This window comes from Lycium ferocissimum, chromosome 11 (genome assembly GCF_029784015.1).
Source record: "Lycium ferocissimum isolate CSIRO_LF1 chromosome 11, AGI_CSIRO_Lferr_CH_V1, whole genome shotgun sequence".
NCBI classification, from domain to species: Eukaryota; Viridiplantae; Streptophyta; class Magnoliopsida; order Solanales; family Solanaceae; genus Lycium; species Lycium ferocissimum.
The window spans coordinates 7732870-7804958 of NC_081352.1; the positions used below are offsets into that span (position 1 = coordinate 7732870).

The window sequence follows — 72089 nt, forward strand, 5'->3', positions numbered from 1 at the left end:
ATATTCTTAAGGGTCTGAATGGTACGTTCAGCTTGTCCATCCGTCTGCGGGGAAATACCGTGCTAAGACTCACCTGAGTCCCCAAACTTTCTTGGAAAGATTTCCAAAAATTGGCTGTAAACTGAGTACCTCTATCGGAGATAATAGATACTGGGACACCGTGAAGTGTCCCACCGTGAAGTCGCACTATCTCTTTAACATAAAGCTATGTATAATCTTCGGCTACATATGTAGTTCTGACCGGTAAGAAATGAGCTGACTTCGTGAGTCTATCCACAATCACCCATATAGAATCATACTTACGTCGGGAATGGGGTAAGCCTGTAATGTTAATTACTTCCCATTTCCAAGTTGGGATTTCTATAGCTTGTAATAATCCACCAGGCTTTTGGTGTTCAATTTTCACTTGCTGAAAATTAGGACATTGGGCCACGAATTTCGCTATATCTTTCTTCATCCCATTCCACTAATATATAGATTTAAGATCATGATATATTTTCGTTGCTCCGGGGTGAACGGAATAACGAGAGCAATAGGCTTCTTTCAAAACCTGTGGGCTTAGCCCTGCGACATCGGGAACACACAACCTGCCTTGACATTGGAAAACTCCATCTCCCGAAACTTCAAAGGATGACTTTTTCTTCTGAGGGAGTGTATTTCATCTGAACTAGCATGGGATCCTCCTACTGGCGCTCTTTCACTCCAACCACTAGTGACGAGACCGCTGAATTCTGAATGGTAGCTCCCATATTACCTGAGTCCACTACCCGAACTCCTAGGCTAGATAATTCTTTGGAGATCACGAGCTAACTCTCTTTTCTCTTGTTGAACATCACATGAACTTCCCATAGATCTATGGCTAAGATTATCAGCCACAACGTTTGTTTTCCCGGGATGATAGAGGATGTTAACATCATAATATTTCAACAACTCTAACCATCGCCTCTGCCACAAATTTAATTCCTTCTGCATGAAGATATACTGGAGACTCTTATGATCTGTATAAATATCAACATGGACGCCATACAAATAATGTCTTCACATCTTAAACGCATGAATCACCGCAGCTAACTCAAGATCATGGGTTGGATAATTCTTCTCATGTTTGCGTAACTGCCTTGAGGCGTAGGCAATCACGTGACCATGCTGCATCAATACACACCCTAATCCAATGCTCGAAGCATCACAGTAGACAACATAGCCTTCTGGTCCTTCTGGTAGTGTCAGGACTGGGGCCGAGGTTAACCTGTTCTTCAGCTCTTGGAAACCACGTTCACAAGCATCCGTCCATTGAAACTTAGCTGATTTCTGGGTCAACTTCGTGAGTGGTGCAGAGATAGAAGAAAAGCCCTCTACAAATCTCCTGTAATAACCTGCTAAGCCCAGAAAACTACGAACCTCCGTAGGTGTTGTAGGTCTTGGCCAAGTCTTCACAGCCTCAATATTTTGAGTGTCTACCCGAATGCCATCGGCTGAAATAATATGCCCCAAAAAGGTCACTGAGTTCAACTAAAATTCACACTTAGAAAATGTGGCTTCTCGAGTTTGAAGAACTCTAAGAACGTTACGCAAATGATCCGCATGTTCTGCCTCGGACCTAGAATATACCAGGATATCATCAATGAACACGATCACGAACAAATCTAGGAAGGTCTTGAATACATTGTTCATCAAATCCATAAATACTGCCGGTGCATTAGTTAGCCCAAATGACATTACCCGGAACTCGAAATGGCCATGTCTGGTTCTGAAGGCCGTCTTAGCAATATCTTTCTCCTTAACTCTCACCTGATGATACCCGGATCTCAAATCTATTTTTGAAAACCATTTGGCGCCTTGTAATTGGTCAAATAAATCATCAATCCTTGGAAGCAGATATTTATTCTTAATCGACACTTTATTCAGTTGTCGATAGTCAATGCACATTCGAAAGGAGTCATCTTTCTTTTGCACAAACAACACGGGTGTTCCTCACGGGGAAGAACTAGGCCTAATAAAACCTTTCTCAAGCAAGTCCTTCAATTGCTCCTTCAACTCTTTCAACTCTGCGGGAGCCATCCTATAAGGAGGAATGGATATGGACTTTGTATCCGGTAGCACATCAATAGCGAAATCAATCTCCCGCTCAGGAGGGAGGCCTGGAAGCTCATCCGGGAGTACATCCGAAAACTCATTCACCACGGGGATAGACTGAAGAGTTGGCGTTTTGGATCCTACATCTTGCACCCGAACTAGATGGTAAATACACCCTTTAGCAATTATTTTTCTTGCCTTGAGATAGGAAATAAACCTACCTCTCGGGGACACTGTATTTCCTTTCCATTCTAAAACTGGTTCTCCTGGAAACTAGAAGCGGACCATTTTCATTCTACAATCAACATTGGCATAACAAGAAGCCAACCAATACATGCCCATAATAACATCAAAGTCCACCATTTTTAGCTCATTTAAATCAACCATAGTACGATGGTCACAAATCACAACTACACAATTTCTATATACTCGACTAGCTATTACCGGTTCACCAACGGGTGTAGATACCTCAAAGGTTTTGATCGACTCCGGTTTGACCCCAAACCGACCCGCAATATATGGAGTAACATATGACAATGTGGAGCCCAGATCTATCAAGCATATATATCATGAGAGAATACCGATAATATACCTGTGATGACATCGAGAGAAGACTCAAGATACTAGCATCCCGCCAAAGCATAAATACGGTGCTGAGGACCACTAGAACTGGGAGCTCTCCCCCTGCCTCTACCATGGCCAACTGGCATATGTGAACCTTTCCTCAGAGCGCTATCGATGATGAAGACCCGGCTGCCGATCCTGAAGGCTGGACTCTACCCCTCCCACCAATCGAGGGGCAATCACGCATGATATGGCCTGGCCGACCGCATGCATAGCAAACCTCTGAACCTAGTCGACACTGGCCCTAATGTAACTTCCCGCACTGGGAACATCGTGGCACGGGTGGCCTTGCCTGACCCGAATCACCTATGAACTGAGAACCTGAAGCCCTGAAACTCTAACTCGGCCCGAAATAAGTGGATCTATCAAATCTCTGGCCTGTAAACCGTAGAGGCACACTAGTCATAGAATGGCCTGAATGCCTAGAAAACTGTTGTCTTTGCCCACCTCTAAACTCACTCGTCGGACTCGAAGATCTAGCCCTCTTGCTATACCCTCTATCATGCTCACGCTCACTTCTTTGTTGTTGTTGGCTTTCCTCCAAATTCTCGGCATGGTCTTGAATGCGTAAAATATCCATGTTGTCCTGAAGGGATGCAGCCAAGCACCTATCCATCAAATGTGGCCCTAGGCCTCTCACAAATCGGTGCACTCGGTCACCCATATCCGCTACCATGGCCGGAGCATACCTAGCCAAAGAATTGAAAGCGGAGACTATACTCTAAGTGCACTCGTGCTTTTTGCCAAAGATTCAAGAACTTGTCGCTCACTAGCCCGCCGAACCTCTAGAGGCAAGTAATGTCGGAGGAAGGCATCCATAAATTCTTTCCATATCGGGGGAGGTGCATTGACTCCCCGTGAAGCCATCCAAACTGTATACCAATGAACCGCGACATCCCGTAATCTATAGGACGCTAACTCTATCGATTTAATATCTGAAGCATGCATTAACCGAAGTGTCCTCAACATCCCATCAATAAAGTTTTGAGGGTCCTCATCCAGTTTTGACTAGAAGAATTTCAGAGGGTTCAAGCTAATAAAATCATGGGCCCTTGCACTAATAGCCCTATCACCTTTCCCTGTACCTTGCCACTAAGTCTGAGCGGCAACCAACTGAGTAAGTAAATGAATGACCTCTTTTACATCTTGTCTTAAAGCATCTGGGGAGGAGCTAGGGGTCTTTGGAGGCCGGAGCCCGGGGCGAGGCTCCCTCGTCTCCTCGAAATGGGCACTGAGTGGGAGGACTGAGATTGAGCCGCATTCTGGGACTCACCCTCCTCTACAACCGTTGGCGGTGCTCTTTCAGCCCACTTTTCTGCCACTGTCTTGCCCTTTTGGGCTGCTGTAGCTTTTTTTTTTACAGGCATTTCTGAAATACATAATACACGATTAAGGAAAGAGAAATCCTTATATCATAGCTCTATCGCATGATTTTATGAAGAAATAAGGTCATTCATTCCTAAAATGCCCGCAGCTTCGTGTTTATAAGTGTGGCGCGCAACACACCCATAAACAAGAATCTACTGGACACGGCTCGTAGACACTCCGTAGGACAGAACTGCTCTGATACCACTTTTGTCACGACCCAACCAGAGGGCCATGACGGGCACCCGGTGCTATCCACCCGGGCACCTCTTATCGTACCATCAACTTCACATCTAGGTGAGCCACATGGCCTACTCATGATTCCAATACATCAACAATACTAATCACATCGGGCAATGACACATTTATATCATCATCAACAACAATGCCCATATCCATATACACAATCCGACGAGGCTAACAAAATAATATACTAAATGTGAGCCGACAAGGTTACAAGACATCTAACCATACAAAACTGTCTACGAGCCTCTAAGAAGAGTATGTAACATCATATAGACGGGACAAGACCCCTCCATGCCCATATGTATGTACACAAAAGAATAATACCAATAGCTGTAGCTCTGGATGAAATGGAGCTCCTCTATGCAGTTCCTGAACAAGAAATCTAAGGCTCAAGCCTGTCTCCCTGCCCACCTGCGGGCATGACGCAGCGTCCACAAACAAAAGGACGTCAGTACGAGGAATGTACTGAGTATGTAAAGCATAGTCAATAACATATGAAAGCATAATAAATAACATAAGATAGACGAGTCACGAAATGAAAGAGCTAGGTATACCTCTAGCGATGTTCGTCATATTTACTTACCCTCTTTCTAATGGGAAACTTCCATTTCATACATTCATACATTTAGAAGCATCATACCCGACCATGATAGGTTCGGTGTCTTACATACCCGACCATGATAAGGTTCGGTGTTATACATACCTGGCCCTACCAAGGCTCAGTGTTATCCGTACCCAACTGCAGTGGTGTGCACGTGATAAATATCATACCCGGCCATATAAGCTCGGTGTTACATAATAGCCATTCATACTTATACACGTATACATAAGAGTCTATAAGTCTCATCAACATCATTATCATCATCGTTTTCATTGCATCTATCCTTAGAGGATCAACTATCATATAAGGGAAGCAATAGAATTGTGAAAGTATTCAGGATCATAAGCTTTAGTAACTTTAGAGATAGAATCATTTGGAAGACATTATAGAACTGATGAAAGGGTATATAGCAACTGAACAATGCCTTAACGAAAGAAGGGTTAGCCTTACATACCTCTTTGTCTTCTTAACTACTTAACGTTCACTGTCGAAGCTTGAACAATCTACATTTAGAAGGATTCATACCATAGTTAAGCCTTAATAATACTCTTAAATCCAAACTAAAATAATTCATGATCTAATAAAAATTGAGCAGCATTTCCCTTATTTCGTCAACTTCCACCATATTACAAAACAACTCTCAACAACCACAATAACTTCCATAATATCATAATCAAATAATCAAATAATTACATTCCATTAAGCCTTCAAAATTCATCCTCATGCTCAACTTAGACTACCAACTTCACACCCATTCTTAGCACATTTTCATACAATACTTCCTCATCACTATTACTACCTTCCATAACAAGATTATATCCATATTATACTAAGAATCATGACTCAAGTTAGCTTACTATTCAAAAACATCATAAAAGTTACATTTAGCCCTCATTTTCTAATTTCTTCTTCTACCCAAGTTCTTCAACAACCAAGCATTCATGATAACATGAAATAAGCGTAAAAAATAACCTTTCATCTCATGGGAATGAGCTTTGGAGCAGCTACCAACTTATGTAAAAACCCTAGCCTCAATGCCCAAGTATACCTTGAAATCTACCAACCCTAGGAAGCCTTCTAACACATGAACACTTCGATTCTTGCTATTAGATCTTTGAAATCTCTTGGGTTGAGTGAAATATGTTGGGAAAAGGGTTTTGGAGCTTTGGAGAGCTTGGAAGAAATGCGGGAAATGAAAATAAAGTGAGGGTCGTCCATGCTTATAAAAAGAAAATTCTGACCCGACCCGATTATACGGCCAATTATACGGGCCGTATAATTTATACGGTCCGTATAATTAGACCGTATAATATTACCAGGTTGCAGCCTTCTTTGGAAGCAATATACGGACCATTATACGGGCCGTATAATTTATACCGTCCGTACAAATAACCGTACAACTGGGAATTTTTGAATTTCATTCTCGTCGACTCGTTTGACCTCCAATCCTCATGGAACCTTCTTGGCACTTATATAACACTTCATTAACCATACAATAGGCCCTATAGCAGCCCCTCAAGATGTTTCTAAATAAATATTAGCTCAATTATAGCGGAAACCTTCCGAACACGACTTACATTTCACTTCCTTCAACAAACTAAACTTTTCATATTCGTATGACTCGAAATCTTATAGTATGCACCTTAAGCTATCTAATACTTTCTTTAATCTCGTAAGGGTTTCATAATCACCTTATGCTCACGTTAGCCTACTCACAAGGCAACAAATCTGAAATTTTCGAGATGTAACATTCTTCCCCCCTTTGGAACATTCGTCCTCGAATGTTAGGTTCTTGGGAATTCTATAAAAATTTCACCAGAGTTTCCCCTATAATATGGCACTACCCTCCTGCAACAGCAACCCAAAATACACCGCCTCATAGGGCTACAGCAACAACATCAATAACCATGGCCACACACGATCAGGAAAACATCAAAGAATGCACTACATACCTGAGGATAATGACATCTCTGCCTGAGTTTTAAAAGATCATCCGGACCTTTCAAAATTGACGGATTCCCGAAAAAGGTCCGCTTACCAAAAAGTCAACTTTGAGTCAACTCTTTTTCACTTTAAGCCCAAATTTCCCACAAAGTCACCCAAATCATATCCAATGACCTCGGGAAGCGTGTCAACGGTCTTCTCGGGTAAAATGTGAGCTAAACAAGCTCGGGAAAGGGTCAAAAGCACCAAAAAGGCAATAACGACCAAATGGATCGTTACAGAAATGCTGAAGGAGATTTAGTTTGTGCTAAGAGTAGAAGGTTGCCTGATTGCACAAACATAGTTGCAGAAGTTGTGGCTATCAAGGAAGGACTGGAATATTGTGTTGTTAATCAGTTATTTCCTCTTGTTCTGGAAACAAATTCCCTCACCATGGAAAACATTCTGGAGGGGCTATGGGAAACTCCTTGGAGTGTGGCTATGGAAGTAAATGTTATCAACAACATGAGAAGGGATAAGAATGTGCAAATTGGCCATATGCTAAGGGAAGGAAATAGCCTGGTAGATTTTTCTCACTAACTTAGCTTTTAATTATGCAACAATCTTTCAATCCGATGATTTTCAGGAAGTTCCTTTAACTTGGAGAGAGACTATGAATTCAGACAAATCTTATATACCATATATAAGATCAATAACAATATAAAGAAGATGCTAACATGAAAATTTATCTAGAAGTAAAAGTAATCACAGTTACAGTACATAAATTAGCAAGTGTAGTTGTAGATGCTATAAAAGAACTACAACTAAATAAATTGATTAAGCCTGTCATTTTCTCCTAATGGTGATATCAACATCTCATTATGTTCATTCTGTTAGCATGGAACAAAGGGTGGAAATCTAGTTATAGTAATCTCAAAACTGCCGCTATATTTATACATTGATGACTGAAAAACAGGTTTAAAGATATACAAGTTGTCTACATTAGCCTGAAGCACATTCAGTTCATTTTGATTCCATGCACCTGGTGAGAGCTCTGAGGTGTTTATAAATGCCGTCAAATCAAGGCTACTAGACAGTTATACATCATTAGACTGATTTCTTTCCATGTTGCTTTATTTTTTAAAATCAGACTTGGTGTTTTCCAAATACTGGTTTCATTTGTTTCTGCTAGCCAGCTTTGGTTAGTTCTATAAGACTATCTTAGTTTTAATAAATTTCCACCGACTGTTTGGTGGACTTAAAAAAAAAACAAATAGAGAGACATATGTAGTGAGAGCAGAGTCAACACCAGAGTTTCGAAGGTCCCAACTAGTGCAGCAACAAAGAACATGTTCCTATCAGGATATATCATTCAGTTCTTGAGTTCTAATAGTTAGGTTATTAGTGTGGTTCCATTTATTTACTTTTCTTAGTGATTGTAATAGGTGTTTATTGAGTCGTAAGGACTTCTCGGATTGGGTGTAGTCATTGAAAAGAGAGTATAGAAAATACAGTTTGGAACTGTTGAAGAAGAGGGAGTTAGGACAGGAATTGTTTGGAACAATTCCATAGGTGTAAAAGTCATTGTAACATAAGTTGCTCGAGTTTAGTGGAAAGTTTGTGAAACTCCTACTGAGGTAGATCATGGTTTTACCTTCCTTCAGCATGGAGCTTTTCCACGCTGAATTTTGTATTGATTTTATTATTTTGCACTTTGCCATCTTGCGTAGTTTCTCAAAGAACATGTTCTTTGAGTGTTTAGGTCATAGCCCAGTTTATCATGAACCATTCGTATGATACACACCCCACTTTAGCATGACGTAAGCTTAAAACTTTTTGAAATTTTCTGGGGTGCTAAAAGCATTCCCTTAATGAAGAGAATATGATTCAAACATATTGGAGGTTCTACCTTAGATTGTGAACTTAAATTTTATAACGTATTAGAACTAATGATTTGATCTTCTGAGAATAAATTAAACTTTATACACCATATTATATGCTGTATCTATAAGTAAAGGCACATACAAACAAATCAATGATCTTTTTATTGCGAGTCTTTATTAAATAGAATAAATAATTATTTTATAGCAAATATTATATCTAAACGCATAATTAATAGTATGTATCCTAATTCCCAACGATCTCCCACTAAAATTTTTAGTCATGGAATTTATTATAATAAACACTACCGAATTACATGATTAATAGTATGGCCCAACATTCTTTCTAATACAAGAATGAGCAATCCTAAAACACCTAAAAGATCAATTATCTTTCATTACCTCTTTCTTTTTGTTATTCTACTTAAACAAAAATATATATAACACCGCGAACAAAATTTTATCCAACTTCAAACCAAAAACATGTAAACACGCATATCACTTTTTTAATGTATTAATGAACCAAACATTCATAAAAGAAAGTATATCAACATAATAATTTAGAAATGTTCATCCCAAACTATAATTGCGATATAATTTTATCTACAAATCAAAGACTCATAAGCGTTTTGTATGTAAAAAAAATGGAAAAGAGTCAAAACCTTTCACCAATTGGATGTCAATTGCTTTTAACATTAATTTTTGGATTAAGAATGTCACTCCTTCCACTTATTAGACTCAAACTTCTCTTAAAGTTTAATTTCGAGCTGAAATGCCCCCTTTTAACAAAATTATGAGATGACATATATTGGATTTTAACTAAATAGGGTTGCACTGATTCGTTGGTTCATGTGGCCCCAACCATAAATAACCCGACCAATCAAGGTTTACCGAAAATAACTAGAAACCATTTTTCAGTACCCAATTTATTTGATGTTGCACGTCTTTTGACTAAATGAATTTAAAAGACAACAATATCTTCTTCATTTGAAGCTCTGATTTTTTGTTCAATACTGATGCAAACATGCTCCAATGAATTCGAGATCTAGTTCAACTCAGATTCATCATCCTTTTGTAATGGTAGATTCTTAAAAATCTACTTTTTCATGATTCTTAGAAATTCAGCCCCAACAATTTTGAAACAGTAAATTTGAATGGGTTGAATGTAATATCCACGTGGATAAGTACTATCTATTTAAATAAAGCACACAAATTGTGCTCTAATAGGTATAAGGAAAGAAACTTTAACCCGAAAATTAATGTTATAGGCAATTGGAGTTTAAAAAATTGAAGAAGGATAAATTGAAACCATGGGCATTTTTTACCCAGATAGTGAGTTTAATAATCTTGAAGACCGGAATGTAAATTTGTTTAATATTCTTGAAGACCGGAATGTAAAATTTTAAGAATATCTGAATTATTGAAGAATTTCAAAAGCAGACAGGTTGATTTTCGGAAACTAACTTCTCTTGTTTCCAATCCACTCTAATTTTCTAAGCATCATATTTATGAACTACAACAAAATATTTTGTGCCTAGTTATGTTTAAAAAAAATCATACAATACTGAGTGTATACACTTTCTTTTATGAATATCTCAAACAAAGAAACAGGAAAATTTGTGTGTGCCGTATCATGACTTGAAGTTCCCATGAAACGTTTTGATATAAAAGCTACACCCTTCATTTGGAATATTGGAAATGGAAAAAGAAAAGAAATTGACGTAATAACTTTTTATGGCCTTTTGTTTTTTTGTCAGATAAAATTTTATCCATTGAAGAGAGAACTTCATTGGCATTGAGGGAAAATATTTTTAGCAAAAAGAAAATTTTTGTCCCATTTTCCTTTGCTTTCATTTGCCTTTGCGCGCTTTCCGAATTAGGAGAAAATGACAAAAATGGTATTATGTTATAGGATAGGTTCAAAACAGTTTTTTAAATATGTGTTGAACAGATTTGGTCCATTAAGTTTGTTAACAATTAACACTTCTAGTCTACGTCAAATACTTACCAACCTCTATCTGTTAAATTTGATCGGAACGTTGAAAAAGAAAAATTTAACCATAAATATCAAAAAAGTCCCACAAATCCTAAAATATGCAACAAAAAAAAAACTACACTAGATACTAAAAAGATATAAAAATAACTGAAACTACACGTAAAAATAAATCAAAAACAACATAGACAAAAAAAAGTGTACCTCTAAATATTATATAATTTCTGTCAAATCTAATAGACAGTTCAATAAATATTTGATAGACTTAAGGACCAAAACTGTTCAATGCATAGTTAAGAGATTATTGTGAACCTATCCTTAAATATAAAGGACCATTTTTGTCATTTTCTCTATTATTTAGTACCTTCATGAATCTAAGTTTTAATAGTTGAAATGTATTTCATGAGTATTGCAATAACATCAGGAGATACTTCGGAGCCTGCTTTCTTCAGTTGCCGAATCTTTTGCTCAGTTTCTATCTCAAGCCTCTTTTCGGTTGAGTCGGAACTTCCACTGGTCTGTATATATATCAAATAAATAATACGGGTCTATTCAAAATTATTCTATAGAATCAATAGGCATAATGCATAGATAGATACTTAAATTTGACTTTTATTGTCAGTTAAACATATCAACTTACAAGATAATCATCTACATACCCCAACTCGTCTACACTGTGTCAGTTGAATACTCCAACTTTACAAAATGATCATATAGGTACCTCCAAATTTTATGTGCCACGTCAGCGTCAGGTGTCCATGAGACACAGTGGGGACGAGTTTAGATGTCTAAATGTGCATTCTCAAAGTTAAAGTATTTCGTTGTCAATTGAGACCAAATATATATATATATATATATATATATATATATATATATATATATATATATATATATATATATATATTATGTCCCATCAATATATTTGTACAATGAGTTATCCTAAGTCTTTGAAGTATGGAGTAGTTAAATAGTAATAATTTGTAACAAGACATATAATTTTTACAACAAAATCACATTTTTTAACTTATCATTAAATCCCTTTTCAATAAATCATTTCCCAAGAACATCTCTAGCTAAGTATCTACGCGCACTTCCAGGTCTTGATTGGAAATTCATAGTGTTAATTGTCTCTTAACATCATAAATTATTCAATATGACCAAAAGTAATGGTCATATCGATTACTTTTGGAGATTTTTGTTGAGTTTCTTTGTTTCGCATCCATTATGATTTTGATAACCAATTTCAATCAAAAATCAGCTTATTTAATCAAAGAGAAAAGACAATTTAAAAGAGAAAAACCTCAGATAGTCTCTGTTTGTACTCAGCTTCCAGATGGGAACGATAATTTGTCACTTCCATCTCAGCTTCTTCTTTTGCTTGCCTCAACCTTGTCATTTTAACTTAAAAGGTACCAAAACACATAATTAAGACTAATCCTTACCAATTTCATGAAGAAGAAGCAGCTTTCCAAAATTACACTAAATATTTACCATTTCTAGCAGCATAAACAATTTGTTGGGCTTCCTGTTCAGCAGTGAGTAGCATCTGAATGCCTCCTTGTCCTCTCATTGAATCCATCGCAGCTTCTAAGCCTGAATACGAGGAAAAATAATATTTACGCTATCAGATCACTTAAAAAGTACTAATTACATGTAACTCTCTATGATAAACAATACTAACCTGATAAGTAATGTAAATAAATTTATATAGTTAATGTATTGTAATTATCTTTAGCGCGCAGCCAAATGTGTAACTTTTCCGAAAACATATATACTATTAGATCACTTAGAGGATAATTACATGTGCTAACTTTTTATGATAAATATCACTAATTGGTAACATAATAAAAATTGTCATTACCTTTCTATAACAGATAAAGTTACACGAGTGATGTAAATATTGTCTGTGTATATAACTTAAATAAACGATAGTGATTTTTATTAAAGGTGATAAAAGCTAGGTGAACAAGCACAATCATATACTATAAGGGAATTTTTATTGAGTTGATTTCTTAAATGATCGTTCAAGTTTTAATTTTTTATGATCAAAATCATTAAACTAATTTGTGTAACTATAAAATCAGTCAGTTTATGGATAGCTTCTTAATAAATTTGGAAAACATATGAAATTATCATTTTTACAAATTTATCAATTAATGTTCATCAAGAGATTTATTTATAATTAATTATCTACTAAGTGATCCGATTATGTAAATATCTTTTACACTACTTTAATTGAAGTTACGAAGTAGGAGTACCAATTTGTTTATTAAATATTTTCATATTTTTTACTTTTTAGGTCATATAAACAGATGAAATTCCATCAATTTTACTTAGCTAAATATTCCCATTTCTTTTCTTTGGGATTTAAAGGAATTCTAATATTTCTACTTACTAGTTTAGAGGATTCTCCAAAGCGGTCAATAGAGAGAAAAAGAACGGGACATCAGAATGCCTCCTTTTCCTCAATCATTTTTTGCAATAAATGTTTCCAATCGAAAATGTTAATCAGCTTACTGTATCTGTCTTTCATTCTAATTTTGATGATTAAAATGATTGGCGGACTTAGATTACGGAAAACCTTGAAATGTGTTAGACGCAACTTTTTAAACGCAAAAAAATCAATAAAAAAGAGGAAACTAAGGCCTCATTTGTTTGCACTTAATGGAGGTCTGAATCTTAATCATTCAGATTCAGCCCATTAAGTGCATTTGTTTTTAGGGTTTGAATTTTAATTATTCAGATTCAGCCCATTAAATGCATTTGTTTTGTTTCCTTATAAAACCTCTGAATGGATCTGGATAGATCTGAACAAATCAGATCTATAAGAGAGTCTTATTCTATTCAGACTCATTAAATTAATACGGTTATTCACCTTTCACGCCTCTGTCTTCTCGGCAAAAAAATCACGCCATTCTTCTTTTCTCAGCACAAATTTCCTCTTGAACTGATGAACTTTCATAATCACTACAAATATATTGTATACTTAGTATTTTTTGCATTCACAATATGTTTGGGTGTATTGATGTCTATCAACCTACTGCTTAGTATTGAGGTTTTCTGATAATATAGTATTATACCATTCTATAGTTCTGGTTGAGAAACTGAAACCCATAGGAAAAGATTAACGCACCAATCAAAGCAAGCAGGCCTTTTCTATGTGATTTTGGCATTTTGTGGTACTCTTTTTAATTGGGTTTGTACTATTAAAGCAGAGCAGGAATGTTTTATAGCAAGTTTGCAGAAAGTTTTGATCTTTTTAAGAAAAGAAATATCTTTGAACTGCAAAGTTTTGAAAATTTGTTGCGAATTTTATGAGTTTTGTGCTCAATTTTGAAGTTTTACAGAGTTGAATTAATCGTTGAAGTTCGTTTTTTTCATCTTAAGTAGAGAAGGATTCGTGTTTTTCTCATACGGGTAAGAATTCTTGAAATTTTGTCAACTTAGTTCTTGGTAACTATGAAAAATTTTCTACTACTTTTTAAAATTGAAAGTGAACAAGATTTTGTTTAGCTGCATGATTTTTTTTAATTTAAAAGATTAAGTTATGTTGAATTCAAAAAAAAAAAAAAATCATGTTACCTTGTTATAGTAGTTTTTGTATGGTATATAAATTTTAGTTTGCATTTCAGATAGTTTAAATTTTTTTATCAAATATAAATATTCAAAATATTATTTTCTATCAAAAAATATAAATTATTATGCTGCAATGAGATTTTTATACTGTAATATTTTATTGATATAGTGTAATTTCACATGCACATTCAGATATTGAAAACAAACAGTCTTAATGATTCTCGTGTTCGCATCTAGAGACTACATCTTAATATTGATTTGCATTCGTATCTAGACATCTAGATCTTAATGCACATCTTAATATTCGTATGTGTATTCGCATTCGTATGTCTTAATCTTAATGAAAACAAATGAGGCCTAAATATATATATATATATATATATATATATATATATATATATATATATATATATATATATATATATATATATATATAGAGAGAGAGAGAGAGAGAGAGAGAGAGAGAGAGAGAGAGAGGGTCAATCAAATCGAAAAGAGGAGGAAGAATAATGAAGAAATATACATGAAAGTTACGTAGAAAGATATTAAAGCTACGTCAATATGGCTGAACATATTAAAGCAATTAATTGTTTATATATGAACAAACTTGTCTGTTTCACGATTAAATTAAATATATGAAATATGTACCTGAAACTGTTTGTATTAGAGCAAGCTAGGACCTCTGGAAAGTTACCTTTCTGAGCAGGAAAGTTAGGATATGGATATGAAGGGGAATAACGACTGAATAACAAAACTTGGATGTGATTTTAATTAAGCAGTTATAGGGATCCTATTAATTATACTTTGTCCTGGTTAATAGGATGGTTGTTTCAACATATGAGAGAACACGGTCAAAAAGTCTTGTGAATTATCGGGTCTATAATGCTTTTATATGTCATTTTTGTAGATTATAGTTTAGTTCCCAAAGAGAAAGCAAAGTGGAAAAGAAGCCACGTACGCCTTATTTGTTGGTTTTTTAAATCTAACTAGAGGGTTGAAGCTCGTATTGTGCACGGGCCCAATATGTTAGGCATTTAATGTTTTTCTTTCAATTGTAACGGGAAAACAACAAACATAGAGCCCTGTGATTGTAATAAAAATGGATATTGATAACTATAATACACAAAGTTTTCTGTAAATGGGTATAATATGACTTGTTTTCTATTCTTTATAATGTGTGCAGAAAAACATAAAGGTGCCCTTCCAATAACAGTCCAAAACGGCAGCCTCCGTTGCTGCATTTTTTTCCAGCTTTTGCTTCTTGTTGTTACAGAGCTCTAACACAATGGCTCAAAACTGGTTGAAGTTAAGTTGCATTTTCTTGAAAGCTGGCATTACATACCCTGCTTCAATCAGTAGTGTTTGGGCCAGTTGATTTCCTTGAAAGAAGACTTCGTGGTTCAGCAGCAACACGTGGTTTAGATAGAAAGTAAAACCTGACAACGAATATTTTCGACTTTCCGATAAAAAGTAGTGAATGATTCTATATCAATTCAATCCCGACAATCATCACAAAAGAAAACCTTGAAGATCTAGTGTAGTGGTCTGCAAGCTTCGCAATGCAATCCAAGCAGAGGTCAACTATCTTTTTCCCAAACTTTACACAGTTTCGATGGATCGAATTACTATTATTTCAACTCAACATAATCAAGTCCAAAAAAGAGTACTTTAAGGAGATAAAACAAAAGATGTATTCATTGGATTTAGAATAAGGTCAAGTTCGACCTATATTACGCGGGTACAAAGATGGTGTTATCTTCAATCACAAATATAAAAACATATTAATTGTCTATAAACATAAAAAAGGCAAGATATGAAACATCTCTAAGAAAATAAATTTATTTTCTCCGACGTGACTTAGGTTAGAGTTAACCACTTAAAAGTAACTTCAACTTACTTAGGATCACATATAATTGAAAAATGGAATTAAATTTAATCCCAAATTTCGAACTCAAACTTGTTATTTTGATAAGATCCATCATTTTCATCCTCAACACTCCAAAGCTGTTGGGCTGAGAACTAAGAAGCAACGTCAAGAGTAAACTTTAGGTTGGTTTTTCTAATGGAGAAAAACAGGCCTTCTTGTGGTGGGCGGATAGGTGTCAGTGACTCGGTTCCATTGATATTTTTCTAGAAATTTATACCATAATAATTTTTTTTAATTATCTTATTAAGTATTTAACTAAAATTAGATTTTGTTAACCATTCCAGTTATCTTGGTGAAAGTGAGAAATGGTGGAGCTGAGTTAGAGATATGCACAGGATGGAATGGGATTGCTGATATAAAGTCTAGAGGGATGTGTCGTTTGTTAAAAATGCAACTAATTTTTAGGGAATAAGGATTAGTAGCTTTAATACTTCTGTTCATTTTGGTGGTCTCAATTGTACAGTTAAACTGTAAAATCTCTCTACCAAGTGAACAAAGTTTCCAATTCCAAAGATATATTCAAACCAAGGAAGACAAAATCAGAACCAACATCTGAAGAATGTGAATACTAAATAAGCTATAAAAAATGAACTTACCAAAGATTTATAATTTTCTACGTTGTCTTGGAATTGTCTGATTTTCATGTGAAGATGGAACTGAAAATGCAGCATAAAATTGAAGGAGAATTCAGAATACAAACCTTGAAAATCAAAATGATCTAAAAACTGAGAAAATGCATTTGCAAGAGTTCTTGTTGGACCTGAATGATGAATTCTTGATTGGCCTGAAATGGAAGGAGACAGAATTTAACAACTTAATTAGTAGTTTATATAGTTGGAGTGCTACATTTAGCAGTTTTTCGTTATATCATAATTCATATGCAAGCATTGCCCATAACTAAAGATCTTGCACATAACAAAATAAGAATCACCAACCTAAGATTTTCCAAGCATAACAAATAAACAAAAGAGTCCTTAAAGTTGACCCAAAAAGCTAAGTGTTTTCCTTTCTCTGAAGATTTCGAGATCTGAAAGGAAGGAGGATATAGTTTATTAGCTGCAACAAACCTCTTTTTGATTAAGTAGTTGCAACGAAATTCAAACTGCAGGAAACAATACAAAGATGATTCTTACTCCTTTTCTCTGCCCATTCAAGCTAGTCCTTCATTTCTCATACTATACCTACAAAATGACATCCACAGCAGAGACAATGACCAACCTACTTAAGTAGTAATTGCAACTTGAATAAACGACTTTTTTTCCGGGCCTGACGCAAATTTTCCTTCTCCAACAATACCCTTGGAAATTAATCACACATTAAGTTGTTTCCATTGTTATCACCATTAGAGATCCTACAAATTGGAAGGAAAGAATAGAGAAGATGACTTGAGTTATTAATGGATTATAATTGTGATATCTTACACGATTAAAGCTTGAACAGTTTTTTTACGCTCTCTTCTCTCTCCTACGTTCCCATGCAACCTTAATTAACAAACCCTACTTTACCTATAGCCACCTTGGCCGCTGGCCAGCCGTCACCGGCGGGTGGTCAGCCTCCACCAACAACCAACACTATACACTACCCGCCCCTCACTCACCCGCAATCCCACGATATTCAACCAACTCTCCCGTCCACTTCTTCTTCTCCAAACTATGCTCAAACACTTGTGCATGGAACAACTCCCACGTCCAACTCCTTTTGTGATCCAATACCAATGAAGGAGGTAACATATGTTGATGGTATCCCTATGGTGCGTTGGACAACATTTGAAGTATCTAGAATGGAGCAGATTGAATGTCACTCCCCGAACCATGGCCTGGGCGTAACACGACACTCGGTGCCTGACTGCATGTGACCGACCGAACCACATGGCTTGCTGAATCATCATGAGGCATAGATGAGCGAAAATATAACGTGAAGTGCATGATGAGCTTTTATAAAAACATAGTAAGTCATAATATTAAACATAAGTACTTGATTAAGTCATGAATGCGGGCAATATCATAAATGAGCCAAACCGGCTAACTAACTCTGGAAGTCTAACATGACACTTGTCTTGTCTATGAAACCTCTAACATGAGTCTGAAACATGTAACATACTTGCTGGGACAAGGCCCCCAGCATAACTTTAGATGCAAAACTAAATAAAGAAAGATAATGCCTAAACCCCGAATGAGATGGGGCTCACTAATAAGTTCGGTACGTGCATCCTAACGAGCGCAGGCGTCGTCCTCGTCAGAATCCGTACCGCATCGTGAAATGCAGTGCCCCCGGCAATAAAAGGGACGTCAGCACATTGAATGTACTCGGTATGTAAAGCAACCGAAAGAAATAACATGGGACATGGAATAACATGATAAGAACCGAAATCGAAAACCCGGACATGAACATGAGCATGAGCATGATACGGGTACATATATATATATATATATATATATAATATATATATATATATATATATATATATATATTCATAAACCGACAACATGATATCGCACGTGGATACGTGGAGTCCGGTACCTCGCCGGACGAGCAGCCCCCATACCTTGCTGGGGGTATAAGGTGGTAACATGCCCGATGGATCCATTCAATTGTCAAATTAAGGAAATCGTCCTAATCGGGCGGAGCGATCCTTGTCCTACGGTGGCTACGTAGTTTCGGTGCTATCCGAGCCTTCTGATAATTTGTGCAACTCCCAAAAACATGAACATGATATAATTGGCTAAGAAGCCCATGACTTTCGTGAATTAACTTGTACTTGTCTTGTAATCATGATTTCACGAAATAACATGTAAACATGGTTTCATGAAATAACTTGTAAACATGGTTTCATGAAATAACTTTTATTTAGCATGTATGTATCTTGAGGCATGGCATGAAGATAGTTATATAATACAATTGCATGAAAACTTGTAGACATGTAGGATATTCATGAAATAAGTATTTTTATTTAAAAACATGCATGCAAGAACCCATGGAATAGAAGATATGGGTTTTCATGGATTACGGACGGATTCTCAATAATCATAAAGAAATATTAAGAACTCAATGATGGAATTATAATAATTCCTACATAATATAATCATGGACATGGACCTAAGGTTATCATGAGCATGGTATAGAAACCCTAGTTTTGGTAGAGAATCATAATTTATGGATTATGAGGCGTGGGGAAGAACAATGATGTTCCCACACGTAGATAGTAACTCTACATACCGGTAATGCTCCAAACTTGAATTAAAGACTTTAACTTTGAAGAAGATTTCCAAAATCTTGAATCTTGAACCTTGAGATGGGTTTTCTTGAAAACCCTAGGTTAGAAATGATGATTCTTGTTTAGATTACAAGGATATATATTAGAATTGACTTGGAATGATTAGAATATGCTTACCTTAGTGTTCTTGATGATGGGAGAGAATAGAAGGTCGTTCTAGGGCTTGGGGGTATGAAGAATGAAGTGAAAAAGCCTTAAAACGAAGTTTTAAAATTCATTGTCGGACCCATTTTATACCCTATTTTACGGCCCATAAAAGTTTTACGGACCGTATATCCCACCGTAAATCAATCACAATGATTTGGGCTTTCTGGGCCAATTTTACGGCCTAAATCTACGGCCTGTATAATTTTCACGGCCCGTAGATTCCGCCGTAAATCGGCATAATACTGTTTTAGTAAAACGGGCATAACCTTTTTTACAGATGTCTGTTTGACCTTCATAATATACCGTTGGAAATTTATTTCAAAGATCTACAACTTTCAAGAAGGAAATTTTCCCAAATTCGTTACAGATTTTTCCGCATACTCAGTTTAATTGAGACATGGTGCAAACTCACTTGAAAACACGCTCCGTAGGGTAGCTTCCGACTTTCCTTTGCTCAAGGACTCTTCTCATGTCTTGATTGGGTTTCAAACACCATTTATACACTACTCAAATTGGGTTCATTATACCCCGTCTTATGAGTCAAATCTTAGCCCGAATGCACGAGGTGTTACAATATCTCCTCTTGGGATCATTCGTCCTCGAATGACGGGTCATGGTTAAGAATGTACGGGACATAACTTGAATATATAAACGTGAAGAAACATGACATGGAACATGGAAAACTGACATGACATAGTTTCATGAAAACATGAGTGCTAAAACATGAGACATGAATAGAGAATACATGAAATTGAACGTGAAACGTGAGGCATGAATACATAAGGGACATGACATGAATACTAAAGGTATTTACCTTGAAGTCTATCTGCTTTCTCTTCAAACAAGTGGGGATATCTGGATTTCATGTCTTCTTCGGCCTCCCCTGTAGCCTCTTCAACTTTCTGGCTCCTCCATAAGACCTTTACTGAGGCTACTTCTTTAGTTCTCAACTTGCAAACTTGACGATCAGGAATGGCTACGGGGATCTCCTCATAGGTGAGGCCATCCTTAACTGTTATAGTATCAGCAGGAACAACTAACGACGGGTCTCCTACATACTTCCTCAACATAGATACATGAAACACTGGGTGAACAGCAGCTAACTCTTATGGCAACTCAAGTTCATAAGCTACTAGACCGACCTTTCGTGAAATTCTGTAAGGTCCAATATATCTGGGACTAAGCTTCCTTTTCTTCCCAAATCTCATAACACCCTTCATAGGTGAGAATTTAAGGAATACCCAATCATTAACTTAAAATTCTAAGTCCCTTCGCCTCACATATGTGTAAGACTTCTGGCGACTCTGAGCCATTTTCAAACGCTCTTGAATCAACTTGACTTTCTCCATCGCCTGATAGACCAAATCTGGCCCTAACAACTCTGCTTCACCAACTTCGAACCAACCAATTGGTGACCTACACCTTCGCCCATACAGAGCTTCAAATGGTGCCATCCCAATACTAGCATGATAACTGTTATTATAAGAAAACTCAATGAGAGGCAAGTGATCATCCCAATTACCTTTGAAATCCAAGACGCATGCTCTCAACATATCCTCCAGAGTCTGAATAGTACGCTCTCGCCCGGCCATCCGTCCGCGGATGAAAAGTCGTGCCGAGGTTCACCTTGGTACCCAATCCTTTTCGAAAGGATTTTTAAGTTCGCCATGAACTGAGCACCACGATCTGAAATAATGGACACTGAGGTCCCATGAAATCTGACAATTTCATTAACATACAGCTTGGCATAATCTTCTGCTGAATCTATGGTCTTGACTGGTAAAAAGTGCGCCGACTTAGTAAGCCTATCAACGATCACCCAAATAGAGTCATGTCTCCTAGCTGAACAAGGTAGACCTGATACAAAGTCCATATTTATCATTTCCCATTTCCAGATAGGAATATCAATATTCTGAGCCAAGCCACCAGGCCTCTAGTGTTCGGCTTTCACTTGCTGACAATTCGGACACTTAGCTACAAAATCTCTACATTATTCTTCATATAATTCCACCAATAAATCTCCTTAAGATCATGGTACATCTTAGTGGAAACTGGGTGAATGGAATACCTGGAGTTGTGAGCTTCTGACATGATTCTCTCTCTGAGCCCATCTACATCTGGAACACATAATCTGCCTCGGTACCTCAAGGTACCATCATCTCCCCCTTGTTCAAAAGCCGTCATCTTATGCTTGTGAATCCCCTCTTTCAACTGCAACAAGTAGGGATCATTAAACTGTTTCTCTTTGACTTCAACCACTAATGAGGAAAGGGCTCTATTCTGAACAACCACGCCGCCATCCTCGGCGTCTAAAAGTCTAACTCCAAGACTATCCAAATGGTGAACTTCCTTGGTCATAACTCTCTTATCTGCATCAACGTGGGCTAAACTCCCCATGGAGCGCTGACTAAGAGCATCGGCTACAACATTCGCCCTCCCGGATGATGAGAATATCCACATCATAATCCTTAAGCAATTCGAGCCATCTCCTCTCCGCCTAAGATTCAGCTCTCCTTTGCTTGAAGATATACCGCAGATTTTATGATCCGTGAAAATATCAACATGCACTCCATACAAATAATGACGCCATATCTTAAGTGCAAAAACTCCACCGCCAACTCTAGGTCATGAGTCGGATAATTCTTTTCGTGAACCTTGAGCCGACGAGACGCATAAGCTACAACCTTACCATGCTCATTAAGACACATCCGAGACCAACTCCCGAAGCATCACAATAAACCACGAACCCTTCTTGCCTTTTCGGTAGCGTCAAAACTGGAGCGAGAAGTCAATCTCTTCTTCAACTCTTCAAAGCTTCGCTCACAAGCATCTGACCATTGAAACTTAACCTTCTTCTGGGTCAACTTAGTCAACGGAGCAGAAATAGAGGACAATCCTTCAACGAAACATCAATAATAGCCTGCCAGACCCAAGAAACTCCTTATACCAACTCCTTACCGCATCAATCTTCTGAGAATCAACTTTAACACCTTCTCCTGAGATCACATGGCCTAAGAATGCCACTGACTTAAGCCAAAACTCACACTTTGAGAATTTTGCAAAAAGTTCGCGATCTTTAAGAGTCTGCAACACTATTCGAGATGTTCGCATGATCCCTCATTACGAGAATACACCAAAATATCATCAATGAAGACAATGACGAATAAGTCGAGATAAGGCTTGAAGACCCTGTTCATAAGATCCATAAAAGCAGCTGGGGCATTTGTCAACCCAAATGACATAATAAGAAATTCAAAATGGCCATAACGAGTTTTGAAAGCGGTCTTCGGAATATCAACTTCCTTAACCTTTAACTGATGATAGCCTGATCTGAGGTCAATCTTGGAATAACATTGGGCGCCCTGAAGTGGGTCAAATAAGTCATCTATTCTAGGAAGAGGGTACCTGTTCTTAATGGTGACCTTGTTCAACTAACGGTAGTCTATACACATACGTAAGGAACCATCCTTCTTTCGGACAAATAAGACTGGCGCACCCCAAGGCGAAACACTAGGCCTAATAAACCCCTTGTCAAGAAGATTTTTCAACTTTGCTTTTAACTCTTTTAACTCTGCTTGAGCCATTCTGTATAGCGGAATAAATATCGGCTGAGTATCGGGAAGTAGATCAATTCCAAATTCAATCTCCCCGTTGGAGGGACTCGGAAGATTTTCGGAAAGACCTCGGAAATTCATTTACAATTGGGACGGATCGGAGAGTCGGGAGTCCGGACATTTGAATTCTTGACTCGAACTAGGTGGTAGATATAACCTTTGAAAATCATTTTTCTGGCTTTTAGGTAAGAAATAAATCTACCCCTAGGTACTACTGAATTACCCTCCCATTCTATGACTGGCTCATTAGGAAATTCGAATCTTACAACTTTAGTTCTACAACATACTGTGGCATAACATGAAGCTAACCAGTCCATACCCATGATCACATCAAAGTCTACCATCTCTAACTCTGCTAAGTCAGCTATGGTTCTACGGTGATGGACTAAAACTGGGCAACCCCTATAAATACGCCTAGCTATGACCGATCCCACGGGTGGACACCTCAAAGGGTTCATGCAACTTTTCCGGTTCAAACCAAACTTTCTTAGCAACAAAAGGGGTTACATAAGATAAGGTGGATCCTGGGTCAATAAGGGCATATACTTCAAAAGTGAAAACTGTGAGTATACCTGTGACAACATCTACTCTAGCCTCTATATCCTGACGACCTGTCAATGCATACAAACGGTTCTGACCACCGCCTGTATTGCCGAACCTTGCCGTTCCACGCCCCTGCTGGGCCTGATTGTGACGAGGAGCTGCTGAATTTATGGACTGCGCCACGTTACCTCCAGTACCCTGTCTGGCTGATGGACAGTCTTTCTGAAAATGGCCCTTCTGACCACATCTAAAGCAGGCATCAGTACCCACACGACACTCACCTGAGTGTCTCCTGTTACACTTGCTGTATATCGGATGAGTATAAGTCGACTGACCCACACAGCCTCGAGAGTAAGAACTTGATGACTCGAAATTTCGCTTCTTATCATTACGGAACTCGGGGGAGCGAGGCACTTGTCGGGACTCGAGCAGTCCCGCCGACTCGTTCTTAAAGAATTTCTAGTTCTCGTTCCCGCTGAACATTCCGATAGACTTGACCCTCTTGTTGAATTCCTTGTCTTTCTCTTTCTGCAAGGCTTCCTCCTCCTTTAGCCTTGTCTCATTACCTTGTACGAAAGCAACCATCTTAGAGATGGTCATTCCCCCATTCTGTGCAGCAATATTGGCCTCATTATACAAATGGGAATCAAGTCCTCCAACAAACCTCCTCACTCTTTCCCTCATATCCCGTACCATATGTGGAGCATGCTTAGCCAGAGTGACGAATTCCAAATAGTAGTCCCGAATCGACTCCGCTATTCGCTAAGCTCTCAAATTTCCCCTTAGCCTTCCGACTTCTATTGGCATGAAGTGGTCGTAAATGCGCTTGTAAATTCATCCCATATAGCATCAGGTGCATCCTCACCTCGGGATAATTCCCAAGATTCATACCAAGTGTTAGCAATGCCCTGTAGCTGATGAGCTCCAAAAGTAGCTGCTTCGGTTTCTGTAACTGTCATAATCCTGAAGATCTTTTGGAGAGCATCAATATAGTCCTGAGGGTCCTCATCTTTCTTTGTCCCCGTAAAGACTGGGGGATTCATCCTGAGAAAGTCCTTAGTCTTAGAAGACTCTCTATTACCTCCTGAACTTGACCCAGATTCCTGACGTTGGGCCTGAGCTGCTACCAGTTGTGTGAGCATATTGATAGCATTCCTAACATCCCCATCCGAATCACTGGAGGTGTAATCGTAGGAGTGGTTGGGCCGCCGTCCGAGTCGGAACGGTCTCTTCGCGAGTTGTTTCCGTAGTAGCCTCTTGGCCGGTGGCCGTAGCCTTCTCGGTGTATTTCTTTTTCGGTGCATTTTCTGAAAATACGTACACGCACGAATTAGAAAGGCATCCTAAAAGTACTGCTCTAACTGCATGATCTAGAATATGAAAGAAGTGAGACAATCCTAAATGTCTTGGTGGTCAACTATTTATATGTATGGGGCCCTCACACATATAAAAGCGACCCCACTGGACACGATTTCATAGACTCCCTAAAGACACTTGAACCTAGGCTCTGATACCAAGCTTTGTCACGCCCCGAACCATGGCCTGGGCGTAACACGGCACTCGGTGCCTGACTACATGTGACCGAGCGAACCACATGGCTTGCTGAATCATGATGAGGCATACATGAGCAAAAATATAACGTGAAGTGCATGATGAGCTTTTATAAAACATAGTAAGTCATAATATTAAACATAAGTACTTGATTAAGTCATGAATGCGGGCAATATCATAAATGACCCAAACCGGCTAACCAACTCTGGAAGTCTAACATGACACTTGTCTTGTCTATGAAATCTCTAACATGAGTCTGAAACATGTAACATACTTGCTGGGACAAGGCCCCCAGCATACCTTTAAATGCAAAACTAAATAAAGAAAGACAATGCCTAAACCCCGAATGAGATGGGGCTCACCAATAAGTGGTACGTGCAGATCCTAATGAGCAGAGGCGTCGTCCTGTAAATCCGTACCGCATCATGAAATGCAGCTCCCCGGCAATAAAAGGGGACGTCAAAGCACATTGAATGTATTGGTATGTAAAGCAACCGAAAGAAATAACATGGGACATGGAATAACATGATAAGAACCGAAATCGAAAACCCGGACACGAAATGAGCACGAGTACGGGCATATATATATATATATATATATATATATATATATATATATATATATATATATATATATATATATAACATAAGTAAAACATGATAAGTAGGGAGAGCATTTCATAAACCGACAACATGATATCACCACGTGGATACGTGGAGTCTGGTACCTCGCCGGACCAGCAGAGCCCCCATACCTTGCCAGGGTATAAGGTGGTAACGTGCCTGATGGATACATTCAGTGTCAAATTAAGGAAATCGTCCTAACTGGACGGAGCGATCCTAGTCCTACGGTGGCTACGTAGTTTCTGGCTATCTGAGCCTTCTCGATAATTCGCGCAACTCCCAAAAATATGAACATGATATAATTGGCTAAGAAGCCCATGATTTTCGTGAATTAACTTGTACTTGTCTTGTAATCATGATTTCATGAAATAACTTGTCAACATGGTTTCATGAAATAACCTGTAAACATGGTTTCATGAAATAACTTTTATTTAGCATGTATGTATCTTGAGTCATGGTATGAAGATAGTTATATAATACAATTGCATGAAAACTTGTAGACATGTAGGATATTCATGAAATAAGCATTTTTATTTAAAAACATGCATGCAAGAACCCATGGAATACAAGATATGGGTTTTCATTGATTACGGATGGATTCTCAATAATCATAAAGAAATATTAAGAACTCAATGATGGAATTATAATAATTCATACATAATATAATCATGGACATGGACCTAAGGTTATCATGAGCATGGTATAGAAACCCTAGTTTTAGTAGAGAATCATAATTTATGGATTATGAGGCGTGGGGAAGAACAATGATGTTCTCACACGTAGATAGTAACTCTACATATCTGGTAATGCTCCAAACTTGAATTAAAGACTTTAACTTTGAAGAAGATTTCCAAAATCTTGAATCTTGAACCTTGAGATGAGTTTTCTTGAAAACCCTAGGTTAGGAATGATGATTCTTATTTAGATTACAAGGATATATATTAGAATTGACTTGGAATGAGTAAAATAGGCTTGCCTTAGTGTTCTTGATGATGGGAGAGAATAGAAGGTCATTCTAGGGCTTGGGGGTGTGAAGAATGAAGTGAAAAAGCCTTAAAACGAAGTTTTAAAATTGCTGTCGGACCCATTTTACGCCCTATTTTACAGCCCATAAAAGTTTTACGGACCGTATATCCCACCGTAAATCAATCACAGTGATTTGGGCTTTCTGGGCCAATTTTACGGCCTAAATCTACGGCCCGTATAATTTTCACGGCCCGTAGATTCCGCCGTAAATCGGCAGAATACTATTTTAGTAAAATGGGCATAACATTTTGTACAGATGTCTGTTTGACCTCCATAATATACCGTCGGAAAGGTATTTCAAAGATCTACAACTTTCAAGAAGGAAATTTTCCCAAATTCCTTCGAGATGTTTCCATATACTCAGTTTAATTGAGACATGGTGCAAACTCACTTGAAAACACGCTCCGTAGGGTAGCTTCCGACTTTCCTTTGCTCAAGGTCTCTTCTCATGTCTTGATTGGGTTTCAAAACCATTTATACACTACTCAAATTGGGTTCATTATACCCCCGTCTTATGAGTCAAATCTTAGCCCGAATGCACGAGGTGTTACATTGAAAACCTACAACATGTCATTGTTGGTAAGTTTTCTTATGGATGGCCGGAGTTAGAAGAATTAAGAACTATTATTCCTCAACAGTGTGGTGTGAATGGAAAGTGTGATATTGATTTCGTGAGAGATAGAGACTTATTGATAAGATGTTCTCTAATGGAGGATTCCATTACTATGTCTTCAAAGAGTGCTTTTTGGCTGAAATCCAAGGATGGTTTTGTGTATCAAATGAGGCCCTTAATTTATGACTCTAATTTTAAGGTTGAGGAAGAAACGTCAATAGCCATGGCTTGGATTTCATTTCCAAACCTGCTTCCCACGTATTTTGTCAAAGAATCATTGTTTACTTTGGCATCTGTAGTTGGAAAACCCTTATTACTTGACATGGCCACTATAAACAAAACTAGACCTAGCCGCACAAGGGTTAAGGTTCAACTAGATTTGTTATCTAATCTTCCTAAGTTTGTTATGATGGAAATTGAAGATGAGAAGATGTTACACCTTGGAAAATTTCGCGTTATCAAGACTGTGGACGGCTTAGTATGAGATCAGGGGAGAGCAGAGTTACATAAGGATTATGGATGAAGATTATGTTATCTGAGCATAAGAACATATATATGACATTTGGAGAGTGTATGGAGTAAATCGGTTAACATGATCACTCGATGATAGCCCTCGAAACCATGAGTTAAGGTGGGGCCCACATGTCAGAATTTTATAAAGGATATATAATAAGTGATACAAGTAGTACATGGAAAGTTGAGCAAGTCCTAAGAAGGACCCATAAGCCAAATATGGACATAAGCCCTCCAAAAGGACGATTCAAGGAAACGTTTTCGGATGAGTTGACTTGGAGGGGCAAAAACGGCATTATAAGTTTGGCATTTGGAAAAAATACTAAGAATAAAAGTTGTAGATAATTGAAAGAGCTTTCCAACCATAGGTCATGGGCCCTCACACGATGTCGGAATCAAGAGTTATGGCCATTTTAAGAGCAAGACCCTAAGTTGCCAAATGGCTCCGCGGGCCCCACTTGAGAAAGTCGGTGAAACCGACCTAGGAGGGGTATAAATACCCCCATCAACCCCATTTTTTCAGCATAATAAAATTCCAAAGGGTCCTAGAAAATTCTCTACACCTCCCCAAGCATTATAGTCCGATAAATCAAGAATTTGACAAGATTACGCCAAACTAGTCCGTGAAAGGTGATTGTTCTTGCTTCTACTTAAGCTTGGTGTTGGAAAAGGTTGATGTGGCTGAGTTTTTTTCAAGTATAAGGTATTTTATTTATCCCATCTTTTATGTTGAGTTTATTTGAAGGTCTAGCAAGCCTTAAAAATGAAACTAGTTATGGAGAAAAGGTCATAGAGTGTTGTATTGTAGTTGTTGTGTTTATGGGCTGTTTTGAACGTATTGTGACCATGTGGATGGACTGATTTATGCATAAAAAAATGGTATCTAACATTGTTGGCGTGTTGATGAGATTATACTCCTTGATTGGGATGGAAGAAAGTGCATATTGTTGTTGTATGTTGAAAAACGTCGTGTGGGATGTTTATGAAATATGTTGGTATGAATAATAGTGTTGTTGATATTGGTATTATTGTTGTTTTTGATTGGTTGCTGAATTATAATTTTGGGCTAGGCATATAAACAGGGGAGATGCTGCCCGATTTTCGGCAGAATATAGAGTAGTTTGATTTGAAATTCGGAACAAGTGTGCAATAAAGAGTCTAACGTTAGTGTGAATCCTTTTAAGTGTAGGCTTACGAGATTGTACGAATAAGCGTAGCTAATAAGAGGTGGAACAGGTATGTAAAGCTTATCCTTTCTTTCTTTTGGCATGTCTTAGATGTAAGTAAGATATGTTATGATACGAGCCTTGGGGTAACTCCATTCTTAAGTTCCGAGCATGTCTACGATTCTTATTCACTTCTTGATATTCGCATTCTTAATGTAGTTGGGCTTTTGCCCTCGAGTCTTTGTATGATTGGATAGTACATGGTGCATAAAGAGATCCTGTTCCTAAAGGGTTCTATAATGAATATGTCCCTAACTTTCATAAATGGGCTCGGACTGCTTTGATACGTACGTAGAGGATTCTATAATGATTAATGTCCGTAACTTTCATGGGCGGGCTCGGATTGGCTTGATACATGTCTACGAACTCTAAGACTCTCTTTAACATGGTCCTAATGGCATTTAGAACGGATTTAACATGACTATCGTTTGATACTTGAGCGTTGATTTGTCTTCTTATCTATCGAGTCTTAAAAGATGATTTATGTGCATATGGTTTCTCACTACTCCGCTCGTGCGAGCTGTTATTACTTCTTTTACTGAGTCCCGGGCCAGGACACGAATTCGTGCACAACTCCACTGCATTATTCACCGAGTCCTTTACTAGAGGGACGGGACACGTTATATGTATATGTATATGATGATATGATGACATGATGATATGATGATGTGGGGATGGCGGCTAGGATGGCATATGATGATTCTATTCACCGAGTCCCTCACTAGAGGGCCGGGAGACATTATATGTATATGTATATGTATATGTTTATGATGATTTTATTTACCGAGTCCCTCACTAGAGGGCCGGGACACGTTATATATGCATATGTACAAGATGATTACTCACTTATGTTTCTAAGTCCCATAATGAGTTGGATATGATATTGACATGCATGATTCATGTTTCAAAGGTAAGCCTTGTGGTTTTCTGGTTACTGAGCTAACTTTCTATACTCCTTACTTTAGTACGATTCTGTTTACTGTATTCCATGCTTTACATGCTCAGTACATATTCATCTGACCCCCTTTCTTTGGGGGGCTACGTTTCATGCCACGCAGGTGTATACGAATGAGTCGAGGATATTAGTAGAAGATGTTCCAGCTGGATTGGCGAGCTCCATTTCTTCCGAGTCTTCGCCGAGTCAGAGTATCTATGTTATGGCATCTTGATTTATGTTAGAGACTTTGCAGACAGAGTCACGTATAGTACGTGTCGATCTTGTAAGCGGCTCAAATCGTACGATGTGTCATTATGCATTATGTTACAAGTTTCATATGTATACAAATTTTCCTTGATATGGGAAAGACGAAAGGCATGTTTTTTTTTAAAGCTTACGTTATGCACTCATGTCATGATTTAAGGGCCCAGTATGATTATGAGTATCACGAGAATCAGCGGGTTCGCTCGGCCTTAAGTAAGGGTCGGGTGCCCATCATGTCCTATCGAAAGTTGGGGTGTGACAGAAGACTAAGGAGATTAGGGTGGTAAAAGTGAGAATTCAGTATGATCATTTACCAAAGTATTGCACATAATGCATGTTGCAAGGCCATGAAAATTAGGACTGTCGTGTATTGCATCCTGAATTGGTGGCAGACACAAAAGAGGATGCAAAGGAAGGGGAGAAGGAGCATGAGAAGGAGGATGTGTCAAATGTGGCTACAACCTCTACACTAGGAAGAAGGAGGAGACATCATGGATGGAGATATCCTGTGCAGACATATGTGCCTAAGGTTCTATCAAGTGGGAAAGTGGTTACTTATCCTGGAATCAATGACAAAAGGAAAAAGATAAGTAAGGATGCTGCTGATGCTAGGAACAAGAGTGTTCTTGCACCTGAAAGTGGAGTTTCAAGACATAACAATTTTGATGTGCTAGAGAAAATCACAGAAGAAAAAGTCAACAATAATGTAGAGGATAAGGGTACAGATGACACTTATGTGTTAGTCAAGGAGGTAGAAAATGACAAGGAAGAAGCTACTCAACTATTTGATAAGAAAGGAATGGAGGAGCATGATCGGAGTTTGGAATCTTAAGTGGCAGTCAATGATGGAGAAGATAACATCAAAGATACAGAAAGAAAAATGGATCCAAAGGCTGAACAATCAGTTTAGGCAACAAAAGATGGGCATAAAAGTGTGGGAGAAAGGGTTGATGAGGGTGTCATTGCTGTGGAGGTAGATGATACTGACAAAGATTTAGAGGACAGAGGTGAAAGGTATCAGGACCTCATAAAAGAAAATGTATGTGAGAAATTTATAGGTTATGTTTTTTCTAAGAAGGAACATGCCTCAGAATTTATGATGGAACACATTCTGGCTGAAGAAAAGGTTCAAGATAGTGATGGTACACATATTTGCATGATTTAGACTCATGTGAGGAAGAAATGCATCGAGGGTGCTGACAGGTTTGCAAATGCCAGGGGGAGTTGGTGGTTGCAGATAGTCAAAAACATTAGATATTAAGTATTCCACCTTTGTCTCAGGCTCAAGTCCAGGAAGTTGATTTGTCTCCTGATAATAATATGAATGATGGAAATTTGAGCATCTCAATTAATGACAATGGCATTGGTTCATTTCCTCCTGAGAGGGAGGTGATGAAGGAGTTGGCAGTTATACAAGTGGAAAAGGACAATGTGCAGCAACTGGTCAACCAAAGAAAACAATCTCCTTTGAAGGAATTGCATGATGTGATCTCTCATAATATTAATATGGGAGCTGAGGTGGAACATGATGAGGGCAAAAACAAATTCAAAGAAAGTGAAAAAGAGGCTTCAATGGAGCAGGTTCTTAGTAATGTGGTAAAAGAAGCTGGCATCTCTCTAAGATCTAGACAAAAAGGCACCAAGAAGGGAAAGAAACAAGTAATTACAGATACTATTCCTATAAGAGCAGTACCAAAGAGAGGTTGTAAGCCTATTTTTAAATGATGATGAAAACACTCTTTTGGAATATCAGGTCCGTGAACACACACAAGCTTTTCACACGGTCCAAATCTTTGCACGGACATCATAAATTTTCCATTATAGCTTTAATGGAGCCTTTTCAACACTTTAGCATATTCAGAGATTTAGAAGGAGGCTAGGCATAAGATATGCCCACTACAACTACAATGGTAAAATATGGTTCTTTGTGAATGATAATGTGGATGTGGAGATCATACAGGATCTAGAACAACAAATAACTGTAAAGCTGTTGTTCCAAGAGTGGAATAAGTCACTGGAGGTAACAATGGTATATGCAAAGTGTGATCATCTGGAAAAAATCAGTTTATGGGATAGTCTGTATAGTTTGGCTGATCACATGGACTTGCCTTGGTTGGTAGGGGGTGACTTCAATGTCATTATGAATGAAGATGAGAAGATTGGTGGTTTGCCTATTTTTCCAGATGAATATGAAGATTTTGCATTTTGCATTAACTCATGTGAGCTGTTTGACATCAATTATATGGGAGTACGTTTTACTTGGTGGAATGGAAGGGCAGGTAGTGATTGCATTTTCAAGAGATTGGATAGAATGATTGCAAAATGTTTACTTGGTGGAATGAGAGGGCAGGTAGTGACTGCATTTTCAACAGATTGGATAGAATGATTGCAAACTCCAAACTACAGGATTGGTTTGCACATATGGAAGTAGAACATTTATTCAGAATTGGCTCTGACCATGCCCCTTTATTACTTACTTGTGGTGAAATCTCACATCACATAAGGAAGCCTTTCAGATTTCTGAAATTTTGGACAGAACATGAATCATTCTTAGAGGTGGTTAATCTAGCATGGAGCACAGATTTTGAAGGTGGTGAGTTTATCAACTTTAAGTTAAAGTTGAAGAATGTGAAAACTGCATTATCTGCATGGAGCAAGGCAACTTTTGGTGATATTTTCAAGCGGTTAACGATAAGGCAAAGAGTGGTGAGAATTAAAGAACAATTATTTGAAGAGGATCCTTCTCCTATGAACAGGATGGTGCTACAGCAAGAACAAGCATAATTGAAGAAGTATGTTCAGTATGAAGAAGAATTTTGGAGACAAAAGTCCCATATGACAAGTTTTGCTGAAGGAGACAGGAATACAAGGTATTTTCACAGTATTGTGAATGGCAGGAGAAAGAGATTGCAGATCAAAAGAATTCAAAATCAGCAAGGCATATGGATAGAAGGGGATTCACTTTTGGCAGAAGAAACTTGTAGATTTTATTAGCAGCAGTTCTCTCAAGAGGTTGATCCATTAACTTTGATTTGCTACAACATGTTCTTAGTATGGTTGATCAGGATACTAACAATCAACTGGTAAGCATGCCAAATTTGGAGGAGGTGAAGAAGGCTGTGTTTGAATTATCTGCAGATAGTCTTTGGTGGTCCAGATGGTATGATTGGTATATTTTATTAGGTGTGTTGGCACATTGTAGGTACTGACGTATACAATGTTGTGAAAGCTTTCTTTGATGGGCAAACTCTTCCTAAGTCAATAACACATACCAACTGGCACTATTACCAAAGAAGAATAACATTGAGACTTTTGCTGATATGAGACCAATCAGCCTCAGTAACTTCATCAACAAGGTTATTTCTAGAGTGGTTCAGGACAAGTTGGAAGGCCTTTTACCTTCTCTGATATCTCCTAACCAGTCTAGCTTTGTTAAGGGTAGATGTATCATTGAAAATGTCCTTCTAACTCAAGAAGTTGTGACTGAGATTAGACTAAGGGGAAAACCAGCTAATGTAGTGCTTAAGCTTGACATGGCCAAAGCATATGATAGAGTATCATGGAGTTACTTGATCAGAGTTTTAAGGAAGATGGGATTTGCAAAAGTGTTCATAGATATGGTTTGGAGGTTGATATCAAATAACTGGTATTCCATACTCCTTAATGGCCAAGCTTCTGGTTTTTTCCACTCCACCAGGGGTGTAAAACAAGGAGATCCACTCTCTCCTGTTATGTTCATCTTATCTGCTGAAGTTTTATCTATAGCTTTGAACTCTTTATTTGAGAACAATGATTTTAGAAGCTATGGAATGCCCAAATGGAGTGCAAGTATGAATCATCTGGCATATGCAGATGACACAATACTTTTTCATCTACTGATTCTAGGTCTTTGGAGCTTATTATGGAGGTATTACATGACTATGAGCAGGTATCAGGCCAGCTTATCAACAAAGGCAAGAGTTCCTTATATGTATACAGTAAATTGTCTAATGTGTTGATACAACAAGTGGAGAACATTACTGTTTCTTCAAGAGGCACTTTTCCTTTTACATATTTGGGTTGTCTTGTCACACATTCAAGGAAGAGGAAAGCTGATTACAATGATCTGACCAAGAAAGTCAAGAATAGGCTGCAGACTTGGAAAGGAAGATTTGTATCATTTGGAGGAAAAGCTGTTTTGATCGCTAATGTTCTAATGAGCATGCCAATACATCTGTTGTCAGCTATCAAACCTCCAAAATGTGTTATCAATGATCTGCACAAAATATTTGCAAGGTTCTTCTGGAATAATAGTGAGGAAGGCAGAAGAAGACATTGGTCATCATGGTTGAACTTGTGTATGCCAAAAGAGGAAGGAAGAGTGGGCTTTAGATCATTATTTGATGTATCTAAAGCCTTATGTGCAAAACTTTGATGGAAATTCGGACAACAAATACTCTATGGGCAAATTACATGTGGATCAAATACTATAAAAGGCACACTCCTCGGAATGTGCAGTGGAAGGGAGGTTCTCAAGTATAGAAGGCAATGATAGAGGCTAGAGATAATATAGAACATGAAATATGGTGGGAACCAAGGAGTGAAACTGCAAATGTATGGTTTGACAACTGGACAAAGCGAGGGGCTCTATATCACATTATTTCTGATGATTTTGTGATAGATGAGGGTGTTCAAGATGTAAAAAAACTTATGCTGCAGGATGGTTAGAACATAGGAAGACTGCAACAATTATTCCCCATGGATATGGTGGATCATATATTAGAGGAATTGCACTTTCATTAACCAAAAGAAGAGTGGGATATGCCAAGATGGATGATGACAGCTCCAGGAAAATTCACAGTAGGTACTGCATGGGAACTTCTGAGGAGAAAAGCAGTCAAGTCAGATGTCTTTAAGAACATGTGGATGTCAGGTGTACCTTTTAAGATATCCTTCTTCTCGGTTGTGGAAGTTTAAAATACCTATTGGAGAGGTAGTAAGAAGGATTGGGATGGATCGAAGCAAGATGTTATTCTTTGTGATCATAGGCAATATGTTGTGGATCACTTGTTTGTTACGGGAAATGTTGCTACAAAAGTTTGGACATATGTTAAAGCTGTTGTAGGCATCACAACACTGAGTTTCAACAAGTCAAGGTGTTCTTCGGAGTGCGGTGGAATGCGATTGCCCCTCAAAGTTCGTAGCTATATTTAAAGCTATTCCAATAGTTACCATGTGGCAGATATGGAGGTGGAGGAATACAGTTCTACATGGAGGGAAGATGTCCATCAACAAAGTGATTTATGAGATCAACATGATCATATATCAAATGTGTAGACTGAGGTTTCCATGGCAGCATAGCTTACCAAGATGCATACCTCAAATCCTACAAGTTTTTGAAGCATACATGCCAAGAATTGTGAGCAAGATAGTGAAATGGGAGTTTCCTATGCCAGGGTGGTTGAAATTTAATTCTGATGAAGCTGTCTGGGGAATCCCCGGACCAAGCTCGTGGCCTTTTGTGTTAGAAATGCAGCGAGTGATTTCAATTTGCAGCAGCAAGAAGAATATCAGATGGCTCAAATTTGGTGGCTGAAGCAATGGCACTACATGAGGGTCTTAAGTATTGTGTTACACACAGTTTGTTACCAGTGGTGATGGAAACAGATTCTATGACTATGAAGATGATCTTAACTGGACAGTGGGAGGCTCCATGGAGTATATCAATGATCATAAATGATATTTCAAGACTGAGGAGGGATAAGGAAGTGAGGGTGGAGCATGTTCTGAGAGAAGGAAATGGCCTGGCTGATTTTTTAACTAACTATGCTTTTGATTTTGCAGGTGATCACCATTTTCATAGTTTCACTTCACTTCCTGTGAAAGCAAGGCAAATTCTCAACACAGAGAAGTCACATATACCATACATGAGAATCAGGAAAGCTAAGGACCATCACATCTGTGGAGATTAACAGCAACTTTGGAGATCAGTAGCAACAACAAGGCTACATTTCAACATGCCATGAGTAACAACATGTACTTGTATGAAAGTGTCTTTGGCAGGATTACAAGAGTGGCATTAGCATGATGCTCATTCTTTTGTAATTGCTAATGCTCATTCTTTTGTAATACTTCTAAAGATCTGTTCATTCAGGAAACTAGAGACAATGGCAAACAAAATGCAACATAAAGCCAACGAGATAGCAACTGCATCTGAAGAAAAATGGAAGAATTCTACTCCATCCTGGAAGCCTGAATATGCATTCAGTTTGACTTTGAACCATAGCACCCGGTGAGAGCTTGTAGGTGTTTGAGATGGTGTCAAGTCAAGGCCAGAGGATCTGCAGTAGACAAACTTCTATATAGTCTTTGGATGTAGTTTACATTTCATTTCTATTTTTTAGGATCTTTGTTTATTTATTTTTCTTTTTTCCTTTCTTGTACAGAAAACCTTCTATTTTAATAAAACACTGCCAAACTTGGTTTGGTGGTTTTCATTCAAAATAAAAAAAAATAAAAAAAATGGAAGGAAAACATAACATTTATTTTAGCTAAAAATCTAGAAAATTATTTAGTTGTTTTTGGGCATATCATCCAGCAGCTTGGCTACAACAAATTTCTTCCATTTTCATTAGATTATTCTTGCAGATTGCAATTCAGTGTTATTGCAGTTTGTGAACCACAGCTAAAAAATTCCATGAAGCGTTTGAACAAATAACCGCACTAAACTAAAAATAAAAATAAAGCACACATGCAGACATAATTTCAGGTGTATACTGAAGAATTTAAATCATTAAATGAAATTTGATTCAGAGCAAGGCCAAATGCAGCTGGAGCAAAAACAGGATCATATAGCTAGAGGATAATGAGAGAAAGAGAAAATTGCTTTACACCTGGAAATATATGAACAAGAAGAACAAATTTTTCCATGTTGAAGACATACGGTGTAGTTACGATAACAACCCCCAATTCTCTTTGGAAAAATAGTCTACATGAACTGATGGAGAGCTGCTGATGACACGTGTTGCTACTTTTAGACTTGTAAGGGATACGATTCAATTTTACAAAGTATACAGGATGCAAGAGGTACAATTTAAAATTAATTGAAATTCCCAAAATGCCCTTGTTCGTCCTATCAACTGCCATTTCTGTATAGAAAATAGAAATATTCAATTATTCAAATCTATATTATAAAGTGTTTTTTTTTTTTTTTTTTTTTTTTTTTTTTTTTTTGTAACAAGGATCGAAATAATCTGAATGATTGAGATATATAACAAAGTATCGAGGTCTTATGCCTCATTTGCTTTTATTAAGATTAATAAGACGTTAGAATCAGAATACACATCTAAATATTAAGATGCATATTAAAATTGGGGAAAAGGGTCAAAAATACCTCTCTACTTTGGAAAAAGGGCTAAAAATATCCTCCGAACTTATTTTAGGTCAAAAATACCCCTCCCATTCTTAAAGTTTTCAAATATACCCCTGTCTTGATGAAAATTATCCCCCAAAATAATCCAAAATAATTTTTTAAATCCGCTCCATCATTTAAACCTGACCTAACTAAATAATAACCCATAAGACTCCCTTATTCCCCCAATACGTAGGTTTGAAGCTTGAGGGAATTGGGGGAATAAGGGGATCTTATGCGTTATTATTTAGTTGGGTCAGGTTTAAATGATGGGGCGGTTTTAAAAAATGATTTCGGATTATTTGGGGGGATAATTTCCCTAAGGACAGGGGTATATTTGAAAACTTTAAGGATGAGAGGGGTATTTTTGACCCAAAACAAGTTCGGAAGATATTTTTAGCCCTTTTTCCAAAGTAGAGGGGGTATTTTTGACCCTTTTCCCTTAAAATTAATCCATTTGAATCAAAATACAAATGTGAATCTTAATTAGTTGTATTAAGATCCGTATACTAAATAATTAAGATAATTTGTTTCTCAATGTACAAAGTTTGTTTTTATTGAAAATAACTCCCTCCGTCCTAATTGATGTGATATAGTTGACTTGATACGGAGTTTAAGAAAAAAAATAAGACTTTTGAAACTTGTGGTCCAAAACAAGTCATGGATATTTCTGTAGCTGTAAATTTTCTCATTAAGGGTAAAAGGAAAAGTTTTAAATTAAATTATTTCTAGATATAGAAATGTATCATTCTTTTTGGACAAACTAAAAAAGAAAATGCATCACATAAATTGAGTATATGCTGAAGAATCTTGATTCAAAGCACTATATGAGTTGCTTGCACTAATTAGATATCATCTCCTTAAGACAAATAGCTTGTAACTTTTTTTCCAAAATCATCTATTGTAGATTTCTGCAAGTCAGCATCTTTCTCAATCTACAACTCAGAAATGATTTAAGAATAAGTTGCAGCACTATATAGCCTTTTCATACTCCTTTCTCAAAGTGATTATACGGGTGACAGTAAAAAAGACTAAACTAAGAACAGGATAGTCCAATTCCAAAAGAGATTTTTTATCATAAAGAATCATAATAGATATATGAAGACTAATAGTATCAACAATGCCCCAATCTAAAATATTTCGGGTTGATTATACGAGTCCTCTACATCCATTCTCCTCTATTCATCCCATTTCATTTCAATATTAATGATTCATCTTGTAAAAAATTAACTTCCGAACCATTTTTGGAAAGTCATGAAACAATTGCGATATTCTTTTATTGGAAGCTAGAAGCAAATACTAACTCATGAACTTGCATTATAAGAATTGAAAAAAGTTCCCAAGTATAGGAAAAATGTTTTTCATTAAAAAGAAAAGGAGCTTGTGAGACGTCATATATAAGTCTTTACCTTGGGGTGTTTAAAGTAGTTTATGCTGAAGTCATATGTAAGTCTTTACCTTGATGAATTTTACTTTTTTCCTGCATAAGGCTCTCTCAATTTAGATTAAATTTCTACATCTAATTTCTTACTTAAATAACGATAATCCACACAAAAAGTTGCAGAAATATCTTAAAGACCAGAAACTTCTGAAAATGAATTCATGCTCAATATCAAAACCAAAATAAGTATTTTTTTCCTATGATCACCAAGAACAAATTGATTACTTACGAGTATTCAATTTACTATTGCGTTGTTTCCAGTTAAGTCGGAACGAGTAAGCATATCGTTCTCAAAATCACTAAAATTGAAGGGGTAGAAAATCTAGATTGTTTGTTAATGATACAATTTTTGACAGTTGTTCTTTTGATTTGTTACTAATACACTAAGGGTACACAATTGACAGTCAATAGCAACACAAACAGAGCTAATTTCCTGAGAAGAAAAGAAAATGAACTACGAAGAATTGAACCTAAATATGTCATTCCTCTGTCCCAAAAAGATTGTCCTTTTTTTTTTTCCTTTTTATCATTCCCTAAAAAGATTGTTCCTTTCTATATTTAGAAATAATGTAAGCTTTATGAGATGATTTATAACACAAATATCTAAAGCTTTATTTTGGACCACACATTTCAAAAGCTTTTCTTTATTTCTAAACTTTATTGAAATCAAAAAGGATAATCTTTTTTTGGGACGGCATATATTTTAAGAATACTTGATTTGGAATCTTTCTGTTGATGTTAAAAATTCAGTGAACTTACAACTGACCGCCATAATTGATTGATTAGATACTTGTTGGACACAACTTTATTTCCCCTGGAGGCACAATGAAAAGAAAAATTGATATGAAGTAAAACAAGAAATAAATAAAAAACAATAAAGAACATATAAATGCCTCCACAACGAGAAAGTTAGGCAACCCTTCCAGACCAAATATGAAAGAGTGAAGAACTCATCACACCCAACATTCGACAAGATCAAAGTCAAAAGACTGTGTGCTAATTTTCTGCTTCTTTCCATGTATATACACTTGATTTCCTATTTTATCCAAAATGCTAATTGATGATAACAATCTTCAAAATGAAACTGAGGTAAAATACAAAAATGGTAGGTAATTTGTAAGCTACTCCCTCTATTTCAATTTGTTTGTCTGTAACGACCCGTTTGGTCGCTTCGAAGAATTTACTCCTTTTTGTCCAAACGACCTTTCCCCTGGCTTAATTTTGACGTATTTGACTTGCGGGGATAGGTTGCACAATTATCGAAACAATGAGGTTACTTTGGTGATGAAAATCCTAGTTTTGAATTCATAAGTTTTGGTGTTATGAAGCTTTGATCAATAGTTGACTGGGGAAATGATTCTTCCCGATCGGAGAATAGGGGAGTCCGCTGGTAGGAATTCCTTAGTGTGTATTACCATTTTTTCACAGAGGGGTATGGATTAAAGACCACTTCTCTGTCGAGGTATGGATTAGGTAAACACATCCGAAATTGAATTTCGATAATTCTCTTAGGTTGTAACGTGATTTTTAATCGTGTAGTTTTACGGGTCCCGACACATATGGGTGAGATTTGGATCGTTAGTTGAAAACTAGTTAAGTTAAGGTTTAGGGTTGACCTTGGTCATCATCGGGTCTAGATGACCTCTTTTGGGTCTTGGATGCGTTTCAGATGTCAAAAGAACACTAGAAATTTTTGGTGTTCAATTGCTGGTTTTCTTCTTCGAGTTCGCCAGGGAGGGACCGCGATTGGGAGGCTTGATCAGGGTAGTCAATGTGATCGTGTGACCTCTATCGCGTTCGCGAAGGCGAAGAGGGATTTTTTGAATTTGAGATGTTTGGGCAGGGTCAGGGTCGCTATCGCGAGGCATGGCTCTCGTTCATGTAAAAGGGTCAGGCAAAACAGTGATTTAATGGCCCAACTTCGATTTTAGACTCCATTTCACATAACTCTTGTTCTAAAGCTCTTTTTTGGGTGATATCAAGTACCTTCTTCAAGATTTAGCCTGGATAAGATTTTAACTTTTATTTAAGTAATTCCCCATGAATCCATCCTTTATTATTCAATTCTCCCCATGATTTTAGAGTGTAGGATAAAGGGTTTCCATAACTTTGGGTTTAGGAGAAGTGATGAAATTAAAGGTTCAAATGTGATTAGATTTTCATGATTTTTAGGATTCCTACTATATAGACTATGGGTAAGACGAATTTAAGTTAAAATAATTGTTTTGCCCTTGGGGCTCGGGTCCGGTTATTTTGGGTCCATTTTTGGGTTTCGAGTAAAAGTATAGCAATATGGGTGTCTATAGACCCGTGTATTAATGTAGAGCTCGTATTTAATAGACTTTGATCGTTCAGAGGCAGTTCGGAAGGGAAAGATTCAGGTTTGAGTATTCGTGGCTCCAACTCAGCTTTCGAGGTAGGTTACGGTTTACTCTTTAAGACTCTGGTTGGAGGATGTATATAGTTGATAAATACTGAAGAGGTATTGGGTGTGAAAGGGGATCCTTCCTTAGTGATTGTGATGAGCACTTGGGTGGGTACCGTGTATTTGTGTCACGACCCAAACCGATGAGTCGTGACGAGTGTCTGACCTCTAGCGACCAAATACCCTTGTACTTATATCTGAACCTTACTGAACATCAAGGGCCCAGAAGTATCTTAAACTGAACTCATATTACCTCATAAAAAGGGTGATATTAAGAACTCTAAAAAATCTGTATATATATACATACATGCTGAAAAAACAGTGCAAGCCAACTAGGCCGCTACATATACTGTACTCAAAAGAATAGGGGCCGAAAAGGCTACATCATCTGACAAATACATACAACTGTCTATAGATTTTTACTGAAGTATAACACTGTAGAGAGGATGGGAAAGGGCCCCGTCATATCCATATGCATATACATCTCAAAGAATGGCATACCAAAATATATTGCAGCTCGGATCAAATGGAGCGCCGACCAATGCCTTTGGATATAGAGTCCTACCGAATTGGACCGCCCGTCTGCACTCCGAACCTGCGAGCATGAACGCAGCCCCCTTGAACAATAGGGGAGTCAGTACGGATAATGTACTGACTATATAAAGCATAAGAGTAGCATAAGCATAAGAATCATGAACTGAATCTGGAACTCAAATACCACTGAATGTCCATATAGATTTGTATGAACCAGTATCTGTAAGCATGTGCATAAATCTGTATAACTGACAATGCCTCTGTGGGCGCATAATATACATGCTCTCAATGATAATCGTACTTATGCCAATCAATATGGGTCATGCGTATATATGCATATATAACGCCTGTCAAGCCTCTATGGGCATCCCATCATAGCATATCGGCCTCTCGGCGGCCATCGCCATCATATACATTGCTGCGGTACATGCAACCCAATCCATATATCATTATTATGGTGCACCAGCTGATCAGGTGGTAATGCGTATATAACGCCTTTTCATTTCCCATACCCTATATACATATAATACTTGCGTATATAACGCCTTCTGGTCACGAATTAATATGCATATATGAATGAATGTAATGCGTGAATAAACTGTATACATGAAACTAGACCCATGAACAGAAGGAACAATCACAACACGGAACATGAATACTAAAGACTGCGGTACTTCTAGCACTGCTAAGAGTAGGGTAATATGGAAGCTCGTTTACTCACTTGTTGGCTCATTTCATAAGATCATGCCAAAATGAAGAAGGGAAAAGCCTTAACATACCTTAATGACTCTTTAATCACTTAACGTTCTCCTTCCAAATCGCAAAGTCTACATTCAATAGGGATTACACTAAAGTTAGGTCTAGAAGAAACACTAGCATAGTTAACGGATTAACGAAATTTGGGCAGCATTTCCCCTATATCATCAACTTCCACCAAATGACGAAACAACTCCCAAACAACAATAATAACATCCATAATATCACAATCAAGAAGTCATACTCAATTAAATTCCAAGTCTATCCAAAATCCCTTTTTTTTAAGTTCACTCTAAGTCATCTTCTTCATTACACCATCCATGGCTTCTCCACTTTCATTATTTTCCTTTCTAAGGGGTACTAAAACTTTATATCAACTCAAATATAAGAATACGATGAAGAACATACCATATAATCAAAGGACTTCACTCAACTTTCCTCCAAGCTCACATTCAACACCATTTTGAAAAGGAGCAAGAAACTTCACCTTCTATGGATTACCTTAAGCTCTTTGATGTTGATCTTCTCTCTTGGTGAGATGGAAAGGTGGGAAGGGTTTTAGAACCTTCAAAATCTCTTAAGAGGATTTTAATAAGGTAAGGGAATAAGTGAGAGAAGGTGGAAATGAATTTGGGGCCGTTTGGGTTTTAAAAAGGTGGTCAAATTACACCCCGACCAACTTTGCGAAGAGTATGCGGCTCAGCACACTGAGTGTGCGGCCGCACACTCCTCCCTCATCTTGGGTAGAAAGGCCAGCTATTCTAGCAAGTTGTCACCCTGTGTGAGGGTCAGCAAATTGAGTGTGCGATCGCACACTGCCCACTTTCTCCCGATTTCGCGAAAATGCGATCCTTTCAATTCGTTTGATCTCCAATCCTTATGGAACCTTCTTGGCATTTGTCTAGAACTTCATTAACCATCTAAGGGGACTCATATCTCTTCCTCAAGGTGATGCTAGACCAAGCATGGCTCAAATGATACCAAACTTCCAAAACATGGTTCAACCTTAAGCTCCTCCGACGAACTTGCTTCCTTTTACCTCAAATGTCTTTGGAATCTTAATTAGAATCCTCAATCACCCCCTTTTAACTTATAAGGGCTTCATATCCACTTTAGGATTACATGGGCACGTTCATAATACGAGCGACATGAAACTCCAAGGTGTTACCAGAATGCAGCAAGGTAGTATCAGTACAAACACTATGTACTGGTAAGCATCATAGGCCGACTAAGATAAGTATCATGCATATCTTATGAAATCACTAAAATAAACAAGCCAATCAATCATACACAAATATCAATACATCGCAACAAGTTAACCACAGACGAACACAACAAATCACCGAATTGCCAAGAATCACAAACACCTTAACTACAACGGAGATAAAAGTACACTATACCCCCACTCGCTGTACACACATGCTATCTGATGTCATAGCTTAGTGGTCATGACCTGCAGGGGACCCATGGTGTCCATGTACCACTCGTTCTAGAACACTCCTCAAACCTGAGCACAACCTCCGCTCCGGAACAAACCTCGGACGCGGGATATAACAATAAACCTCTCATTTTTTGAACTATCCTCGGACCACGAGCCCATAATCTAGGCCACATGTGTGCCTTGTCATACCTTCTCAATATCCATATTCACCTCATCTTTTCATGTCACGACACCCTCAAGAAGACTATATTAACTTCTTATCAAATACAACCACTGCAGATTGAATCCCACATGAATAATGGCATGAAGCTTACACAACATTCAATCACAACACATAAGAGCTCAACCATACAATATCATGTAATGAATACTAGACATGCTTTCTCCTAATGAAATCACAAACATACATTCAACTAACCAAAGTCTAACTCAAGTAAACCGTAACCTACATCAAAGCAGAGCTGGAACAATGCAAGTCACTCTGCTACAACCTTTCCTTTCCTCAAAGCCTCAGAATGCTTGAAGTCTAGAAATAGAAGGCTCAATGAGTCATAGTACTCAAATCACAAATTCCAACGCAAGAATACCCTTCCCTTACCCCATTCCAAGGGGTGGATGATTTTCTTGGTGATAAACAACCTATCCAGACCCTTTGTAATCATTAATCATCAATTTATAATAACATTCTATCAATATTCCCATTACAAGCAGATTTCCATGGCAAGACACTATTTTTATAGAACCCTAGATCTCCAATCACTTATTTTATGTCTCTAAATGTTCAATTTATGACAAATAGCAACTAACCAACGCATTTAGATAATAACTAAGTGAGAATAACCATAACCCATCAAGTTTAGAACGTTCATTAATATTCTAGGGTTTTTATTTCAATTTCACCATTAAAGACTCATGGGGATGATTACAATAATGAAAGGGAAAGGAATGATAGAATGAAAGCAATGGAACTTACCTCACAAGATTGTCGTGCCTTAACTTGAAAATTCTCTCTAAGTGTTTGTTGGAAAGTGTGTTGGGGTGTTATGAATGAGAAAATAAAACTAAGGCATTCAAAACTCGGCTACTGCCTCCCATCGACCGCTACGGCGGTCGCTACGCCGCTGCAACTGTCCCGCTATAGCGGTCCCCAACTTTTTCGCCTGACCGCTACGGGGGTCGGTTCACCGCCATAGCAGTCCACCTTCCGCCACAACGGCCACCAAAGAAATGGTTGTCCACTTGCAGTGGTTGGGCAGTGAGGTCGGTTTTTTGTCCAGTTTTTCCCCCTATCACCCCACATTTCATCCAAGGCCTCAAGACGCAATGCGAAATATGCACACATACAAAAAGACGCCCTATGAATTCACCCACGGCCTCGGAATTCCCAATGGAGTCCTAAATTTCTATAACGACTGAAAGGGTCGTTACACCATCCAAACATCATATACGAGACCTAACCATGCTTTCTCCTAGACATTCTACGCATACATAGGTTTCACTAATCAAACTCTAACTAAGGTAAGCCGTAACCCACTAAAAATGCCGAACGGGAGCCACATACTACTCCATCAGAGGCTCACCCCCCCCCCCTCCCCTCGGAGTGCTTCAGAACGATCGAACTCTAACAATGCCAATGCTAAGTAAGTATAAGACCACAACAAGCCAAATAATCAAAGAAAGTAACGGTTGGAGAATTACTTCAAAATACCCAAAATACCCCTCTCAACTCACGAGGGTAAAATTGAGAATTAAGGGCAAAATTAAAATACCCATAGTCTCATTAGTCATTATCCTAAATTTCATGGAGTTCTAATCACAATCGGTCCTTCAATTTCATCAATTAAGCTAAAACCCCCAAATTTGTAAGAATCCTAAATTCATGAGTTGATTCTAGAAGCGAAGAGAGATTCAAGCCTAGAATCTATTAATCCATAATTATAGATGATAAAATCAGCATTTAGAATAACCATAACCAATTAGATTAGAGGGTTTAATGATTAATAACTTAGGATCCATAACCCACCACCCTCAATGTCATACCCCAAATCTGGAGTGACCTGACTGGCACTCGATGCCAAACTAGGCCCGAGCGAACCACTCTAAATCTGAAACTCTGGGGAGTAACTCCCAACTTAAGTCGATAAGGCCAACTCCGTTAGGACGTACACCAACAAGCCGGCGAGGCCGAAATCTATATATTATATATATATATATATATATATATATATATATATATATATATATATATATACTGACTATATTGTCTGAACTGGGCACTCACACATCCAAAATACATATACTCAACTGAGCAAGCCAACAAGGCTGCTATGATCGTGCAAAGCCAACAGTATCCAAGCAGACATATACAAGCCGACAAGGCTATCACACAGACACACTATTTAGAGGACTCATCTACAAACCTCTAGGTAATGTGTGACTGTGGCATATAATCTGTAATAAAAAAGGAGAGACTCCAAGGACAGCGGCAACTCCGAACAAAAAGGGAGCTCATCACTCAGCGGATATCGGTTACGCCATCGGGAGGTCTAACAATCTATCGATCTGTACCTGCGGGCATGAATGCAGCGCTCCCGGCAAAAGGGACGACAGTACGAAAAAATGTACCGAGTATGTAAGGTAAACGATAACTAAAACTGAACTAAAAACAATACAATCTGAAGGCCAAAGGATGCCCTGAATATCTCATATGACCTGTCTTATATGAAATTCAATATAATAGTATTATATATCTCACTGACCAAGTGGCCAGGCAATTGTAAAATCTCACTGACCCATCGTCCAGGCATTCTGTCTCACTGACCCATCGGCCAGGCAATCTGTCTCACTGACCCGTAGGCCAGGCAATCTGTCTCACTGACCCATAGGCCAGGCATGTCTGTCTCACTGACCAAGTGGCCCGGCCAAAGAAAATATCACTGACCCGTAGGCCAGCCATATCTGTCTCACTGACCAAGTGGCCAGGCTAAAGAAAATATATGTATATCATGCATATGCTGAAAATATCGATATCGTGTAATATGCCCTTCTCGTCTCTCTATAAACTCAAGGACATAGGGAGGGGATATGGCCCCTCGGAAAGAATAACATAACACTCAGAAACTAGAATAATATGACAAGCTCTACTTTTATAATTCTCTAGTCATAAGGTTCATTAAGCTTTTACCATATATGGAATCATGCCAAAAAAAGAAGGAACAGCCTTAACATACCCAAAGCTTACTTCTCGACTTGCTAACCTACTTCGTGTCTTGTAATCTACATAAGATCATTCGTAGTCTCGTAATCTATATATAAAATCATTCATACTATTGTTAGACTTATCGTCATATGCTTGTCTTAAGCCTTCAAATTAATTCCTCTTAAAATATGTCAAAATTTGAGCAGCATCTCCTCTGTTTATATCCCTAGCCCAAAATTAAAATACCAACAACCAACAACAACAACAATGACACTAACATCAACAACATCATTCTCAATACCAATATGCTCCATAAAACATCCCACACGATGTTTACCCAATTTATCAATCTACTAATTTATTATACTACTATTTAACAGCTTTATTTTCGTAAATAAATCTAAATCAATATTAATAAGGAGGCATTCATACCTTGTTCTTACTAGAGCAGCAATATCTTCAATATTCACCCTGAATCCAAGCCAAGATCCACCGCAAAATGATACTATAGTCACCGCTATACGTCACCCAAGCCTCGATTAATACCCCTCCACTCAAAATCACTCTAATCCCTCAATTTTATGTCACTCACACCCCTATATATGTGCTGAGATTTTTGGGAAATAATTTTTATGAAAAAAGAGGGTTTTGGCCCTTATATAGTGTGTTCAAGTCGGTGGAAACCAACTTAAAATTTGCTCTGCGCGTTCGCGCAGCCTTGTGGCGCATTCCCGCAGAGTTGCTCTGTGCTCCTCGGCGTGTTCGCGCCACTTTCAGGCGCGTTCGCGCAAGGTTAATCCCTGCTCCGGCAGTCCATCTTAAAATGCTCATAACGTTTGATTCCGATGTCGGATCGACGCGCAATTTGTTGCATTGGAAACTAGACTTCTTGAACTTCAATTTAGGCTTTTGTTTCACTTCAAAACTCCTGATATACTAGAAGATATTCCTTTCTCAAGTTAGGCTAAAATTATCGTACGAAACCTTGCCCATCCTTTCTCTAAAGTTCCAACAAACCTAATTTCCTTAATTCCCTTATTCTCCAATCCTTCCATGACCTATTACATGAACTTAAACTCTCATAATCATAAGATAGGCGCACATAACCTCATATATCCTAGAAAATAACTCCAGTGTCTACGATTGAGCAATTAACACCTAACGAATCTCAACGTACAAAACTACGAGGTGTAACAATGGGTAATTTCGTAGCACTCTTCATTAGATGAACTAGAGTTGTCTAATGAGAAAAAACTTTGGGAATCTCAATAAATTGAAGGTTAGAGTCATATTTTTGAGATGAGACTGTATTCGTGGTAGTGGGTTATGTGTGAGTTTATTAACTAGATAGCTTGGGTAAGCATCCCAAAATATTAAAGATCTGGGAATAGTTGTGTAAGAGATTACGAGGTTTGAAAGTTGAAAGTTGAGGTGTTACAGTGGGAGATTCGATGGTTAAAGGGGTATTACATGAGGTCATAGGTTTTGTGTCGAAAGGTTCGGGGTTATATCGAACTTGAATGTCGAGTGAAAGTTGAGGAATGTGAAGTTACAATCATAAGGTATAGCTCTTCGGTATTAAGTTATTCTAGCTTTTAGGCTTAAGGGTGACGACACAGGGTGATCAGTCATGAGAAGGGATGTGGACGAGCTTACTGCAGAGGTATGAGAGGCGTACCATGTATATTGTGGGGTTTTTGAATAGTTTGATATTGGGAAAAAAGATTAGAATCGATCGCATCAGTTGTCTGGAACTACTATATTTGTATTATTATAAGGACTTATAGGTATTCTAGTAAATCACTTTCGTGGGGTCGATGGATTTTTAGCTTAGAATTGAGATAAGGCAGCATTATCGGGTGTCATTAAAGTTTTCCAGCGAGATTGATGGTATTTTGCTTATGGCACTATTCGGATAGTTCTAGTGGTCTACCTCGGTATTGGCGACGCATTGAGGTACAAATAGTTATGGGCAGGCTTTAGCGTGATCAGATGGTCTTCTACAGTTTGACTCGATAATGTAATCAGTAGGTATGCATTTGGTTAGTGATTGGAAGATTTGAAAGGTTTGAATGATGGGTGATGACTAAGTGGGTTCAACTTCGGGATACGAAACTAACAGACATAGGTCTAGTTCAATCGGCTGCGGGTAAGATCAGTGTTGATAGAAATACTTAGAATTTTCTCAGATAAAGAAGGATTCTTTCCTGCAAAAGGAAGCCATGATTGGGCTTGTGGCGTGTGTCAGTGTGTTTCTAAGGAGTCTTGGTGTTGTTGACAGCTTGAAAGGTGTGAATGAAGGATTAGCAAAATTAGAGTACTCTAGCAGTTCAGGTTTGGCAATGGAGTGCGACGATAGTCAGAATCGGGCAATTCGAGTGGAGACAGTCAGTATATTCGAGGATCAGCCGGGAAAAAATTTCGAGTATGAAAGAATGGAAAATTTGGGTATTTGAGCTAAGTTAAGGGTGGTTTTGATCCATAATGTGAACTAACGGCACGATTGGTGTACTTCTTGCCTGTGGAGGCTTTCTTGAAGTTATAATAGGGATTCCTTGGTCTCTTGTTCGTTATCGTACTCTTTCTTTTTCGTTTGAGGACGAATGATTGTTTGATTGGTATCAGATGTAATGAACCATTCGGTCGTATGCGTGTTTTGACCATTTTACCCAGTAGACCCAATTCCCGAGGTTGTCGAGCGATTCTAGCGAAAACTGGAAGAATTAGAACCTTAAAGTGAAAACATTTGACCAATAGTTGACTTTAGGGTAAAAGGACCTTTTTCGAAATTTCGTCGATTCCATGAGGTCCGGAGGGTCTTTATGACTTAGTTAAGTGGCTGGTTCGGTTCCCGAGGCTTTCAAGTGCATTTGGGGTACTTGGTTGGAATCTTGGTTTTTAGCCGTTTGGGGGTTGACCGAGTCAACGTTACCTCCGTTGGAAATTCCAAGGTCATGGATGGATTCGTAGCATGTTTTTACTTGTGTCTGCATATTTGGTTTGTATCCGGGAGGTCTCGGATGGTTGTCAGGGTTTCGGGTTGAGGCTGGGTGAAACCAGAATTTTCTGATTTTCTGGTGTTTCGCCCCGGCGGTGGCTATTCACCTCCGCTAACACGTCTCGACAGAGGCTACACGTCCATGCGGATCCGCCCCAGTGGGCATTGGTCACAGGAGCAGATGCCGACGTAATTAATGAAACTATGCCCCAGTGAATGGGAATCCGCTGAGGCGGGATCGCTGCAGCGGGTAGGGTCCTTCCCAGCGAATGGTGCTAAAAACGGGAATCATTATTTTATCCCTAGCTTCGAGTCATTAATTGCATTCACCAAAAAACTTAAGTCTAAGGAGCATTAGCGGCGATCTTGTGGCGGAATCACTTGGGGTAAGTTCTTAACCCTTAATCATGCATTTATCTTTCCTTTACTAGTATCCATGGTGGTAAATGGTTTTTGAGGGTGATGGGTTATGGAATCTAAGTTATTAATCAATTAACCCTCTAATCTAATTGGTTATTGTTGTTCTAAATGCTGATTCTATCATCTATAATTATGGATTAATAGATTCTAGGATTGAATCTCTCTTCGCTTCTAGAATCAACTCATGAATATAGGATTCTTACTAATTTGGGGGGTTTTAGCTTAATTGATAAAATTGAAGGCCCAATTGTGATTAGAACTCCATGAAATTTAGGATAATGACTAACGAGACTATGGGTAGTGTAATTTCACCCTTAATTATTGGTTTTACCCTCGTGAGTTGAGAGGGGAATTTTGGGTATTTTGAAGTAATTCTCCAACCGTTTCTTTCTCCGATTAGTTGGCTTGTTGTGGTCTTGTACTTACTTAGCATTGATATTATTAGACATCGATCATTCTGAAGCACTCCGAGGGGGGGAGGCACTGGTGGAGTAGTACGTGGCTCCTGTTCGGCATTTGAGGTAGGTTACGGCTTATCTTAGTTAGACTTTGATTAGTGATACGTATCTATGCATAAAATTGATGGGAGAAAGCATGATTAGGTCTCCGGACATGATGTTGGGATGGATATACTATTAGGTTGGTATGACCTTTATTATGTGGGCTTGTCGCCGTTATTTTAAGTATTGTGACATGTGGTGTACTTGTTATTGTCATTTGTGTGATATGAGGTGATAGATTCATTATTATGATTGAACTCTACAATGTTTCCATTTTCCATAGTTGTGGTGATTTATGCCTGTTATACCTCGCATTTTGTACGTTTGAATATTCCAAGTTAATGGCGGGAAGTTAAGGACAAGGTTATAAATTTTTTTAGAATGTATAAGTGCGTATTCATCCTTTTTATTGGAATGGAGCATTAGGGGTAAATTCGGGATAAGGAGAAATTGGAGGCTAAAAGTTGGAAAAGAATTTTCATGAAATGGCCAAAAGGCCTAGGTGGCCGTGGGCCCCACCTATATTTTGACCAATATTTTCATGCCATGGAATGACACAAATGGACATCTTGTATTGGTGGAGGCTAAGTATATATATATGCATAATTCCTTACTATGCAAGACTTATTCATCTTTTGCATTTAAGAAATTTCTAGAGAATTTGAGAAAATTGGAGAAAAAAATTGGAGGAAAAATAGGGACACATGACCGGCCATGTGCCTATGCCAATATATATATATATATATATATATATATGTGCAAGTCATGAAGAAACAAGACAATTCATCATTTTAACCATAGAAAATTCAAGAAACATGAAGAAAGAGAAGGAGAGACCATTCGGCCATAAGCTTGGCCGAAAATGGTCCTTGAACAATTGATCATGGAAAAATAATTCCTCCTAGCCTTTCCACCAATTAGAAGGCCCTCGTTAACGTGGAGTAGTTGTTGGAACAAGAAAACCGTTCGTTGTCGCGATTCATCAGCTTTAACCGAGGGTGAAGTCGATGGAAAAAGGTGAGGTTTAATCCTTTCTTGTATATGTTGTGGATGATTTGCATATGTTGTGGCATGTGAAAATGAATGAAAATCATGAAATAATGGTGTGTTGTGTGTGGCCGTGTATAGGTGGTGTTCTATAGAAGCAAAGGACTAATTTATTTAGCATGTTTGGATTGTTGTATTATGGACGTTTTGAACATGTTGTAATGTGAAGAAATGGATGAAATTCATGAAGTTGAGGGTGATGGTGTGGTGGCCGAATAGGGGCTGCCTTGGTGTAGATGGAATGAATTAAACTTACTTGATATTTTGGTTATTATTGTTGTGAATTCCATGATGTAAATGAAGATTTAATGATCTAAGTTGGGCCATAATCATGTGGGCTGATTTGGGACTCATTGTGACTTTAATGTGGCTTCTTGTATTAATTAAGATGATGTTGCTAATATATGGAATTGTTAATATAGCTTATGAATTCGGAAGAGAGAGATGTAATGTGATGGTTCTTATGGTATTTGAAAGTTTCGGGCAAAGTAAGATTTGGGTTGGAATGTCTTGAACATTTTGTGAATTGATTATTGATATTGTTATTATGATTGTTGGTTTGGTTGTTGTTGATTTGGCCGAGTTGAATTCTCGGGGATGTTGAAGTTATAGGGGAAATGCTGCCGAAATTTTTGTAGACAAAGTGTTAATTTGGAATTGGATTCTCAAGTGTTATGGCTAATGGTTGATATCTAATGACATTATTGTAGATCGTGAGAAGCCGAGACATAAGCTCGAATTAGCTTAGGAAGCGGCTAAGGTATGTTAAGGCTCGTCCCTTTCTTTCAAAGGCATGATTCTTAGATTACGATTTCATAAATGCTTCCATAACTTTGTTGTTTTCAAAAGTTTTGCTTTCAAAAGAATTTTGTTCCTAAACGAGTCCGAAACTACGAACGCCCGTAACTTTCACAGATGGGCTCGGATCGCTTCGAAACCATCGTAGAAGATTTCATAACGAGTAATAATCTTTAACTTTCATAGGCGGGCCCGGATCGGGTTGACGCTCGTCCGTGGGCCCCGCGACTTTCCTTTGGTGGTTCTAACGATCTATTTTTGAAAGAATTCTGAAATGTCTGTATCTTTCCAAAACGGAGGTTTATGACTCCGTAAGCTTTCATGATAACAACGATGGATATGTTTTACAATGACAACGATGATGTCAAAAATGAGAATATTTTCCTACGATGAATATGATGATGATGATTCCATGCTTAAAGGTTCCAAGTCTATGATTTCAATGACGATTTGAGAATGTTGAGCTATTTCTTGATTTCTCAATTTTATTCATGAATGATGACTATTTTTAGAGATTCTAAAGTATATGAATTGATGCCTTATGATCCTATTTTATGTTTCCTCGTGAAGTTATTCTTCATTGACAGTCTCACCTTATAATAATCGTTCCTTCAAGGTGAGACAAAGCGACCATGATTATTCCATAATACGATCGGAGGTTACCGACCTTACGTCACTCCGATAAATACATGACTTTATTTGGGCTCTCATGCATGCTACTTACATGATATATGAATATGATATATGTATATGTATATGGGGAATATGGGAAAGGGCGAGAGCGTTATATACTCGTAACCACCTGATCAGTTGGTATAATATGACATGATACCGTCCCGGACGCGGGATGCCCGGACGCGGGATGCCCGGACGCGGGATATGTGGTTATGGATCGGGCTGCACGTTCCGCAGCAATATAATATATTATATGGATCGGGTTGCACGTTCCGCAGTAATATAATATATATATATATATGGATCGGGCTGCACGTTCCGCAGCACTAAGCATGCATGGTACCCACCTAAAAGGCACTCAGATGTACAGGTTACTCTTTATCTCATAATATGTTCCATATTTTCGTCTTGTTACTATTCATGATTTGTATCCTTCCATATGTTGTTACTCATGCCTTACATACTCAGTACATTGCTCGTACTGACGTCCCTTCTTGTGGACGCTGCGTTTCATGCCGCGCAGGTACACCCAGATGAGCTGAAGATTTTAGTAGAAGCTGTTCCAGCGGGATTGGCGAGCTCCATTTTCTCCGGAGTGCAGCCGAGTCAGAGAACTATGTTATGACAGTTGTTCTATGTTAGAGACTTTGCAGACAGTGTCGTGAGCATAAGATGTCGGTTATGTAAGCGGCTACGTAAGCCGATGTATTATTACGCCTCGTATTATAAGCTTTACATGTTATAGATTTTATTTGACTTTCCGAAAAACTTCCGTTAAGTATTTATGTTATGGCTAAGGGCCCAGTATGATTTTGAATGTCACAAGAGTCAGCGGGTTCGCTCGGCCCTAGGTAAGGGTCGAGTGCCCATCACACCCTATCGGATTAAGGGTGTGACAATGCCAGTCTTGTTATGGCGCATGGTGCTTTGTGATCTACACAACATACTTATTGGCTTGGTTTCATTTGATTTCTCATTCTTGCATTCATACATTCAATCAGTTGATGAAAGAGTTTAGGAAAGGTTTGATGAAACAATTGTGGAATTAGTTTGATGGAAAAAGTTATGGAAACGTTTGAAAAGAAAGAAAGAGAAAGATGAAAGTTCTATTGTTATTGAAAAAGTTCTACTATTATTGCTATCGAGCCGAGGTATGTGCGAACATATAGTGGCAGCGTCATAATCTGGCGGTATAGTGATGGTACATCGACTTCGCATGTCCCCTATGGGTCATGACTGTCGAGACGTCGAGATTTCATCCTGAGCATGTGTGTACAGGTTGTGTTATTGGCTGTTGCATTGTATTGACATCCATCTCATTGCATTGCATATATTTATCGTCTCATTTTACAGCTATTGATTGGATTGTGGTTATACTTGTGTTGTGGCTATTCTAAGGAATAGTGAAAAATTTGGCAGACCTATGTTTAGGTGCTTCACCTTAGACGATGATTCGGATGTGTGATCTTCTGTGATTTGAGTGGTTATTTGTGCCTATATATTTATCTTGATTGATTTTGTGCTTATATGCGTAAACTAATCTTAGTCGGCCTATGATGCTTACCAGTACGTGTGTTGTACTGATACTACTCTTGATGTACTCTTCCTTTGAGTGCAGCGTTTGTTACTGGGTCCAGTTCCCGTCCTCGAGGGTGACCCAAGGCTACTTGATAGAGATTCCAGGGTGAGCTTTTGGCTAGATCCACAACCCGGAGACTCTTCCTTTGTATATAACTGTTTATTCCATATTCTTAAGACAATATTCATATTCTTGAGATCTGTACTTCGTATCAGATTATGTATCTATGTAATAGTGGCTCTTGTACTAGTCCAGACCAGATTTTGGGGTTATTATTATTACTTCCGCACTTGTTATTTTATATAATTTGAAACTGTTAGCTAAATCATTGCTTACTTCGGCATAATTCTTATAAATGACTCAAATAAGTTGGGAATGGTTCGCCTACCTAGGGGGACAGTGTAGGTGCCATCACGATTCGTGAATTTGGGTCGTGACATGATTACATCGAAGTCTACCATACCCAACTCTACTAGATCGGCTACACTATTGCGGTGATAGGCTCCAACTGGACAGCCCCTATACATACATCTAGCTATAACTGACCCTCTAAGTGGAGTGGACACTTCAAAGGGTTCATGCAACAATTTTGGCTCTATCCTAAATTTCTTAGCGACAAACGGTGTTACATAGGATAAGGTAGAAACTTGATCCATAAGGGCATACACATCAAAGGTGAAAACTGTTAATATACCTGTAACAACGTCTGCACGTGCCTTTGTATTCGGACTACCTGCTAGAGCATACAAATGGTTCTGACCTCCGCCTGCATTACCAGATTTAGCTGCACCATGCCCTGATTGGGCTTGAGAATTTTGAGGAGCACCTAAATTTGTGGACTGAGCCACATTACCTCCGGTATTTTGTCTCGCTGATGGGCAATCTCTCAGATAGTGAACTTGTTGCCCAAACCCATATTAACCATCCATGCCCGAACGACATACCCTTTGGTGCCACTTATCACACTTGTTGCACGTTGGATTCTAAACTATGGACCATATTGGCCTGTGACAATGACCTACGGCTCTGAAATTTCAGCCTTTCTGATCATACTTGTACCTCGGGACTAGTGCACTGGCTGTAGAGAGAGCGGGTCCTGATGACCTATGTTTGAAGAATGATTTGTTGTACCCTCCCTGAGATCCCCCATGGCTGAAGTTACCTGTAAACTTAGCTCTCTTACTGGATTCCATGGCTCTCTCTTTCTGTAGTTGCCCTTCTTCCTTCTTTCTATCATCGTTACCTTGTGCAAAAGCAACTATCTTGGTGATGGTCATATCGTTATTTTGAGTAGCGATATTAGCATCACCGAACAAGTGAGGTGCAAGGGCCAACAAAAAATGCCTAACTCTGGCCCTCATATCGGCCACCATATGGGGAGCATACTTGGCCAACAAAACAAACTTGAGGTAAGTGCTCAATAAATGCCGTTGCAAATTCATCCCAAGTCGCAGGAAGTGCATCCTCCCTTCGAGAATCTTCCCACGATTCATACCAGATAATGGCAACATATTACAGTTGATAAGTAGTAAACTCTGCCGCCTCCGTTTCGGTGGCATGCATGACACGAAAAATCCTCTGAACCTCCTCAACAAAATTTTGTGGATCCTCAGCCTTATCGGACCCTGTAAACACTAGAGGGTTCATACGTATGAACTCCCTTATCCTAGAGCTAGATGACCCCTCATGAGTACCTACACTTGGAGTTATTCCCTGCAGCTGAGCTTGCGTAGAAACAATCTGGGTGAGCAACCAGATATCTTCCCTAACATCCATATCAATAGCATAGGGCGGAGGAGGGATGGTAAAATGGACCTCCACAGGCCTCTTAGTAGCAAGTGGGGGTGCTATCTGAGGTACTGAGCCTGATGCAGTTCCCTGAGTCCAGATGTGAACTCCCTGAGTCTGAGGTCCACTTCTCAGGTAGCATCAACTGTAGCCCTTTGGCTAGTAGTTGACTTTCTCTTGGTATACTTTCTCTTAGCAGGCAATTTCTGAAAGAAATGAAATATGCACGAGTTAGAAGAGTTTCTTGAAGGCATAGCTCTAATTGCACGATCTAGAGTATGAAAGAAATGAGAAAATCCTAAATGTATTGGTGGTCAACTGCTTACATGTGTGGCTCACACACACACATAAAAGTGACCCCACTTTACCCGGCTTCATAGACTCCCTAGGACACTTGAACCTAGTGCTCTGATACAAAGCTTTGTTAGGCCTCGAACCATGGTCTGGGCGTAACACAGCACTCGGTACCTGACTACATGTGACCGAGCGAACCACATGACTGGTTGGATCAACATGGGACATATACTGTTGAGGAATATAATATGTAAACAAGCTAAGCTGCTGAAATGTCTACTGAATAATCATAAATGTGGAATAAGTCTGAAATGCAAAAACGTAGCCGACATGGCTAATATAAAAGCCTGTTAAACACTAAATGACATTTGTTCTAGTCAATGAAGTCTCTAATGAATAATGAAGTACTGACTATTTGCCGGGACAAGGCCCCTGACATACCTGACTGTCTAATATAATAAATGACTGAAAGATATCAAATGTCCCAAAGGAAACTAGGGCTCACCAAGCAGCTGATACGAGAATCCTAGCGAGCAGATCTGTCGTCCTATAAATCGATACATGCATCGTGAAATGCAGGCCCCAGGAAAATGGGACGTAAGTACATTTGAATTGTACTTTTATGTAAAACCAACTGAATGAAATAATTTGTTGTGGGATGCTCGGGGGAATGGGCAACCAAATTAATAACATAATACATAGCAGAATACTGAAACTGAAACATAAGGATAGCTAAACTGAGCATAAGAATCATAATCATAAATACCCCTCACTGAACATGGTGCAGTAATTTGTTTATAAGAGTTTATAACTGTGGCCTCGGGCCCATTCTATGGCCTCAGCCTAAGTATACATATACATAAACTATGGCCTCGGGCCCAAATACATGTGTTCATCATTTAACAATTTATATCATAGATGTGAGAATTGTACTGTAATACTGATATGATATACCGAAACATGAATTCATACTACGGTTTTGATGTGGAATACTGACTACTTCTATACTAAATTGAGACATGGATTCATGAACTATTCATGGGATTTAAAGTAGTACTTTTACATAAGCATTTCATGGTCTATGAATGAGACTCATGGGATGTCAAACATGAGCTTATACTGATTACATAATGAGTTCACAATATTCAAAATGATAATCATGAACAACCATGAAACTATACACTTAAAGGATCGAAGTTCTGAACTTTTCATGAACTAAGGCATAATCTCTATTTCTGATGTAATTCATAGTAATCATGACGAACGAGGCGTGGGGAAGATCAATAAAATCCCACACGTAGAGAGTTAGCCTATATATATGTATTCGCACCAATCTAACGAACAAAACCGAGTTTCTGACGAAGAACACCAAAACCCTAGCTTTGGATGCTTGAGAAGGATTTACCTTGAAAATCCTATGTTTTAGTTTAAGAATCATGTAATTAATGGTAGAACTATGTTACACCCCGTATCTTAGAACTAAGGTTAGACTCGTATCGTTAGAGTTTTAGTGAAAAAAACTGAAGGCTTGAATGTTTTGCGAAAATAGTTGATAGGCCTACTTCGGGCAGTCGTAACCACTTGAGTAGTTGGGAATTTGGGAAAGTACCCTTAATGAAAGTTGTAGTACATAGAAATTCCTTTCCAACCATATAAGAATAGGGCCTATCAGAGATTGGATCAGGGAGGTATGATCGTGACAATATGGCTAATAGTAAGGCGCTTAAGATTCGATAGAAATAGCTAAGTTTTCGATATGTTTGCCTTCCATCCCAATTTCGTGAAAATCCGTTTAGAATTTGAGAACACTTAAAACATGAAAGTTGAATCCCTTTGAAATATATTTCCAATGATATATTGTAGAGCCTGAACAGAGCTCTGTGCTAAGAGTTATGCCCATTTTACTTAACATTATCGATGAGCAGAAAAAACGTAAAATTTTGACTAAGTGTAAAATGGACAGGGGAGCTCGCTGAGCTCGCCCCAAAGCGAGGTAGGGGAAATCCATAGACCGCACTTAGCGAGCCTGGGGGTCCAAAATACCTATGCTATAAATGCAACACTTAACTCAAAATTTTATTTGTCAAATATTCCAACTTCGTTCTAAAGCCGTAAGTAGTTGTTTTCCTCCTCTCCTCATCCTCCCACGTCAAGGTAAGATCGCTTTAAAAATTCCTAAGTAATTCCAATGTTAATTCATGATTAGTAACATGATTCTTCAATCAAAACATAGGATTTTCAAGGTAAATCCTTCTCAAGCGATTCAAAGCTAGGGTTTTGGTGTTCTTCATCAGAGAAGCCATTTAGTTCGTTGGATTGGAGCGATTATAGGTATGTGAGCCTAACTCTCTACGTTTGGGAATGTTGATGATTCTCCCTACGCCACATTCTTCTATGATTATTATGATTTTCCTCAGAAACATAGTTATATTTTAGTGCCATGAATAGTTGCAGAACTTCTATTCTCCGGATGATATAGTTTCGTAATTTGTTCATGAATTTCATTCCGAACGTTGTGAACTTAGTAAGTAATCAATATGGACTTGTGTTTGATATCCCATGAGTCTCAGTCATGAAAACCCAGAATGCTTATTAATAGTTAATTTTCTAAATTCTATAAACAATCTGTGATTCCATGTCAGATGATAGTAATGCTCAGTATCCCTGTTAGAACAATAATATGAAGGTTCCTCAACTTATGATACTTCTTGAAAAAGGATAGAAATATGATGACTCTATAGTTTATGAACTCATGACAAGATTCACGAAACTATATAGAGTTTAAAAGATATAATTGTGCCAATTGACAAGTATGTCTAAATCCGAGGACGCCTACAATAATATGAAAAGTGACGTTTAAATATGCTTTTGTGATACATTACTTTCTAGGTCCATGAGTGTCGGTTAACTATCACCTTTATGTGTATACGCAAGTAGCTATAGCAGATAGTACGTACATAGCCTGGTAGTGGATGATGCTACCCGCCATGTTATAATCCATGGTGCATTATGATGTATACCCTGGCAGTGAATGATGTTGCCCGCCATGTTATGAACCATGGTGCATTATGATACATAGCCTGGTAGTGGATAATGCTACCCACCATATTATGAACCATGGTGCGTTATTTGAGATATAGCCTGTAGTGGGTGATGTTGCCTGCCATGTCACTACCCATGGTGTATTGTTTGTAATACCTATTCTCTTAGTTAAATGGATTACAGACCCCAGTATGGTTCATTACGGAAGCGGTGATTCTCCGTTACGAACGAGGGAGTATTCATATATTTACTTCTTTGTTGATTCAGCTTCTCCGATTATCGATTCGATTTTAGTTTTGGTTTGATGCCTTTCTTTCGGTTGCTTTCATGCAGTGCAATTCAAATTTACTGACGTCTCCTTTTTATTGCCCGGGGGCCTGTATTTCATGATGTAGGTATTGATTTATAGGACGATGGATCTGCATGCTACGACTTCCAGTATCAGCTAATTGGTGAGCGCCAGTCTTTCGGGACGTTATCATATTTTATAATCTTTTCAGTATTTATAGCCAGTCAGGTATGCCGAGGGCCTTGTCCCGGCAACAGTCTGTGTTTTCAGTACTTCATAGAGGCTTCATAGACTATAATTGCAGTCAGTCAGATGTTTAGCAGGCTTTTGTGTTAGCCTTGTCGGCTACTTATTCCGGACTTGGCTATTGGAGTATTTTCACATTTATGATATTTCAGTCAGACTTTTAGTAGATCAGCATGTGTTGTGTTATTTCCGCATTTAGTATGTTTTGATATCACATATTGATTCAGCCAACTAGTTGGTTCGCTCAATCACATGCAGACAGGCACCGAGTGTCATGTTACTCCCAGGCCATGGTTCGGGGTGTGTCAAATTGATTAAGAATAGTAGGAACGATCTTATTTGTTGATATCAAGTTCTTGCAAATTTGAGTTCTAGGGTTTCTTGTCCAAAATGAAAATTTAAGCGATAATCTATGAATTCCCAAGGTTTAATTTTGTTACTAAAAGTATTAGAGAGTTGGAATCAATTTCTAAACACCATTAAAACTCACCTTGAAGTGTTCTTGCTGCCTTGGATGAATTTTACGTCTCTCTGGAACGTTTTTTGGACTTAGGGAAGTTGGGGAATTAAACCCCGACCTTAAATACTTAAACGAATATGGACTCTGAAGAATCGCAACTCGTACAACACCCGTGGATCATATAGGTGCCGTACAAGAACAACACCCATGCATACGCCACCCGCCCGGCGCGAGGGTGCCGCGCACTGCCTTTAGTAAAATGAGCATAACTTTTTTACAGAGCTCTGAATAAGCTAGTCCGGTTGGAAAGGTATTTCAAAGGGATACAACTTTCATGTTTTAAGTTTTCTGAAATTCCCAATGGGTTTTCACGTAAATAGGCTACAGGGCAGACCTATCGTAAACTTAGTCAATTCTATCGAATCTTATGTACCTAACTATTCATCTTGATTTTTAAACAACAATTTGCACCCAAAATCATCCCTATGGGACTTTATATGGCTAAAAGGACATGTTATTACTCATTTAACACATTCACACCTAACCCGAATACGGAGTGTTATAGTTGTGATGGTTATCTGATATGCATATGGAGTCCGTCTGTGCCGATTACTAGATATGCATGTGGAGTTTGTCTGTGTTGGTTACTTGATATACACATGGAGTTTGTCCATGTGGTGTGTGGAAAACACGGTTGTCCCCCCATGAATCATTGTTCTTGTGAATCTCAAGAAGTGTGCGTGCAGGTTGTGTTGAATGTATTGAGTTGTGATGTTAAAATAGAGTCAATATTGTGCAATTGATCCACGTGCATATTTCTATTATATATAAGTATGGAAGAGGGACCAACACAGCATTGACTGCTGGTACCAAAAGTGTTACACCTCGAAAATTTCGGACTTGTTGCTTTGAAAGTAGACTAATGTGAGCTTAAGATGAACATGAAGTCCTTACGAGATTAAGGAGAATATTAGATAGCTTAAGGTGCATACTATAATATTACGAAGTCATACGAATAGGTGAAGTTTAGTTTGTAAAAGGAAGTGAAGTGCAAGTCGTGTTCGGAGAGGTCTTCGCTATAATTGAGCTAATAATTATTTATAAATATCTTAAGGGGCTGATATAGGGCCTATTGTATGGTTAATGAAGTGTTACATAAGTGCCAAGAAGGTTCCACGACGATTGGAAGTCAAACGAGTCGACGAGAATGAAATTAGGATTTTTCCCAGTTGTATGGCTATTTGTACGGACCATATAAATTATACGGATGGTCGGTAGATTGCATCCAGAGAAGGGTGCAACCTGGTGAGATTATACGGTCTAATTATATGGACCGTATAAATTATACGGCCCGTATAATTGGCCGTATAATTGGGTGGGGTCAGATTTTTCCTTTTATAAACATGGCCGACCCTTATTTCTTTTTCATTTCCCACATTTCTTCCAAGCTCTCCAAAGCTCCAAAACCCTTCTCCCAACATATTTCACTCAAACCCAAGAGATTACAAAGATTAAATAGCAAGAATCAAAGTGTTCATGTGTTAGAAGGCTTCCTAGGGTTGGTAGATTTCAAGACTTACTTGGGCATTGTAGCTAGGGTTTTTGCACAAGTTGATAGCTGCTCCAAAGCTTATTCCTATGGGATAAAAAGGTTAGTTTTCATGCTTATTTCATGTTATTAAGAATGCTTGGTTGTAGCAAAACTTGGGTAGAAGAAGAAAGTAGAAAATGAAGTCTAAATGTAGTTTTTATGATGTTTTTGAGTAGTAAGCTAACTTAAGATGTGATTCTTAGTATGATATGGATCTAATCTTATTACGGAAGGTAATAATGGTGATGAGGAGGCATTGTATGAAAATGTGCAAAAATTGGTATGAAGTTGCTAGTATTAGTTGAATATGAGAGTGAATATTGAAGGTTTAATGTAATGTGATTACTTGATTATGATATTGCGGATGTTTGGGAGTTTTATAGTAATTTAGAGAAAGTCGATGAAATAGGGGAAATGGTGCCCAATTTTCGTTAGACCACAAATTATTCTAGTTTGAATTTAAGAGTATCATTAAGGCTTAACCATGGTATGAATCCTTCTAAATGTAGATTTCTCAAGCTCGACGGTGAACGTTAAATGGCTAAGAAGACGACGAGGTATGATACTTCCAAATGTATGAATGTATGAAATGGAAGTCTCCCATTAGAAAGAGGGTAAATAATTATGACGAACGTCGCTAGAGGTATACCTAGCTCTTTCGTTTCATGACTCGTCTATCTTATGTCATTTCTTATGCTTTCATTATGCTATTGATTATGCTTTACATACTCAGTACATTATTCGTACTGACGTTCTTTTGTTTGTGGACGCTGCGTCATGCCCGCAGGTGGACAGGGAGACCGACTTGATCCATATATTTCTTGTTCAGAGACTGCATAGGAGAGCTCCATTTCACCCAGAGCTGCAGCTGTTGGTATTATTCTTTTGTGTACATACATATGGGCATGGCGGGGCCCTCTCCTGTCTATATGATGTTACCTACTCTTCTTAGAGGCTCGTAGACAGTTGTGTATGGTTAGATGTCTTGCAGCCTTGTCGGCTTATATTTTGTATATTATTTTGTTAGCCTCGTCGGCTTTTTTATATGGATTTGGGCATGTTGTTGATGATGATATAAATGTGTCGTTGCCCAATGAGATTAGTGTTATCGATGTATGAAAATCATGAGTAGGCCGTGTGGCTCACCTAGATGCGAATATGAATGTACGATAAGTGGTGCCCGAGTGGGTTAGTACTGGGTGCCCATCATGGCCCTCCGGTTGGGTCGTGACAAAAAGCTTTATAAATCGTACACGCAATGAATGCTTGTACCAAAAGCTATATAACTTGTACACTTTAACCAACTACTTTTTTATCTCACGTGAACATATGTCATAGTACTTAATATTTATTCAGTTCTCATGTATAGACGTATGCACTTCAATTTTAATTCTCCGACACATTTATTTCCTCCATATACTTTTACTTGTTCCCTTTTGACTTTTAACTTTTTGCTGAATATTTATTCTCTTCTCATGTATAGATGTATGCAGTTCAATTTTAATTCTCCTACACAAATTTATTTCCTCCGTGCACTTTTACTCATTCACTTTTCACTTTTCACGTTCTTTAAGAATTAATAAATCTCACGTGGACATATGTCATAGTACTGAATATTTATTCTCTTCTCATGTATACACGTATGCACTTCAATTTTAATTCTCCGACACATATTTATTTCCTCCGTGCACTTTTACTTGTTCACTTTTGACTTTTCACATTCTTGTTGAATATTTATTCTCTTCTCATGTATACATATATGCACTTCAATTTTAATTCTCCGACACATATTTATTTCCTCTGTGCACTTTTATTTATTCACTTTTGACTTTTCACGTTCTTTAAGAATTAATAAATGAAGTACTCCCTCCGTCCCATATTACTTGGCCACATTACTATACTTGACTTTTCGAGTTCTTTAAGAATTAATAAATGAAATACTCCCTTCATCCCATATTACTTGGCCAAATTACTAAAAATATATGTCAATTTTTCTATTCTATATTTTTCTTAACATATATATATATATATATATATATATATAAATGTCCAAGGTGGATGAACACAGCAACAATAAGTTGTACAAAAACCAACTGAAATTGTACTCTAAGCAGGGACTAACATTTGTACATTTCAGAAGTTGAATATTAATTCCACCTCTTGTGTGTTTACTTTTTAAGTCCCCACGGGTCTGCAGTGTCTTAATTGTTCTTTCATTTCCTTCATTTGGCATATACTCCCTATGTCTCAATTCAAGTGTCTACGTTTGACTAGACACAGAGTTTAAGAAATAAAGATAGACTTTCAAATCTTGTGGTTTTAAATTAAAAATGTGTATAATTGAATAAAATATCCTTTGAATCTTGTGATTATAAACTTGACATGTAGGATATTTGAATTGTTAACTTACTAAATATAAAAATAGGCGGACATAACTAAAATAAGATAATTTTTTTTTATTTAACAACAAACGCCCAAGGTGGACGAACACACCAATAATAAGTTGTACAAAAAGCAACTAAAATTGTACTCTAAGCCGGGACTAACATGTGTACATTTCAGAAGTTTAACATTAATACTACCTCTTGTGTGTTTACTTTTTAAGTCCCTACGTGTCCGCAGTGTCTCAATTATCCTTTTATTTCCTTCATTTGGCATATACTCACTCCGTCTCAATTTAAGTGTCTATGTTTGACTTTTTTTTTTAATCAAATATATCAATAGGACATGCCTATTGATTTGTTTTATTAATCATCAAATAAAAATAGAAGTACAAAGATCCAGAAAAGCCAAAATAGGCAAAATTAAAGGAAGAACAAAAATAGTAAAAAAGAAAGGTCCAAAAAAGCAAGGAAATAGGACTGTTGAGCTTGTTGCATCCTTGAAATTTTGTAATGATATTTTCCTCCTGTGTACAAAATTTCCATCCATGCTGCCTGATGTTGCTGATGCTGTAGAATAATAAGAATTATCCAAGCTCCAGCTGCAGTTGCATAACCTCTGATCATCCTAACTTTAAAGTTCTTGATCTGATATTTGGATGATGTTGTTTGTCTAGATTCAGCAGTCTTCTACCTTGAGAAGGAAGATCTATGTATTGCTTATATTGTACGGATCCCAGCAGAATGGCTTGGTTTGCAATATAATCTGCTAGACTATTTCCCTCCCTCTTAACATGTTGAAATTTAACCTCACACATTGTTATCAGCTGTTTGATGTCTTCTACTATTACAATAAGCTACCATGGAATTTCCCAGGTTCCTTCTATAATATTTTTCATCACCATGGAGTCTGTCTCAACTAGTACCTCCTGTATGTTATTTGCCACACAATGATAGATAGCCTCTTTGATTGCCACAGCTTCAGCTTCCATATTAGTTGTCTCATGAATCTCCTTTCCTTCTGCATATATCAGATGACCAAGTGAGTTCCTCAAGTAATAGCCATATGAACTCCTCCCTAGATTGCCTTTACTTGCACCATCTATGTTGCATTTTATCATACCATCAGGGGGTGGATCCCAATAGATGAACTGATACCTCATTCTAGGCCTGATCTCTTCCAAATATTGAATCATAGCAGGTAAGTTTGATGGGAAGGTCTGTAGTTTGGGATAAGTTGTTTGCAGTAATTGCCAAAGATATCTGTTAATCTGATAAATTAGACCACTGAATCCTATTGTACCCCCATGTTTAATGATGTTTCTTCTCCTCCAGAGACTCCAGATTATGATTGCAGGGATTGCATGAATTATAGGCCTCAGGATGGGTCGCAGCCTCTTTGTCCACCTTTTTGAAATCATATATGGAATATGATGTCCCACCAGTTGAATACCTGCAAAATTAGCAAACATTCTCCACAGTTTTATGGCTGTAGGAGAGGTTAGAAAGAGATGTGACATTGTTTCTTATTTTGGTTCTGTGCAACACCAGCATTTTGATGCCAATTGTATTCCTCTTCTGCAAATTACATCATCAACTGGCATTTTATATCTCCAGGCTCTCCAAAGTGTGAATGAAAACTTAAATGGAAGATGTTTCCTCCACATCTGATTATAGATATCCATTTTCACTTCTCTATGCCTCACATACTCCCAAGCACTTTTGACTGAGAACCTTCCATTTTTTTCTAGTAACCACCAGCTTTTATCTAGTTCATCTGTTACTTGAGGAGGGGGAATAGTCACTATCACATGCTTCACATACTCTTCAGTTATATATTGAATTAAAACCTATGCATTCCGTCCTTAAATAACCGGCAAAATTCTCGAACTCTATTTCCTCCTCGGACTATCCTCAGGTAGGACATAATATAATGCACCAAGATTTGTCCAGTTGTTAAACCAGAAGCTAGAATCCCCTTTTTTCACTTGCCACCATATCTGATGCTCCACCAGTTCCCTTACTATTACCAACTTTCTCCAGATAGGAGATGCCCTTTTAGCTTGTGCAATCACAAGATGAAGCTTTTTGCAGTATTTGTTTATCATGAAAGAACTCCACAATGAAGGCTTTGTTCTGAGATTCCACCATAGTCTACAGAAAAGGGCATTTGACACTTCAAATAGTGATCTGAACCCCAGTCCACCTTCATCTTTAGGCAATGACAGTGTTTCCTATTTGACCCAATGTACACCTTTCTTGTCACCAATGTTTGATCGGAAAAAACTTGAGAAAATACTGTGCATTTGTCTGATCACACCCTTTGGAGGGTTCATTCCTGATAATAGGTATACAGGCATGCTTTGTAGTACATGGGATATCAGTGTTGCTCTTCCACCATATGACAGTAGTCTCCCTTTCCATGCATTCACCTTTTTGGCAATCTTTTTCACAACTCTATCATAATGTGAAATTGTGTTCCTACTGTAGAAAATTGGGCAGCCAAGATATGTGAATGGAAAGAGGCCTTGCCTAATTTCTGTGATTTGTTTCAGCCTTGACACCAAACCACTCTGCACCTTTTCACGAACATAGAAGGCACTCTTATTCAAATTTTCCAACTGGACTCATATCTATTTAGCACTCTCATCATCTATTTTACTGAATATTGGTCAACAGAGACAAAGAGAATTGTGTCATCAGCATATGAAAAATGATTAATTCTTGGACTCCATTTTGGCATACCATACTCCACAAACCTTGGTTTTTTATACAATGCATTTAGTCCCCTTGATAATGCCTCAGCAGCTAAGATGAAAAGGGTGGGGGATAGAGGATCACCTTGTTTAACTCCCCTTGATGACTTGAAAAAACCATGTGCTTGCCCATTCATGAGAACTGAATACCAGTTGTTTGATAGTAGCCTGAACACCATATCAATTAGCACCTCACTAAAACCAAATTTCCTAAGCACTTTGGTAAGGAAGAGCCAAGAGACTCTATCATATGCCTTGGTCATATCCAATTTAACCACCACATTTGCTGTTTTAGTTCTCTTGCTTATATCTCTGACAATCTCCTGTGTGAGTAGTACATTCTCCATGATACTCCTTCCCTTCACAAAAGCTGATTGATTCTCAGAAATCAAACCTGGCAGCAGTTTTACTAATCTTTCATGCAGTACCCTTGAGATGATTTTGTTTGTAAAATTGCTGAGACTGATTGGTCTCAGATCTGAGAAACTTTGCACCTGCTCTTTCTTAGGGATAAGAATCAGATTTGTATGAGTGATGAATCTTGGTAATTCTTGCCCCACAAAGAATGCCTTCACCATATCCACCACAGTTTGACTATCTCCCAAGATGATTGAAAGAACAATCCTGTGAATCCATCATGACCACAGGCACTTTCTCCATTCAAGGCAAAAACAGCTTCTTTGACTTCTTCTTCATTTGGTAGCATCTACATGGTATGATTCTGATCTTCTATGACTAGGGTAGGGATATGCTTTAGTAAACCAAACTTAGAAGGAATTCTATCTTCTTCAAACTGCTTCTGATAACATCTGACTGCTTCTTGTGAGATCTCCTCTTGATTGGTTAGCCAATTTCCATCAGCATCTTGGATATTATCCACTCTAAGCTTCTTTCTCCTCCCTTTTACATAAGCATGGAAGAACTTTGAGTTTCTATCTCCATCTTGAAACCATGTTAGTCCTGACTTCTGTTTCCAAAACAGTTCTTCCAAATGTAAGAATCTACTAAGGTCTGCCTGCACCCTATGTAGTCTCTCTCTATTCTGTACTATTGGAGATGATTCAAACTGCTCCTCATGGACTTTGATTACCTCTTCCAGTGATGCAATTTGCTGAAAAATATTGCCATATGTGTTCTTACTCCAAACTCTCAATGCATTCTTCACCTTTTTGAGCTTGTGATGAAACTTGGTAAATGGATTTCCTTCAAAATCTATACACCAGTGTTGCTTGATAACCTCCTGGAAACTCTCATGTTGGACCCAAAAATTCAAGAACTTAAAAGGCTTTATGATCACCTCAATAGTTGTGGAGAACTCACGTTCTAATGGAGAATGATCAGATCCCTTTTAGGCATTACATCTAGCAATTTATCATTACAAACCATCCTGTCCAATCTTTTAAAAATGCATGCTTCTTCAGCTCTTCCATTCCACCATGTATATGTGCTACCTACATATCCAAGATCCTGTAGACCACAACTGCTGAGACAATGATTGAAATCTGCTACCTCATTATACAAGACTGGTAGACCTCCTAATTTTTCCTCTTCTGTAGATATGACATTGAAGTCACCTCCCACCAGCCAAGGTAAATCAAAAAGATTAGAAACCTGGCTAATGGAATCCCAAAGCATTCTTCTTTCTCCAGCATCACAAGAGGCATTCACCAGTGTTAAGCCTATATTACAGTTTAAACTTTGGTGAAACAGCTTCAAAGTAATCTGTTGTTCATTGTCTATCTCCACTGAACCCTGTGCATCCTCTGAGAGGAATAACCATATTTTTCCTGAGATATTGACAAAAGCTGTTTCCATACATAACTTCCTTCTAAATCTTTCTACTTGTGCAGCATCTTCAAAAGGTTCCATCAGACCAATAATATTGTATATGTTTCTTCTATTCAGATTAGTTAATCTATCAAAGGATTGTTGAGTACTAACTGATCTGATGTTCCACAATAAGAGCTTATTCATCATGATTAAGATTGTTTGGAGGCTACCTGCCTCTTTGATACTAGTTTGACAGGGGGAACAGTCTCCTTCTTTCCTCCTTTTACTTTGGAGTTTCTTATTTGCTTTTTCTATCTAAGACAGAGATCTGCTGCTCTTGACACCTGATCAATTTGAACATTGAGTAAATCTTTCTTAAGCGCCTGATCTTGTATTTCCTGAAGGGGATTACTTCTTGGAGTCTTTGGGACTGATCCACCAGTCTCCTTTGGATGATTACTAGGACTGATATCTAAGGATTGCTCCTCAGTTCCCTCTTCTTCTGTCTTGTCCTCTTTCCACTTATCATGTTCACCCTTTTCCACCACTGCTTCCTGGCTTGTGCTAATACTTTGCCCATTTGCCTCTTGCCCCTCTACTGATTCTGCAGGCTTTTCATCTGTCTATACTACTTCTGTACTGACTGTAGTATTATTGATGATATGATCTCTCGATTGCTCGATTGTCTCCTATATCCGTTGATCTTTGAGCCATTACTTCCATCTTCATCAACTATTAGAACCTCCTTCCGATTTTGCCGCATACTTTCCGACGGCCCATTGATCTTCGGTAGAACACTACTTTTTGCTTACTTACCAAAATATTTTTCTACCCAAGGTTTTGTTGATTCTTTTTCTGCTTCAGAGTTTTCTTTGTCTTATTTCTCCATATTCTCCAAGTTGATTTCCTTCTCATATTGTTCATCAAGGACTGCAAAAGAATTATTAATTTGCATATCCTTACCAATATCATCAGCCTGAGAATTATTGATTCTGTTATCCTTTACTATCCCCCAACCATTAATCACTCCTTCATGCTTCACCCTCTTGTTCATATTCTCTTGTTTCCTCTTCTGTGCCCTTTCATTCTTCCTCTTGCCATGATTCCAGGTATCTTTTGCTGGTACTTCATTATTCATTGCTTTCTTCCCTTTATCCACCACAAGATTTGTGCATGTAGCATCCTTTGCAACCTGCCCATTTTGTTTCATATTTGCATCAGTAACACTTGTCTCTGCATGTTCTTCATCCTTACTCTCCTTTGCTGGTTTTAAATCTGGATGAAGTACAAAGCATTCCTTCTCATTGTGTCCTTATAGTCTGTATGATTTACAATACTTTGGCATGTAATCATGTTTAATATCAATCCAGTTTGTAGTGATCTCTCCAGTGCCCGACCTTTTCATGCCAACATTAATTCTTTTAGGGAAGTCTTTTAACAAATCAACCTCTACCTTCACCTTTGCACAACTAGGTCTAGACTTGTTCTTTGTTGCCATATCAACATGTAAAGGTTTCCCTACTGCTTTAGCCATTGTAAAAAGAGACTCCTTCACAAAAAGTTAGGATCTAATGAAGGAAAAGATATCCATGCAAGGGCAGTCGAGGTTTCATATTCAGGATGGAACCAAGGTTCCCATTTTTGCACTCTCATCTGGTAGAAACCATCCTTAGCCTTCAAGTAGTACTCAGGTTTGGACATCACATGAATATAGTCTTCCATGGATGATA

The 72089-nt window shown here is 38.0% G+C and overlaps 2 protein-coding genes across 3 annotated transcripts; both read right to left on the bottom strand.

The window, feature by feature from the left end:
* Nucleotides 1-10331: 10331 nt before the first annotated feature.
* LOC132037624 (V-type proton ATPase subunit G1-like) lies at nucleotides 10332-15137 on the bottom strand. Of its 2 annotated transcripts, none has more exons than XM_059428162.1 (4): nucleotides 14930-15137; nucleotides 12197-12292; nucleotides 12006-12106; nucleotides 10332-11223 (listed from the first exon to the last, which is right to left on the bottom strand). In XM_059428162.1, the coding sequence occupies exons 2-4, from the start codon at nucleotides 12282-12284 to the stop codon at nucleotides 11080-11082; spliced, it is 333 nt and encodes a 110-aa protein (XP_059284145.1). In that variant the 5' UTR covers nucleotides 12285-12292; nucleotides 14930-15137; the 3' UTR covers nucleotides 10332-11079. The 2 variants fall into 2 exon arrangements, with proteins under 2 accessions (XP_059284145.1, XP_059284144.1); XM_059428161.1 differs by having other exon boundaries at nucleotides 10335-11223; nucleotides 12197-12298; nucleotides 14930-15134.
* A 586-nt stretch (nucleotides 15138-15723) lies between these two features.
* Nucleotides 15724-37717, bottom strand: LOC132037625 (uncharacterized). The gene is made up of 3 exons (XM_059428163.1): nucleotides 37412-37717; nucleotides 16969-16992; nucleotides 15724-16864 (listed from the first exon to the last, which is right to left on the bottom strand). Exons 1-3 carry the CDS (start codon nucleotides 37662-37664, stop codon nucleotides 16812-16814), a joined length of 330 nt encoding a protein of 109 aa, XP_059284146.1. The 5' UTR covers nucleotides 37665-37717; the 3' UTR covers nucleotides 15724-16811.
* Nucleotides 37718-72089: the final 34372 nt, after the last annotated feature.

Coding starts and splice junctions, on each gene's coding strand:
- LOC132037624 (XM_059428162.1), bottom strand. CDS start 12,284: ATGGATTCAATGAGAGGACAAGGAGGCATTCAGATGCTACTCACTGCT. Junction 12,107..12,196: donor TGTTTATGCTGCTAGAAATG/GTAAATATTTAG, acceptor GTACCTTTTAAG/TTAAAATGACAAGGTTGAGG. Junction 11,224..12,005: donor ACAAACAGAGACTATCTGAG/GTTTTTCTCTTT, acceptor ATATATATACAG/ACCAGTGGAAGTTCCGACTC.
- LOC132037625 (XM_059428163.1), bottom strand. CDS start 37,664: ATGGCAGTTGATAGGACGAACAAGGGCATTTTGGGAATTTCAATTAAT. Junction 16,993..37,411: donor TCTTGTTCATATATTTCCAG/GTGTAAAGCAAT, acceptor CTTCCATTTCAG/GCCAATCAAGAATTCATCAT. Junction 16,865..16,968: donor ATCAAGAATTCATCATTCAG/GTCCAACAAGAA, acceptor CTGCATTTTCAG/TTCCATCTTCACATGAAAAT.